Source organism: Lipophrys pholis, assembly GCF_963383615.2.
Source record: "Lipophrys pholis genome assembly, chromosome: 6".
Taxonomy (NCBI): domain Eukaryota; kingdom Metazoa; phylum Chordata; class Actinopteri; order Blenniiformes; family Blenniidae; genus Lipophrys; species Lipophrys pholis.
Window position 1 is genome coordinate 20,858,392 of NC_137629.1, and position 52,717 is coordinate 20,911,108.

Sequence of the window (52,717 nt, forward strand, 5' to 3'; positions counted from 1 at the left end):
AGTGCGTGCAGATGTAGAATCGCAGGCAGTACCTACATGATATGATGATCTGCCAGATTAGCATACAAATTAGGAGCGTTGCACCTCGACTGCTAATCGACTAACTTTTGTTTTCTCTTCAACCTTGACCTATTTGAAACATCCACCCAGTGTTTCGCAATGGCGAGGGAGTGTAAACACTGTTCACTGGCTTTTAATTGATAAGGCTCATTTGATATTGTCCTTCATTCCAAACGCTCGTTGCGCCTGTGTCAGGCTCTTTCAATTACGCCTGTCCTCCTATCTCGCTCTCTGCTTATTCATACCACTCCACTGGATTGATGTTGTGCCGGAGAGTTGCCACAACTCTGGGCACCGTGCTTCTGCGTTGACTTAGCGCTGGAGGAGCTGACAGATTACTGAGAGAGGCAGTATTTCTGTGCGAACCAGGTACAATTTTCTCCTCCCCAAAGGTTGACAAGTTCTTTCGGATGACGTAGTGGACCTGGATAAGCTGATGTACAGAGCGCCAACATTTCAGCTCTGTCTTACTTCACTGATTGCCTTGTGAATCCCTGATGGGTTCCGCTTCGTACATAATCATTTCCCTAACATGGGATAATTTGATTCTATTACTCTAACAACGGCGCAAACAAATTGCCTACGTAATTTATTGTGCCAATAATAGCAAAAACAGATGTTGGTAATGGTACTGCCGCTTTCCAACCTCACATTTATATGGACTTACAGAAAACTAGATATAATCATTAAAATAAATTTACAAACACCCACCCAGTGTTATTTTGTGACCAAACATACCTAATTATGGTTTGGCAATGGTGGTGATCTTCAACCTCTGTCTCTTAATTCTTTTACACTCAGGGCTCTAGATTTGTCTCCAATGTTGTTGTTTTTTTTGGGGCGGGGGGGGTTTCAAAGCTTCTCTTCAGCTTTTCCACAGTTTTTTCCTTGCTTATCTGGATGATTTCCTCCGAGGAGTTCCAAAGCACAAACAGCATGCATCTCCTTGGTTTTATTATCTTTACCAATGCTTCATTTCACTCTTCTCAAGCGGGCTATCTCTCCACAGTCCACCCCCTGTGAAAGCTCTACCTATCCATTCACTGTTGTTCCATATGCCCTCTAAAGCCCTCTGCTCTGTCCCATTTCTCCCATTGCCTCAGGTCCTTTTTGACACCCCTGGCATGTTAATGGGCCAATCAGAAACACTGTCCTTGAGAATCTCACTTTGGCTCATTTTCATACCCCCCCTCAGATTTATAACCTCTGCTGCTTACAGCTCCAGATGTTTTGTTCTGGTTTTTACTCTCTGTAATTGCTAATTCAATCTGGCTGTAAAGGAGCAGATGCTCTCAGGACTTGAGCATACCTGTGTGGGCTTTTTTTCTGTGCCTATGTGAATGCTTCCTTGCTTCATGTATAAAGCAACAGGATTTACTGTATCACCCTGACTCATAACCATAACCCTTCGCAATTACTCCGAACTCACTTGCTTGCCCGTGTCGGGGAAAAAGACAACAGCGGCTTTAACTTTAACACAGGAATCCGTTTCCCTCAGAAACCACATTAGTGTCACCCCTGAATCACCGCTGCTGAGGTTTGCTGGTTTTAGCGGGATTGACAGTTGGCTTTGGAGGTCTAAACTGCGGCGAGAGCCTTCTCATCAGCCTCCGCACTTTTTTTTTTTTCATCATCTTCCATCCTTTTTCTCACCAGAGAAAGTGGCAATCCACTCCGGTTTAGAGAGAAAAATAAACAGACTGGTTATCCACAGGAATGTGAATGCTCCTTTAGTCCCATTAGGAACATCTGTGTGTGTGGCTTGAGATCACAGCGGGTTGTCTGTTCGACTTTGAACATGTGACAAGTGGCCTCATTGTTTTAGCATATTCAATACCTACATACTGTGCCAGATATGCTCGCAACACATATCCATGCGGTGCACAGATATTTACAACACATTTACATGAAGGCCAACACACATATATCAGTGCACACCCATCATGCCCACACACACACACACACACACACACACCACAGTAGACCTGTCATGTGTCATGGAGACAGGGGTCAGATACTGTGTGATGTGTGTGGGGGGCTGTATCGCTTGGGAAAAGGACTAAAGATCTTACCGGGGCTGCAAGAGGGCCAACAATAACAGCCTGAAATATAACAGCAGTGAAAGAACCCTTGCTCTGACAGCAGGAAAGCTGGGCCCCAGTGAGTGACTCCACAGATCACAAACTCTTTTACGGGTACAAAGATGGGCGGAATGGCTAATTCATAGCTAATGTGCAAAACAAAGAACATTGTTTTGTAATGACATTCTGGAGCGGCAAAGAAAAAGAGCGCTGACTGGTTGGAGAGATTGGAAGCACATGTTTGTACAAAGAAAGAATAATAGCAGAGCTGCAGAAGTGCCGTCTCTTTTGTGCACATTCCCAAATCGAGATGCTGTTCTGACCACATTTGCCATGGGAACTTCAGCCATGTAAACACACACAGCCTTGACTCTCAGCAGTTGTATTGACTGACACATACACACTCTCACATGTGGGCAGGCGCTCAGCACACTCATCCAAGTAGCGGAGAAGTCAGAGTGCCCCCTAGTGCCTCTTGTGTTACTATTACATTATGTTTATCCTCTGCATTTCATCTCCTGCAACTCAAAAGTTGCAAGTGACAACTTGGTCTCAGTAGACCAAATTGATGATCAACCGAAGAGCAAGATGATGAATGGGACGTGGTTATAAAATATGAAGTATCAAGCAAAGTCTGACATTTTTTCTTTTTCTATATCTGAAGTCAGAATGTAGGTCTACACGAGTTCTTTCGTGCTTCGCTCTGTTTGAAAGAGAAGTCTTTCCCAAGCTCGCTCTAACAGCACTATTTAACAGCATAAATATTGTTTCTGATCAAATTGTCACTATTCAAATCTGCTGCCAATTCAGTTTGTTTTCCGGGACGGTGGAAAATTGTGGCGTTATGTATGGGAACAGGCCCACATCCAGAGTCACTCACACATGAATCCTATACATCAGTGTACAGAATTCTGATCTTTGAGGACACAGAGGTTTTTCAATCAAAGCTTTGATTGAATACTTTGCCATCCTCAGCACTCACACACTCACAAATACACACACGTTGTTGACAGAGAGTGTCTTGAGCAACATCATTTACCACTTAGGCCCCTCCCCGAGGACCGTGCCATTCCTAATGCGTGGCAGATAGGTTGATAGCCCTGGTTTCTGTCGAGAAGTGCATGTCAATCAACAGCTCGTGTCAACGTCACTGAGGCAAAGTGTTTCTGAAAGATCTTTTTACTGAGTGCCTTTCTATCCATCCTCTTGCAACCCACACACACCCACGAAAAAACACACTCACACATGCACAAACACACAAACACACACACACACACACACACACACAGCCATTTCCATCTGAGCAATCACTTCTCCTAGAGTTCTCCTTTTCGGACGTGTAACAGTAATTGAGGTTGCTCCCTTGGGTGCAGTGCATTCTGGGCCGTTAAGTGCTGTTTCTTGTTGTTTTTTTCTCAAATGGGTTGTATTTTGGCTATTGTGTTGTTGCTTCCTGGTCTCCTATAGAAGTGTAAGCATTGGGGCATATTTACATGTATCATTAGAGAATAGAAACCCTGTCCAATGTAGGGCATTCGAGGGCTCATCTAGTCCTCCTGGAATATCAATCAATACGACAAACAGTCTTAATACTTTTTGCACACATCCAGTCACAGGAGAATCGAAAATACATCTGAAAATGGATGAAAAGACAAAAGCCGAACATTTCATTCTGCTGCCGCAAAACCACTGAATACCAGTATGCCTTCAACAATAAGCCGACTGTGTCAATATTTAATAGGACGCTCAGTCAGTCAAGGGTGTTCACTTGCTACACTGACCTCCCTGCTCGCCACATCAGGCCTGGCTTGAGTAGACGCGGTGACCTTTCCTGGCGTTGATGACGTTGTCCGTCCAGAAGAGGGAGTGATTGATCTGGATTGACACAAACAGCCAGTGCCCTGCCTGGCCTGTCACACAGCATCACTGGGTCATTGTAGCATGCCTGAATGCCAGATGAGGAAGGATGGAGAACACACGAGGTGGTGACCCGCTGACTACCATGGAGGCCAAGAGTTTTGGGTAAGCTGCAACACATTCGGACAAAATGGACAGGATTTACAATGGTGCAAAAAGCAGCATGAAAGCAGCGGGGAGTGAAAGCCTTCAGATGTCCCTTCAAATTGGAATGAAAAAATATACTGAGACATGAGCAGAAACCACATGGGGGCAGAGGGAGGATCTGAACAGCGACGCATCACCATCACCCTCAATATACCATTTCAGAAAACTTTATGATTGCAAACTATATAATAATCAAAACAGAAAACTGAGCACTTGTGGCAAGTATAGACCAAACATGACATGTTTAAAAAGCTATGATACAATAAAGTCAGAATTCATAGTGGTCCAGTAATACACCTAGAGCAATATAATCTAAAATAGTGCAGAAAAGAAATAAACAAAATTAGTTCAAATTAAATAATTTGTTATCTGATGATTTGAAGCAAATACAAAGTAAAAAAAGAATAATTGTGTTGTTTGCTCATATTTTGTTGGATTATAAAATTGGGGTAACAAAGGGGATGTTGATAAAAAAGTATTCATTATACCAGGAGTCTGTAACTTTTATGACCAAAACATTCATTTCTATGTTTTTTCTTAGATTTTTCTTCTTATTTGTCTGGAGTCAAAAAAACACGTTAATTGTTTGAAATGAAGAAAAAACCTTTAAAAAAAAAAAAATAGCTTTACTTACAAAAACAAAAGTTGAATTCATGATTTCTCATAGTGACAATTTAGATATATTTTATTCCATTTTTTAGCTTTTGTAGATTATTTTCGTCAGGAGATCAGACCATTTTTTGATAGTTTGGCATGCAAATGCATAAACGAAAAACAAAATGTTTATTTTTTGGAACGTTTCAGAGAGCCACTCCAGAGGGGTTGAAGAGCCATGTGTGACGTCTAATTGACCATCAGAGGACACTTCATAAACTCTAAAATAGGGCTAAATTAATCATCATTGCTACGTATATCAACACGTGCAACATGTATATTGCAAAACTGCCATATAGTATGTCTCGTGCACTGTTCATAATTGACAGAATTTTAAATATGAAGGAGAGTAGGAACTTCATTGATATAAAGGTAATAAGATGAGTAAAATCAATTGTTCAAAGGAAAGCCTGAAATAAATGATGGTGTTTCAGGCCTGCTTTAAAAGAAGTGTGTCAGCGGTCCTCAGGTGTTCAGGAAGCTGGTTCCACAGGTGAGGAGACTTAAAGCTGCTTCACCTTGTTTCTTCTGACTCTGAAACACTTGGTTAATCTCTTCATGGTGACCTGGGGTCAGGGGTCTGGATGTTTCATATTCTACAAGTAAATCTGAGACGTGTTTAGGCCCAAGAACTTTACAGACAAGAAGTAATATTTTGGAGTAAATCCTTTTGATACACCGCCGTTTGGCTTTCTCAGAAATACTTCATTTAATTTATATTTATCAGTAACTTATCTATGACTTGGTTCCAAGTCAAAGATAAGTTACTGATAAATAGAAATCCCATATTTACCGTGTTGTATGAACACTGCTTCTCACATTACAATACACTTTATAGCAACTTTCTTGTTAATCATTAACTGACATTTATGACAATGCCAGTAGACAGCGATTATCTTTTTTTTACTGTAAAAGTGAACCGTATTATTTGTAGTTTGTCTAGTCGACGCAAGAACTCCACAAACCCCAAATTTTCACAGAAAAATGGTAAAAAAGTACTTTTTTCGTATTTTAAAATGCAATAAATCTGCTTTTTTTCTGTATTTATTTTGTCTCCTCTCAGTACTTACATCCACCATACGTCGGGTCGTTTTCAAAAACGCCAAGTCCCACGGTGCTTTGCGCGGTGGAGTGACGTCACACGGCACTTCCCGTAGCAACCTCTGCGTGCTCGTGCCTTGAGAGGTGAAGAGTAGTTTACTTTCCAGAGTACACGGTTTGGTTTCGGTGTTCGCTCGGAGTTAAAGGCTTCTGCCGAGGCATTAAGCCCCTTTTCACAGAGCCAAGATGCTGAACATGTGGAAGGTCAGGGAGTTAGTTGACAAGGCGTAAGTATCCCCTAACTTCGCGGGAGTGGGTTTCGCGTTATTGGTGTGTGCAGTTTACCTGTTTGAAAGAGACACGTACCCAAAACTTTGTCGTCACGTCACTCTCGACAAGTTAGCTGGCCCGGATGCTCGAGCTAAGTTAGTTAGCTCACTTTTACAAACACAGTTTGCCTCGAGTTTGAAGTGTCCCGTCCTCGGCACAACTGTTTTTGACAAGGTCCTTGTTTAGTCTGCTGTGTGATCCGTGGTGTTATAACACGACTAACCTTGTTGTTTGTGCGTTTTCTCCGACAGAGCAGGCTAACCCGCTTAGCCCTCGAGCTAATTATCGAGCAGTTAGCTAGCCAGCTAAGCTAGTTTGACAGCTCCTCGCCCGGATAAACAAGAGACAATACTTCACGCTCAACGGACGTTATTGTCTTCAATATACACATATATGCTATTTTTTTTTTCTTCTTCTGTAGAATACATGGAGCATGTAAGTGCTTCAGTCTCGGTTGAAAACATTATGACACTTGTAGCTAAGTTAGAGTTAACACCCCAGCAGCTGGGCTGCAAGTTGTTTAACCTGAAGTTTCAGCACATGGCCGGATTACATCAAAATTCCAGGTCAAATTTGTTTGTTTTTCTTCATCCCTTGCCTTCTTTTTGAAGTGCAAACAACAAAACACGTCAAACTTTTCAAGCGGGATATGTTGAGTCTTATCATTGATGTTCAAGAATATATTTTAATGACTGTTATTGCAATGTTTTCCATGGTGGACATTGATTTTGAATACATCAGTATTCTTAAATACATTTGTTCTGGTGGCGTACAATAATATACAATGTGGAAGCCACAGCTCAGCACTTAATCAATGATCTGTTTATATGGTATTTTGCAGCTTTTTGGAGGAAATCCAGTTGAATGAAGTTAAGTTAGTTATCGTGAGTCACTCCTTACCTTCCAGCTAGGTTTGTGTACTCACTCAATTTGGAAATGATTAAATAATGTGGAGTCAAAGTACAAGTTGCTGGGGTTTGTGTGCTTGGTGAGTTTCTGTATATATGTTGATGCTGATTGCAAACCTGCACGGCTTCTAAATTATCACCTGAAGCCAAATACCAGCTCACATCAAACTGGGGCAACACTTTGGGGTTTTGTGGCTGTTGCCCTGCTTTGGGTCGTGATATACTTCAGCTGCTGACTAAACACACCCGTATTGTTCTGTACTGCAGGGCTGTGGTTAGCCATTGTGAAATTTCTTTCTCCCTTCAAAGGTTTAATGGCTAATTTTGAAACGGCAGACAATGGTGTGTTCTTAAATCCACCCAAGAATACAATCCTGTGGATGCACTGGAGTGTGACCGCTCATGGTGTGGGTTGTTTTTGTTATCTGAAGTCTTGACTGGAACTCTGAGCTGAGGGAGAGATGGAAAGGAAGGATACCCGGGTTGAGTCTCAGATCTATAAGCGAATAAAGGTTGTTTACATATTGACTGTACTTTGGATTCAGTAGCGGCTGTGGGAGACAAACACTCTTGAGACATTTTAAAATGATTACCTTTGGTTTAAATTATCTTGACCAAACTCTTGGATCATACATTGAAACACTGAGCCTGCTATGAATCCCCATTCTGAATAAATGACATATTTTGTAAATGCAAATATTTAAAAAAAAAAAACAAAATGGCATTGTGCGAAAAATAAAATGCAGTTCAGTTCATGAGAATCTGTCATAGAAATGTTTTGACATCGTACTATTGCAGCGGAAATATGTGTGGTAGATTGTCGCTGTGAGAGTATCACAACTTCTGTTTGATCTGACTGATATCTAGAACTCGGCCACCTGTTTGAGGCGATAAGAAGTTGCATCACTGCATCACATCGCCTTCAGTTCCTGCGTGAATGACACAAAAGTTTGAATGTTAGCAGAATCACACAGTGTAATCTGTCTCGTAACATCTTCATGAATCCTTGAGTTAAACATGATCCTGTCTTATTTTGATCTATGTATGAACCTTTTGGTCTCTGACTAATCCAAACAATACTGGACAATATTCCCATCTAAACAAAAATGTTAGTTTAAACCTGAGCTCTGTCACCATTTAATTTCCATGTAATCAAGGGACAATTTTAATCAGTTGAGTAAATAAACCTGGTATGCTTATTTTAAAAATACTTGTTTTGGCTTAGGCCATGTTTTACAAAGGAGAGTAGTTTGTCAGAATGGTAATCAGACCCTGCAGAGGCCGGCCTGTAGAACCACAGACAGGGTGGATCGCTGTTAGTCCTACCATGAAATCAGTGCTGCTCTTTCAGGCCCTTTACAGCCTCTTGATGATGTGGCAATAAAAAGAATTGTGGAGGTGCAAGATTCAAATTTCTTTTTTGCCTTACCATGTTATAGCCGAAGATAGACAGAGCTCACATTATTATATGAAAAAGTGTTATTTTGGTTATAGCTGGCATGTCTAAGCATTTAAAAAAAAACGTAAGTTTATGGAAAACAATTGAATGTATACTGAGGTAATGTAAAGAGGCTTGGCTTTTACATTATACATACTTTTGGGACAATGCACTGAAAGTGGATACATCCCTCCCCCTAAGGCAAACACTGCAGAAATTGGCTTGGCAACCTGTTTATCCTGTTATTACACCAGAGTACTTTATTGAATATGTAGTCACAAATGAGGAATAGTCAAACTAGCTCGATGAGTCTTTTGAACAAATATGTTCCTGGCCAAAAGATGCTTTTAATAGACATTAATTAAACTGACATAATCACATGTGCTGTATATTTTAGATCACCCATTTCATAAAAATATTTCTTTAGGGCCTGTTGCAAAACAGCAAACTGAAATTTTATTTTGTAGTATGATTTGTGCTTGAGTTTTCTTAGTTTGTCCACAATTTTATATCTAAGTATATTCAGTGGATCTTTTGAGATCATGCAGCACACATAGCTGTGTAGATTGCTATGTTTTGTTTATTTTGTCATGAATAGTAACCCTGTATGGTATTCCCTAGATTTAGAGAAAAATTCTGTTGGGCAAAAATTGAACAACAATTTGAGCTGATTTCTTTTTTTTTTTTTTTCTTAAAAAGAAAAAAAAAATGGCTTATTTCTTGTCATTTCAGTTTCTTTCTTTGTAGTAATTGGTTTATTTGAACGTTAGCATGCAAGTGCTTCCTCTCTGCAGATCTCGGTTTTACTCGGCTAATGTAACTTCATTCATGTTTATATTGGAGCCAGATTTGCATTTGCTTGTTTAGTCTCTGGTGTTTTGTTTTGACAAGGACTTTACACACACACACACACACACACACACACACACACACACACACACACACACACACACACACACACACACACACACACACACACACACACACTTACTTCCTGTTGTCCTTGAGGCCTCTCAAAGGACAAGTGCAGGGGTGGCAGTGACATGAAAGCGCCTCTCATCTGTTATTATTGTCAGTCACATTTACAACTAAAAATGAATACCTGGTGATGACTGAATTTTGGGTGGGTGTTTCTTTTCTCTCTTTTTTTTTTGACTGTAAAGGACCAATGTGGTGATGAACTACTCTGAGGTGGAGTCTAAAGTAAGAGAGGCCACCAATGACGACCCTTGGGGACCATCAGGACAGCAGATGAGTGATATCTCTAGGTAAGGACCATGTTGTATGATATGTGCTGCTGAATAGCGAACCAGAGCAAACCTAATGAATGTATTCCAGTGGACTTGGTTGTAGTTCAGGGAATGTACCTCCAAACTCATGAGTTTCCTGAGAATGAGTGAAGTTTTAGTTATATGAATGAACTTGACTCACTGGTATTGTCATTGATTGTTAAATAACTGGTTGACACAATTGGAAGAGGAGAAAATAGCCTACATTTTGTATATCTAGTATCTAGTTTATTCAGTACATTAGAGACTAAAAGCATCTACAACACATGTATGTTGCGGCAAGTTCCCCTGAAAACCCAAAGATGCCTTTCCAGCATTGTTTACAGGTAATAGTGTGCTACATTTCATGTGATATCACAGACCATGTTTTCCATGATTGTTAGTACTGCAAACATGGTTTAGTTACACAAAACGTTCAGTTAGATTTGGATTTTTTTTGGTGCTATTTTCATTGTTTTCATAATACTGAATTACTTGCATATAACCATAGAGAATAACAGTTAGAAATCTTTCTGATTCCGAAATTTTTCTCAAACCAGAATCTCTGAAGGCCCAAAGTGGCATGCGTATGTCACTTTCAGGAGTCTCAGTCATATTGCTGCTAATTTAAATCTGAATGTTTTTAAGAACATTTTGCCACTAAAAAGATGATGCATTGCTTTATTTTTTCCTTGTGGATGTTTTTATAAACAGAGCCACTTTCATGTACGAGCAGTTTCCAGAGGTGATGAACATGCTGTGGGCTCGCATGTTGAGGGACAACAAGAAGAACTGGAGGAGAGTCTACAAGGTCTGCCACAGAACTCCAACGAACAAATAAGCTCAACTGTGACAGTAGCCCTGTTTGCCCACTGAACTCAGACATAACACAACTCTTATTCTCGTAGGTTTAGTTTAAATTAGGTTTTGAAATGATGCCATTCACCAAAACCCAAAGTTTCTCTCTTGAAAAGAAACATCTGGACAGCTTACATTGTTCAATATGGTCTGAATCAGACAAACAAACTTTGTGGAACAGAAATCACATTTATTTTGCTCCAACTGCTGTCATTTTTTTCACAGTCCTTGCTGCTGCTGGCTCATCTAATCAGGAATGGATCCGAGAGGGTTGTGACAAGCAGCAGAGAGCATCTGTATGATCTGCGATCCTTAGAAAGCTACCACTGTGTAGGTGAGGTGTCATTCTAGTTTCTTTTATTAGCACCATCTCTTCACCTTGTACCTGAACAGATTTAGTAAACAAAAACATGTTGCTTCGATTAGCTAAGAGGCTCTCTTCACATCAGGATTGTGGTATTTAGTTTTTATTAACAATAGTTTTAGTGTGAGCTGTAATGAATAGAAGGAGGCCTTAGCTCTGCTTAATCCACAGAGGGGCTTTACACACACACACACACACACACACACACACACACACACACACACACACACACACACACACACACACACACACACACACACTCTAAAGCAACTTTCACACTTCCAGACCATGTTTATATTGAATGGTGCTGTTTACAAACGTGGTTTTCACAGATTATTAATTAATACATTTTTCTACCTTTGTGTGTCTATGTAACTTGAATATGTATTTATTTGTTTACGTATTTTCAACTCCGTATTCCCAGATGAAAATGGGAAAGACCAAGGTGTGAATGTGCGTCAGAAGGTAAAGGAGATCGTGGACTTTGTTCAGGATGACGACAGACTCAGGGAAGAGCGAAAAAAGGCAAAAAAGAACAAAGACAAATACATCGGTGTATCCTCGGACAGTATGGGATACAGGAGTTACCGTAAGTACTGTGCTGATCAAGTAATATTAGTACACTTATGGCTCATGAAAGTTCATATCTCACACAATACTTCATGCACTGTTAAGTTTGTTTTTTTTAATCTATTGACATTTAATATTTATTAAATTAATTTAGTGATTAACATTAATGTCCAATGCTTTTTGCTTCTTTCTTTCTGTAGCGGGGGACCGGTATGACTCCAGCGAAAACCGGGGAAAGTGGGACGATGACTGGGAGAGTAATAAGGGGCAGTTCCCCTTTAGTGAAAAATTGGGTGAGATCAGTGACAAAATCGGCAGCACCATCAATGATACCATTAGCCAATTTAGGAAGAAGGAAAGGGACGACTCACCAGATAGATTCAGGTATGACAAAGCCGGCATATTACAGAAAGATATTTACAAAATATAATTGTTTTAAGTGGGTATAAGCTTCTTAAAATCATTTCCTTTTATTAAAAAAACCCAAAACAAACGGGGCATTTAAAAGGTCTTATTGTCTCTCGGCAGTGACAACGAGGAAGATCGGGGTCGCTCATCTCACAATGGCCAGAGTGGAAAAGAGTTCAAAGACGAAGAAGAAACTGTTACCACTAAGAGTGTACACATCGTCCAAGCAACAGAGACAACAGCAACGCGGAAAAGAGGAGGGGTACCCTCCAAGAAAGTGGACCTGGGGGCTGCAGCTCACTACACAGGAGACGGAAGCCCAACTACTGCCAATAAACAGGTAATGTGGGTGTGGGTTTGGGTATGGGTGTGGGTGTGTGTGGGTCAGTCCTGATATCATTATCTAAATGAACCCTAATGGTTTCAGCCCCAGCCAGCAGCGGCCCCTCAACCCACCAGTTCAGGCTTTGCTGACCTCCTCATGGTGGATCCAACACCGAGTCAGCCTGCTGCTACAGGTACAGTGAAACCAGTTTCATCTCATAGCCTGTCATTTTATAAAACCTGCTCTCTGGCTAAGAAGAAGTAGGACTCAATTTTACTTAATTTGTCTGCCCACTATAAGACTGTAACCTTAGGAAAAATACTCATCTCTGTGAAAAGCTCTGGTACCTGCAAAATCACCACTAAACCTAGAAATAACTTTTTTTGTTTAACTTCATAGCAGCTACGAGCACATTCTCAGCTTTGGAAGTGACGGTGCCCAGCTGCTGATACCAGTGTCAGATTTTGGGGACAGCAGGGGGAGGGAGTTGATGTATAGAAACTAAGTGCACCAGATGTTTTTAGAGGAGTCCCCAGTGGCAGAGGGGGCGGGAGTGCAGAGCAGATGTTTGGTCTCCTCCACCTATCCACTGTTTCCACCCCCTCCCCTTCCTCGCTACACTTGTGACACTGAAGGAATGCTAACTATGGTGGGATGACACCTGGAGCACTGTTGTTGAAAATGTATGTTTGTTTTTGTGTCTCCATGCAGACCTGATCAGTGGATTTGCTGATTTCTCCTCCTCGGCTGCTTCTACTGGACTGTCCTCCGGATCCGGTGGGTTTCAAAAGTTTTGTCTTTTATTTTTTGTTGTTGGTGGTGGTGGTGGTGGTGTGTGCATGTGTATGCTGTCCTGTTGCAGCCGTACTGCTAGAATATTCAGAGGCAAGGAACCCTGGCCATATGGAGCCTGCTACCTGCTCTGCATAATAAGAACAGACACACATCAGCTCCTGTTATGGATGACAAGGAGACAGGGACAGGGGGAGACACTGGTGGGGGTGGAGGAAGCTGAAAGAGACGGCAAGAGGGAAAGAGACAACAAGCCAGGCCAGTGAAATTTTGAAAAACTTAGCAGTGGTCATCCAGACTGTCCTGGATGAAGCTCACAAGATTCAGCTCTGTTCCCTTTTTGCTGATGCTTTCAAATTTGTATCTGTGGTTTCTCTTAGTTGAATCTATAAACTATTAAATCGTTAAGAGTGTGCATCTTTGACTGGTGAGTTTCCACTTATGCTGCCTCTTCCTCTCTCTATGTCCCAGCAGCCCCGGCCTCGAGCACCAACGGAGACTTTGGAGAGTGGAACGCCTTTCCTGGAGGTCAAATGCCAGCGTCTGCTAAGACTGTCGACATCAGTGGAACCGACCTCTTTGGAGCCATGACAGCGACTCCTCAGCCTGCCCCAGCCCCCGCCCCAGTCTCAGCTCCAGGCTCCGGTCCCACCTCAGCAGACCTGTTTGACTTGATGGGACCATCTCAGTCTCTCACCTCCTCCCAGAGCCTCAGTTTCAGCATGAGCAGCACACAGAGCATGAACGCCACAGTCCTTCCCCAGTCTAGGTCACAGGTATGCATGATTGCACTCAAGCACACGTGCATCTGAGTTTAATAATTCATTGAAATACATGTTATTACAAGCCTTATGTATTGGACATAAATGGAATACTATTGGAAGCTAAATATTTGCAGATAAATAGCTATACACACCCATGAACACAGATGTGATTATGCTTATTTTTAATGAACATTATATGATATAAAAATTATCAATGGCACTTATGTTGATTCAAGACTTCATTATTGTTATGATCTTTTTAAACACATACATTTAGAAGGCCAGCTTGTGTATTTTCAGGAAAATGGTGTTGCTCCGCCTTTGCTTGTCGCACTGTTTTTAAATTGAGACAGTTTAAAAGTGCTTACTCGAACGCACTCACCACACTGCTCTAACCGTTCTTAATTGATGTTGTCAATCAGGGCAGTGGGGACTTTAAGGCATGACATGCCAATCAAGATAAAAAAAAATTTAATAACTACACATGCTTCAATTTGCCTCAGTCACCATATTTAATTTTTCTTTTCTTTTTTTTTTTTTTTTTTTAAATTAAAGCATTTACATAGGACAGGTTTTTTGCTGCGTCTGCACATTGAACACTATTCAGGTAGTTATATACATTGTTAGTCATACTTGTGTAGAAATGATCGCTGTATGATAATGTAATACACAATCTTTTAAAGTCATTGGATGAAGCATTTCAACCGTTTGGCTCAGTGTTCTACCTTATAAACTATAAAACCTGAAGCCTATTGCCTTGATATGGTGCAGTCGTTCCATTCACACTAAGGTGCTTTGCATAAAGGAAAAATAGTCGGTGACTGGTTAATTATTAAGCATTTATTCATGACAATGTAAAGCCACACATGCCAGAGTCGACTTTGATTTGAACTCAAACGATTAAGCGTGCAGCCTCCTCAAACAATAAAGCACCCAGATGCTTTATTCATTATTTACTGAGTGAAAACATTGGAGGTTAAAAGATATGATAGATTTTTGTTACACTTTTCTCAGTTACATTTGTACATCTTAATGACCTGTGATTTTGAGTGCGGCTGTTGAAGTGAAACCCAGTTTTTGCCAACATAATCTATAACCACAGGGTTGTTTGTTCTTACCTCAATATTTAAAAATGCCGTACAGATTTTAAACAATTCTGATCGTTATTTTATTTTGTCTAAACTAAGACACATCAATGTCCACAAGTTCCACAACATTTAGCCTCGCAGTTTGCCCTGCTCGTCGGCCACATCAGTCGGCAAAGCGCGTGTGATAGAGACGTACCTTGTGTGATTGAAAGAGGACAGGCACCACAGTGGAGAGTTAACACGCAGCCTCACCAGATGCTGCTGCCCCCCAGAGACCGCCCACTAACCACCCACTCCTCCTGTTACTGACACAGAATGAGAAGAATGAGATTTGAGTTACAAAAACATTAAAAACCCAACAAAGGCTTGCATATGTCGACTGTATTTCCAAGTTAAAAGGTTGTTGACCTACTTAAAAAAAAGAGAGAAAGAAGTTGCTCTTTGTTAGAGTGATAAAACACCCACTTCTCCCTTTTACTGTAGTTACTTTACATGTTCAGCTTCTGATGAGTTCAGGATGTTCTCAATGAGACACTTGCCGTCTTCACTGACTGCTGCAAGGTTAAGTAGGTCAGGTTAAAGGTTTAATGTTGGAGCTTATGTTTGTCACTGTATATGTATATATGTGGAAATCTCCCTTATTCCCCCCTTACCCACTTGTCTCTGTCTGCCTGTGCTCACATGGATCCTTGTTCATCAGCCCTTCCAGAACATTGGTGGTCCCCTCCAGCCTCAAGCTGTGCAGCCCCTCCAGCCTGTACAGCAGGGAGCAGCCGCTGAAGGAGCAGGAGCCAAAGCGTCCCTCCCTTCCACCTGGTCTGACCACTCGGTCAACATCAGCCTGGACTTCCTGGGCCCTGGCGCGCATCCCCCCAAACAAAGCCAGCCCAGTCTCAACACCCTCCAGCAAGGTGAGATAAATGAGAGCTCGGGCAGGAATGCCCACCCGTCAATCAAATATCACTTAAAATGGACCTTTTTTGTTGTTTTTGTTTCAGTCAACCAGCCACCTGCCAGCATGCTCTCCCAGGGATTTTCCAGTATGAATCTTGGACCGACAACAGTCAGACCACCTGTTAGTCCTATGATGCACCCTGGAGCTGGCATGGGAATGGCAATGGGAATGGGCATGGGTATGGCACCGAACCAAGGCATGATGGGAATGGCATGAACATGGGGATGCCACAAGGAGGTATGACCATGGGGATGCCTGGGGGGATGGGGATGAACACTGCCATGGTTCAACAGCCCTAAACACGATGCCTTCGCTGACTTCGGCAACTTTGGAAAATGATGGGACACGGACAGCAAAGATTCTGAGAAGGAGCCGTGGCAGTCTCCCCCTCTCTTTCACTCTCTCTTCACTCACTCTCTCTCTCTCTCTCTCTCTCTCTCTCTCTCTCTCTCTCTCTCTCTCTCTCTCTCTCTCTCTCTCTCTCTCTCTCTCTCTCTCTCTCTCTCTCTCTCTCTCTCTCTCTCTCTCTCTCTCTCTCTCTCTCTCTCTCTCTCTCTCTCTCTCTCTCTCTCCTCTCTCTCTCTCTCTCTCTCTCTCTCTCTCTCTCTCTCTCTCTCTCTCTCTCTCTCTCTCTCTCTCTCTCTCTCTCTCTCTCTCCCTCCGTCCATCAGTGAAGGATTGTTATGAGCTGCAAACAAAGAGTACTTGAATCATGTCAACTATCATAATACCAACACCCTGCAATCCCCCTTTTTTTTTTTTTTTTTTTTTTTCAAAGTTATGTGGTATGAATCGAAATGAATGTGTGCGAATGAGTGTTTTTGAACCAATGACGTGTCTGATCTGAGATGTTGTTCAGACAGACACTCTATTAGTCTGCTGATGGTTAGTGGTGAGACAGTGAAAAGGAGGAAGTGTGCCATGGAGGGAATGTCAGGGCGGGATTTGCTTTATAACCTCAACTGAATAAAATCACCAGAATAGCAAAAAAAAAAAAACAATATATGTATCTGTAGCTGCATAATGATTCTTTTTTTGGGAGTTCTCAATTATTGTACCGAATGAGGACCTTGGATAACACGATCAGCCATTTTAACCTCCTAACATACATTGAAGAATGTCAAGTTACCTCTTTTTGTCCTCGCTCTTCCTTCGACCTGTAAATAGAAATCTGAAGCCCTTCCGATAAGTTATGAAGTCCACGAATGAGCGGCAGTGGCGGTGTGAAGAGTTGTCATATAGACCAAACCTCAAGCGATTTACGACCTTTAACAAAGCACATTGACACCTTCTCTCTGTACATACGTGTCCACACTCCAAATGTTACCGCTACAGTTGGGGGGGGGGGGGGTAATTAATTGTTTGCAGTGAACGCTATTGATTTAGTTGAGGGATTTGTCCATCCCTTGACCATCCTTTGTGGCCTTTCTTATTGATATATATAGCTATATATTTTACTTAAGATTATTCTAATCAGTTCGCATCCAAATGAGATAATCAGTGGGTTTTTGGTTACAGCACATAGTGCCTGAAAGACCTTTGCCTTTTCTCTTCAGTTAACCTCTTGGAAAAATACAGAAAAAAGACAATGTGACTGCAGTGTTTGAAATAAAGCTGCTGTGGTGCATCTTCTGTACTTGTGCCTCAAGCCAAGTGTACTGTTCGTACCGAAAACCAGATGCAATCCTCTTAATTGTTCGACTCTTGTTCTCATCTCCTGCACCTTTTTTTTCTTTCTTTTTTTTTTTCACCCCCCTTATTGATTTTAATCTCTTCAGGCCAGTGATCAACGCGCGGGCCACAGAAAAGGCCTTTCTCGACTCGACGCCGCCGTTTCAGACTGTTAATAAGGTTGTGCAATGCATCTGTCTGTGAAATGTTCATCAGTACATCTTGGTAAACGCTGCCTTTCACTTTCCATCTTCGTTCACGTCGCACATTTAAGAAAAACGGCAATCTTGAAAGCGTCGTCGCCGTCAGTGCTCACCCCGCGCGCTTTATCAGGTACAGAAGCACTTTTACCAGGCGGAACGCAGGTTGTACGCACCCAGTCTGATCTGCTGTTTGGACGAAGATGCTTTTTGTTGTTTTTTGTGTGTGTGTTTGTGTCTGGTAACGCATCCAGAAATGTCCCTTTCAGCTCCACACAAGCTTATGTGTCGTACACAACATTGCTCTTCAGTGGTTCAAGTGCCTGCCGGCGGCGGCCTCCTGGCCCTCGTAATGAGTGATTGATAATCAGAATCGAGTCTCGGCTGCCTGACCTTTTTTGGGACGGCAACACCAAGATAAATAATTCACTGACCAGAGGAGAAGGCAGACCCGGGAGGATTCAACTTGTGCTTTCCTTCTCTCCCAAGGGCTGGAGAGGCTGAGCACGCTAACACACAGGAAGCCTTGCATCAGTGTCTGAAACATTAAAATGACCAAAATCTGTTTGCTGTTTTATTTTTTTTCTAATATATATGGGTAGAAGTTGCTGTATGCCCTTTGTTTGTTTGTTTTCTACTCTAAATCATTATGGTCCTTTCTGAAACGGGATTGTTACTGAAACACTAGTATATGCAAATGTTAAAATTTTTTTACATTATTTCCATTTTGATTTGATTTACACATCAAGATTCTTTATCTACAACATTAAACAGTTGATTGAAATCTGTTAATGGTGTGTGTTATTTGGTGTCATTAGCCTCGTTCAAAAGTGCTTCAAGCAGCAGAAGAGAAGCCACGGAGCCTGAATTTGAAATTACGTCGAGCTGGCGTGTCTTTTAACTTTGCTGGTTAAGATGATGAAGAGTCGTGAGTACGTGAATCATCATATGGGTAAGTGCAATGAGCAAGAATTAAACAAAAAACCCTCTCTTAGCCATTCCTTACCAGCGTAGAATGGTCTGACTCCGTACATGTACTCCAGCTAAGATGATTGTAATGTGGAATATCCAGAAAGTCTAACACGTCATTGGTTTCGCACAAAAGCTTATTTTCTCATTTCAATTAGTTTCCATTCCATTTTCAATGAATTCAGATTGTGCATCATAACACAACCAAACAAGCACAGTTGATTCCACCTGTTAGTATTCCTTTTTTTTTTTTTTTTTTTTAGTATTGGTTCTCTTTGTCCTGATTTTTTTTTTTTTCAATTATTCTCCAACTGTTGAAGTTTCTTGGCCCGATTACTCTGTTGTAATACACACAAGAGACAGATTGTATAATCTAATTGTGGCTCGCCTCACTCCAATCACTGCTGTGCCCTTCTCCTGTTTTGTCAAGGTTTGCTGGAACACACTCCTGCGACAAACACAACTAAAACACAGCTTACATTAAACAATTGACCCCATTTTCCCTCTCTGGAGAGGACTGTTAAATGGGCTATACTAATAATATTCTGAAACATTATATGAATTGAAACAATACATATATACAGTAGCTGCTGATGGAATATATGCCCCATTTATGATGTGAAACATACAGAAAGAGGGTCAATTAATCTCTCTGCCGTCAAATTAGAGGAAACTAAAATAAGAAAATAAAACTCCGGAGCCGGAGAAGCTCTGTGCCACTCATCATCCAAACTAACCCCTGTCATTTAAAAAGAAAAAAAAAAGAAAAAAGAAAAACATCTTTACAACTTCTATGAGATGCAGTAAATTGTGCTTTTATGGGTAATGTGCCCATTAAAGAGTAAAAGCAATCTGAGACGTCAAGACAAATGACAGCTTTTGAGTGCCATCTGCAATCTCCAGCTTCACAAACTCAATTATTCATAATGCATTTATGAAGTCCGCTGAGACTGCGCTGTCATTCCTGTTCAAACTAACGGGGAAATGCAACATAAAGGGACAAGCTCTTTGGGATGACAATAGCGTCGCAGGCAGCTCCGGCGTGTTTATGCTGCCACCTGGTGGCCTGTGATCAAAAAGACACTGGGAGTACGAGACAAAAGGAAACACTTTATTCCTGAATAATAATAATAATAAAAAAAAACATTTCTCTGGTGGACAGAGAGGAGCCTCCATATCAATGTGATATAACAGCAGTCCGTGTTTGATTCATGGTAAAGTGAATCTAATGTGTCAGAAACTGAAGGTCAGAGGGGCTGTGGGGTCACCAGGATCACACTCTCTCCGCGGATAAAAAGCTGGTTGACATGGCGCGTGTGGACCCTCCCGTACGGCTTCAGATGAGCCTGTTGATGACGGCTCTTCTGCGTGGCTTTCTTTGGCTGAGCGGCTTCGCTCTGCTCGGACGCCCTGCTGTCGTCTCGCACATCAGCGGCCGAGCTGCTGGGAGAAGTCTCAGGATGTGCACGCTGGCTGGCTTTTCCCTGGGAATCCACCGTCTTGCTTGATTCTTCACTTTCCTGGAGCTTCAGCTTCTCAAAGAGCTGTGCAAAAAAGCCTTATATTATTATCTGGAGTGCCTCTCCAAGAATCCTCCTTACTCATCTTATACCGTGTCTTTATGCGGCTCCTCAGTTCACTTTGGGCCTGAACGACTGAAAGTACTTCCAAACTACAGCTTTGACTATGTGACCGATTGTCTTCCATATAGTGTTTATAAGTAACAACTAGACAATTAATCTGTGAAGTTTTTATTTTTGTTTTATTTTAGGGCTGCTACTGAGTCTTTTCTACTTTCTTGCTCCATTAACCCCCTTGAAGGGTTTGTCCTAAAGGGATCAATGAACTTCTGTAATTTTATACTGTAGTTATTCCCTTCTATGAAGTAATCGCTGTTCTACAGCTGAATGATATAACGAGTCATCTTCCGAGGTTGAATCCACCTCGTCCATATGTCGGGAGTGTTCCTGGGCAAGACACTAAACCTTGAATTGTTCCCAATGGAGGTCGAGCGCCCTGCATGGCAGCTGTCTTTATCAGTGAGAATGTAACTCAGTGTCAAAATGTGCAGTATGAGTGAAGTCTTTATACATCAAAAGCATTTAACTGGGACAACACAAGCGAATTATTGTGAAGCAGCTGTAGGAAACAGCGTTTTTGAAAACATGCCAAACAAGCAGATTTTGAAGGAATAATTAAAATAAACAAATAAATAGAAAAAAATGTGTTCAGTCTTCAGCCGTGCTTGTTATATACTGGAGACTGTTATAGTCTAATAGCACTTCTAAAACTGGGTTTCTTCTCTCCGGTAACACAAACACACTCACATACCCGAGAAACTGTGAGGGCCTTCTCGTGGTAGAATTCCTCTCCAAACACAGGCTCTTTGTAAGTTTCATCAACGTCCACCATCGCCTGCCACGGGGAGATATCAGCATTGTTCCCGGCGCGTGTTGGATCAGCTCAGATTGAACATTTAGTGGCACAGAAACAGCTGGAGCGCGACCACTCACCATGTTCCAGAACTTGTCGAAGGCCACCACGAAGCCGGAGCACACTCCCCTCAGACCTTTGAAGGTCCGGATGTAAACCCTGACCCTGATCCTCTCCTCGACGCAGCGGTGCAGCTCCCCCAAAGGACTGCCTTTACACACTGGAGACGGTAGACAAGCGGGTTAGAAAGCTGTCGCAACGACTTGTGGGTCGAACAAATGACACCTGCAAACAACGAGATCAAGATGAGACGCAATAATCCAGCCGATATTTGCCATGACAAAGGCTTACGTTCAACATCTGTAAGAGAGATTCCTCATTCCATAAAGCTTCACTGCTTTTTCTCATTTGGGCTGCACAATATCCACATTCAATATATGCATATTGCAAAAGACTGAGCGGGGAGAACTAGCAAACTCCTCGCAGAGAGGATCGGCTGGTATTTGAACCCACGACTCATACAGTTAAATCATTACTGGTGTCGAGTATCACCATACTTCACAACATTAGAGTAGGCTTAATGGATATCGTGCAGCTTTTCACCCAATACATAAATATGACAGTTTCTCCATCATGGTTGCATGTCACCAACAGGCTCATTCTTCTCATCTCTGCCTCTTGCCCTCATAAAGTCTGCAGTGTGTGTGTGAATCTGCAGGATGTCCGATATTAACTTAGTTGTTTGTTGCTCTGTCTTGTGCTTTCCTCTTGAACTATCCCTCTACATTGTTGGCATATATCTGCGTCAACATAAGATATATTTAGGTGATTTAAACTGAGCTCGTTTTCCTCCACACCATCCCCAGATCGTGCGGATCAGTGTTTGTAACAGGACCTACGGGTCATCCGGGTCAGGACATTCTTCTGGGCTCTCTGCCTCCTCCTCCTCGGCGCCGTACCGCTGCCCTCTCCTCCTTCCCCCTCCTGCCCCACCGGGTTGTTCACCATCAGCTTCTTCAGCCTCTCGATGCGCTCCGGATCCGCCACCCCTTTCATGGCCTTCCTCTGCCTCTTCTCCACATTCTCGGCTTTTGCTCGGCCCCGGCCGCCCTTCAGGAAGCTCTCGTACTCCGCCACGTTGTTGAAGCACTTGATGCCGGGGAAAGGCAGCGGCACGGCCGGGGAGTACAGGGCCAGGAGCGGGTCGAACGTCTCCGAGCACACGTCGGTTTTTCCTGCTTCGCCATCCTCATCTTCGCTCGCAGCCCTTGCTTCGTGCCCCCGGGCAATTGTCGTACTCGAACTTTGAGCAGACACCCCCTGCTTGCTGTCTGGTTTAGCACTCTCTCTTTCCCTCTCCTCCATGTTCAAAACAAGCGCACAAGGAATCATGGGAAAGTGGAGGTGTTTCGGATGTACTGGTTTCCCAGTTAACTAGTGACCAACTTTCTAACACGTCTGTCTTGTCAAGCGAGGATAGAGGCTCACAAAACTTCAACACTTCAACACTTTTATTTTGAACGCGGTTAAATGGTGTTTGCCAGGGCAGCTATAGATTTCTGCCATGTCTTTAAACATTCGTTCTTCCTCGCCGCACCAAGTGACGCTAAAGGAAGTCGGTCACCAGTTAAGAGGAACGCCAACTAATCCGAAACACTGGCCCTGGTTCATCAGCTATAACATCAAAAAAAAAAGAAAATGCCCCCCCCAAATGAAAAAAAATGTATATACCTAACACTTTGAGATGTTGTTCCATTATTTCAAGAATGAATTTCAATCAAACTAAACAAGTCGCTCAAAAACTCAAAGAACAAACTTGGACTACCAGTCCCATAACCTCTTGCTCGTTCCTTCACTTTATCGGCTCACCACACGGTGGCGTCAGAGCTCTCATTACTGCATACGGTTACTTCAATGGATTGTCTCTAAGTGATCAAACAACTCAGTACATGTTAAATAAAGGTTTTTAATGTATTTAAAATGCAATGTCGGCTTTTGTGCTATATTTTCCCAACTCATTTGTAACACGTTTGTGTAGCGGAACCTTTCTACGTGGTGTTTGAGTCCGACTACGACAGAATTCACTGACGGACTGTATACAAACTCATGTGAGTCATTTCACAGAGATTAAACGTTGATATCAGTTTGTAGGGTATTTTGTGTATCTTACAACACCAAATGTTGGCTTTAGTGTAGCGAGACGGAACTCTGTAGCGGAGGTGAACGTGTTTACAACAGGCGTACTAACAGTTTGTTGTCGAGGACAGACAACCTGCAGGACATCATGTGTTAGTTAACTAATGGTAACAATGGGCTAACGCCAATTACTAACGATCTTCATCACGGTTTGAATTGATCTATTCCCGTTTAAAGCAATTGTGGCTGAAATTGTAACTCCGGTGATTGATTTGTTTACATGTGATATTTGTCCCTCTGTTTCCAGGAGCATCTTCATGCTGGTTTCACAGTCCTGTAGATTTGAAGGACGTGTTAGGTCTTGTGTCGTCCCCCTCTTGACACGTCTTTTCACCTGTAGTTCCAGCAACATGGCCAAGAGTAAGTTCGAGTACGTCCGCAACTTTGAGACGGATGACACTTGTCTACGTAACTGCTACATAGCGGTGAGACTGGATGGTCGCAACTTCCACAAGTGAGTTCTTCCCTTGACTCTGCTGCCCCGCCCCCAAATATTCCCCCAAGCTGTGTGACATATCTGATGGGTGCAATCCTGGTTTTGGAGGGATCTTGTGCTGGATGTTTTGGATATAATCATTAGATTTAGGTGTCTCAAAGCAAGAAGACGCTTGAGACATATAGGACAGTAACTCCAGGTCAAAGGTTATACACCACCGCTTTAGATTATCAAACAGTGCTATCAAGATCATTTATGAACATATGCATTTCTGTGACAATGTGTTAATCTTGTTAATCAGTAGATTGATACATTTTGCAAAGCTGTTGATGGTGTTGTAACAGAATTCTGAACCTTGTGTTTCAAGGTTTGCAGAGCAACACAAGTTCACTAAGCCCAACGACAACAGGGCTTTAGGACTGATGAGCAGGAGTGCACGCTCCGTCATGGAAGAGCTGGAAGATATTGTCATTGCGTATGGTCAGAGTGATGAGTTCAGCTTTGTTTTCAAAAGGAGCTCCACTTGGTTTAAAAGAAGAGCCAGGTACTTTTTCTCAAACTTTAAGCCAGTGTCATTTTTTTGTCTTTGTCTGACTTTGTACACGTGTCTGCTTCCTCCTCCACAGCAAGCTTATGACCCACGTTGCCTCCCAGTTCTCCTCCTCCTACGTGTTTTACTGGAAGGAGTTTTTTGGAGAGCAGCCCCTCCTGTACCCTCCCGGCTTTGATGGACGTGTGGTCTTATATCCAAGTAATCATAACCTTAAAGACTACCTCTGCTGGAGACAGGCTGACTGTAAGTACAGTCTATTAATTAGTTCATCAATCAACAATTCTTTTGTGGTATGAAATACTATGGCCAACTCTCTATGTGTTCTTGTCTCCTTCAGGTCACGTTAATAACCTGTATAACACAGTGTTCTGGACATTAGTACAAAGAGGCGGACTCACCACAGCACAGGCAGATGATCGCTTAAAGGTGAGAGTAAAACACAACATAAAGTTCATGTATTTACATTTTTAAATCAATTATCGGTATTGCTCCTTATTTAGATCAGTGTGTGAATTCGTATTGATAAAATAATAAGGACAAGACAATAGATACCATAAATTATTAGTAAGTAAACATCTGCATATCTACAGGTAATATAGGTAAATATATAACAGCCATTAAAGAGTAGATAAACTGTACTTAGGTACATTCGTATGGTGTTCCGCATTTACTTTGTCATTATTAACTTGAATTTAAAATGACAGCAGATGATGAGTTGGATGATCTAGCAACCAAACCGTAAATCCATTGAATCACATACTGCAGACCCACATTATATGATTGCACCCATATATATTTCTTTAAATAATTAATATATCCTTATAATTAGTTTTATCACTTGTACACAATATTAAAGACGCACTGGAAATGACTTTTTTGTGTATTTATTTGCGGCGTGTTTTCATACCTTACTGTATATTCCAAAGTGTGGGAGAATGAACCCCCACCCTCCACTTTCATTAAATAACAATGCATCTTTCACAGCCTCCCTCAAGTCTCAGCAATACTTTGCGTTATGATAAGTAGCGTTTTTTGGTTGAATGCCGACCTTCCAAATGTTTTTTTCCACATAACTTATTATAAATACCCATTGAGATCCATTGACAGTAAAAAAGCCGAACTCTCCTGCTAATTAGATGCTTTGAATTTGATATGGATAGTGAGTGTTTATATAATATGTGTAACTGTCCCAATGGCCCTAAAGCTTTTTATCAATTTACTTTGTTGATACAATACAGATAAAAAAATCCATATTTTAATTCAGTATGGTATTGTTCTATCCTCCACGGTTTATTGTCATGAATAAAAAAGACTTATTGGGATATTGTATCCCCCTAACATCAGTTTTTTACCGCTGCCATGCCTGTCTGAAGATTTCTAGAGCCCCCAATGAAAGTTGAGTTTCTTTGAAATCATTTTCATTAGCAGTCTTAATCCAGATTTTTTTTTAAGGTCTTTGTCACCCTAAAGGAAAAATATGGAGTGTATTAATTAGCCTATTGGCTCAATAATAATGCTAAAAAGATGCTTGGTGTGATCGAGGTGGTGTCATGGCACAGTTTGCCCAGCAGAGCTTGTTGCTACTCCTTTTTCACAATAAAGCACTCAGCTTTGAGTTCCCAGCAGAGGACAGCAGAGCAAACAGTGGTCTGGCCCTGGAGTCAAGCACTGTGTGAGTTACAGTGCCATAAAGTCAACAATGACCGCATCCCATAGTCTTTTCAGTTTAACCCAGATGGATCTTTTCACTGACATCCGATAAGCAGCTCAGAGGACAAATGTGTGGAGAAGGTTTGAGTACGTTAGGTGTTGAGTTTGATAAATCTTTTACCTTTTTACATGAGATATTTACATTTTACATGTACTCAAAAAAGCTTGTCTGTATATTGTGTCTAAGTCTTTCTATTTGCTGATGTTTCAATTCACCTTTCCCACAAAGTCCTGCAAATTGTGGGACTGTGATTGTTTCAAAACCATTTGAATAAATTACGAGAGCTTCTGAGGACCTAATGGACATTTTTTTCATAATTTCTTAGTGATACAACAGAAAAAAATGCTGCCCTGTTTGTTCCCTCCTGATTCCGGTGGCCGCTCTGTGAATTATTTATTGTTGTGTATTAAAAATAGTCAGCAGCACATCAGGCCTGCCACTATTTGTGGCTGCTGAGACAGAATGACGCAGCTGTTCTCTGGAAGTCCCTCCAGTCTCTGGTGGGCTGAGAAGGAAACAACCCACTGCTGGTGGATGTGTTAATTCCAGATTGACGTACAGACGACATGAATCACTCAGACGGTGTAAAGCCGTCGTGGTTCTTCACTCCTTTATTAATAAACAACTAAATCTAATTCTGTTGTATTATGGAGTCTTCATGTGTTGAATGAATTATTTAATTGTGTTTTTTTTTTAATCTGTATTTCTGTCCATCCATCCACCTTCCATGTCATCGATTAACCTGGACTGCTAAGGAGATTCCCACACACACCAAGAGAGAACATGCAAACTCCACACGGAAAGGGGCCCAAGCCGAGACTCACACCGGGATATTCTGACACCGAGACGAATGTGCTCACCACTACATCTGTGAAAACGTCTTTCCTTTGCTTCCTCTTTTCCAGGGAACATTGGCTGCAGATAAAAACGAGATCCTGTTCTCAGAGTTTGACATCAACTACAACAACGAATCCGCCCTCCACAGGAAGGGCACCACACTCATTTGGGAAAAGGTACGCTGCTGAGTAGGAGATAAATCATCACAATCATTACAGAGTGACTCATTCTGAACAGCCCTGCCCTGGCATGGTTCACTATTCAAGAGTTGGAATGTGCAAAACGCTGTTTTGGCTGATATTTTTTACACGTCGTTTCCCCCCTTTGCATCAAAATGTTTACATGTTGGATCCTAGTACCACACAACCTGAATGTAGATGAAATTCACACTTTTTGTGTGTAAATTATGCGGCATGTATAATTTAAATAATGAATAAAAAATAATATAAAGAAGCTATGACCTGCAAATATTAGCGGCACTCAAATATCCCAGAGAGTCATTGCTGATTCATTTTTCATGCTTGGTGCAATTCACTGGCAGTTGCGTAGTTTCCTAAAATATCGAGAAATTCTTTGATGACATGTTGGTATCTATACTGTCATTCTAAATCACATCAAGTCTTACAAATATTGGTATTTATAACACACCTGTTGATCTCCTTTCTTGAGCGCAGATGCTGCTAATACATGTATTTTAGGTTAAATTAAAAATTAATCAGATAACGTGATTGCATTGGGACACCAGACTGTTTTCATCAAGGTGTCGGACCTCATGTTATCAGTAGAAATCCTGCAAAACCCTCTTCTGTGAAAAATGCGAGAGAAATAGTTTCCATAGCATGCTAGATTGAAATATATAAATAGATGTTTTGTGTTTTAAAAATGAATGGGCCCAATATTTTCCTTCCACAGTAGCAAAGCTTGATAAGATTTCTTTATCGTGCGGCGTTTTTTTGGAAATAGCGTCTCTTGAATTTACCTTAAACTTCACTCATATTTCCATCCTCCATATCACTTTATCCAACTTGTGTCGCTGGGTGCAGCAGCCCAACCAAGCTGACTTTAGGAGAAGATTAATCTCTGCAGTCCATCACAGCCCCGAACACAGAGCCACAACTGCTAAAAGCACGTCGGGGGGGAACCAGGGTGTCTGGAGAAAATGTGGGGGCAACATGCAAACTCCACACAGGAACGTAACGCTCCCCTGATCGCATATGCATCGTTTCCCATTTCTTCCCTCCAGCGCGACGAGACCGTCATCAAGCGCATGAAGCTACCAAACGAGGAGGAGAAGGACGTTCCCGTCACTCGCAGCAGGAGGCGAGTGGAGGCGTACCACTGCGACATCATCGGAGAGCAGTTCTGGGAGGAGCACCCAGACATCCTGGAGGAGGACAACTGCTAGCGGCTCTGAACGTCGTTGCTTCTCTTTGGCTTTGTGTCAAACATATTACCCATGAAGCTTCGTGACCTTGAAAGCTTTTCTGACACCGAAGCCTTCTGATGATTGACTTTGTACAAATACTCTCCCACAGCTGGAACCTTTTTCCTCCTCTTGTGTGTTAAACTCCTCCTGACGTAATGTTCCCATCATGTCGGAACTTTTCTGCTGTCGCGTTGAAAGAGAAGATTTTAGAATCTCCTAATGAAGACATATTACATTTCCAAAACTCTTTTACAATTTGATACCATGAATGGCATGTCGAACATTACCAATACTTGCTCTTTCATCATGTTTTGTTTTTTTTCCTTGGCCTGGACCACCTTCCTTCCAGAGTTCACGGGGTTTGAATTTTAACATTTCAGGAAGTGTCTTTGCCAAGTATTCGATATCACTTACAGTGTGTAGGAAGAAATGGTTGATCTCATGCAGCTAGTAAAGCAGAAACCAATATCTTCAGCAGGAGCGAGTGGCCTTGTCCTGTAGCCAGGGCGCCATTTCCAGATATGAATGGATGTGTGGGCCTGCACTGTCATCAGTGCTAAGAATACCTCACACACCCTGTATACACTCTATCCTCTTGACATGTGCTCTGTGGCATATTTATCATCACACTTATAAATGACCGGCTCAGTATGAATGGCTTCTGGGAGCTTGAAGTGGGAGAAGCCCGCCGTATTTTGTTACTTTCATGGGCTCGGTTACTTTGGGCTGTTTGTGTGAAGGTATTTTTGGTTTCGTGACCTTGTTTAAAACATGCAAGCAATCTACTGTACTTTATGTAACCAGAAGGAACCTTTCTATGTAGTGTTCAAGCTGGACTACAAACACTTTCTATGAACTACTTGATATAAAGTTGTCCTACAGTAATGGCATTAGGAGCTGGGTTTTTTTTGGTACAGATGGTTTGTTTAGATCTTTGATGACTTGGCTCATTGCCAGACTCAGTGCATACTGTGACTCAACATATGGCCTTATGACAACCAACAAACCAGGACGTGTTGAGGCAAGTGGTGCAGTTATTTAAAGCAGGTCTATGTTTACATAGCACTGTTAATTAGGAGAAAAAAAGAAAGTCAAAGGTGTGCTTCAATTGGTCTGTTTAAACATTTGCTTTTGCATTGAAATGTAAACTTTGTTTACACGCTCAGATTTCACTTCCATCTTGATCACGGCTAGAATTGTGAGAGCAACTTCTTCTTTCATCAATAAAATGAACCCCCAAGAGACAAAGCCTCTATTGTTTTACTGTCCTGTGATGGACTGGTGTACCCTGCCCTTACCCTCGCCCATAGTTAGGATTGGCTCCAGCGTCCTGCAACCCTACAATGGATTAAGCAGGATGGATCTCTTTTTCTCCCACTGCACCTCCGTGACCTCGGTCTGGATGAAGCACATATAGAAGAGGACTTTACTGTGCTGCAGTCCGCTGTTCAAACCTTCACACAAATCTATTTATACTGTATCTGTTTTCCTTTGTGAATGAATTACTCCAGCTATCAGACACACAAGGTGTTTAAAAGTTGCTACGACCGAGCTGACCGTCTGGATCACTATGGTGGAGAAAAAAGTGAAAATTGGGTAGAAAAACTGCAACATTCTCTGTTTCTCCACACAATCACAATCCCTGTGTTATTTTGACAGACAATAATATAAGTTTGACAATGAGTCTGGCACTTTTCTCATTGGGAGGAGCAGTCATGAATACATGGAGTTTAAATTGCAAGACAAAGAGTGAGTTTTATGAGCATGGAAAATTTGGGGTGCATTTTTGGGGGGAGCCTATTTCAGGCACTTAAAAAAGAAAACCTGCACTTGAGTTAAAAAACAAATAACATGGTAAGTCATAACTATGAGATACTTAGTCATACAGTTTTATAATTCCGATTTGGTATCTCATAATTTTGACTTACCATGAGGTTTGTTAAAATCAATTAAAAGTTTTCTTTTTTCATGGTGGAAATGGGATTCCATGGGCTTTTAAAGGTTTTAATTAAAGCTTTAAAGTATGCAATAAAGGTAAAGAAACTTTAAATACAAATTCTTAGAGGGATCCTTTCCTTTATAAATAAACATAAAGAGGTAATTGTGTTTTCTTTAGCTGAAGCTATTGATCAGGATCGCCAAATGACTACACATGTTTACAGCTCGATTTGCAGTGTGTCTTTCTAATATTAGACCGCTGTTAGTGGGCTTTGGGTGTCTCGTTGCTCACTCGTACAGATCTCCATCACATCCTGCTGGCTGCTGGCCTTCAGACGGCCCAGTGTCCGTCTCCGTGCGCGCAATGGAGGGGAGGGGTTGATCGTGAAAGCGAGATGTGCACCCCGCGGTCCCTGCAAGCATCTCATTCAGACTCAACCGGCGGCGGCGGCGGCGGTGTTTCCCCCTCCACCACCCATCCTTCGTGGAAACACCTCGGGCTCCCTCCCCATACCATTTATGCCTGAGCGGAGCCGCTTGGCGTGCAGCCGTGTGCCGGGAGAATGCGTCCGGGAGCGCGTCCTCTTCCGCTGGATGCTGTGCGCCCCTCTCTGTGGCTCAGCCTCGTAGTCTTCCTCCGCTGTGTGGAGGCGGCTGCTGCTGTGTCTGAAGCCGATGCTTACAATGGTGAGTGTCACACAGAATATAACATCATATAATCATCTACATTTCCTCCCTTGAACGTATCGATTTGACGCTGCAGTTAAGTGCATCTTTATGTGTAATAGCTGCTTTGCTCCGTGGCATTGTTCCGTTCGCGTCAATTATCAGCGCTTATTTATTTATGTGGAACCATTCAACTAAAAATAAGTCTTCAGCGTGCATTGCAATGTGTTTTTGACGCGGTTTTTTATTTTATTTTTTATTTTTTTGGTTTATGTAGGAGAGAACAGTCAAGGTCCAGTGAGGAGCATCCTTGAGGACATCCAGAGTTATGAGGTTACTTCTCCCACATGGCTGCATCCTGTCAGACACAAGAGGTCTGCCAACAAAGAGGTGAGTCTCCATCTACCTCTCTCTCTCTGTCCTTTGTCACTAACCAGATCAGCTTCACATCTTTTCTTCAACGACTTGCGACCAGTCTCCAAAGTGTTGTCTGTTCTCCACTCAGCATCCAGCAGAAGCACAAGTCCTGATATCAGCAGAGGGCCAGGAGCTCAGACTACACTTGGAGAAGAATGAGTAAGTCGCTGAAGTTTATTTGCTTCTATTAATCTCAAACCTGTAAAGCTTTTGAATTTTCATTGGGATTTTCACAAAAACACACAGCAAAATGAGACATATCATTAAAAAGCATTATGGTTGTGTATTCAAAGCCCTTCACAAGACGCTTTGTCCAGCCATGTTTATTTGACCAGATGTTAGCTGTCACATAGACGCGTTTATAGGGTCAGTGCCCCCACGGGTGCTGAGAAAGGGATGAGGGGAGGGAAGGATGGCGATGGCTTTGGACAACAGAGGGCTGACACCCGAGCTGCACGCCTTGGGCAAACAGGAAGCCAGATTGTGCCTCTGCACCTAACGTCCTGTAATCTGATGGAGCGGTTCCTGTCCAGCAACAATGGGACGGTGATAGGAAGAGAGTTGAGTACATCTCTTGTGCGACAGAGAGTGCAATAGTTTGGTGGGATGTCAGGGAGGAGAACGCAGTTCCAGAGTACTCGTTGGTTGCTACAGAGTTGTGTTCATCACTTTCTGGACCCGAGCCAGCGCACAAGTAGGCCCGGGAAGCTTTTATGAACAGTGGAAATGAAGCCCATTTTTACCCTCCAGTCGAGGCTGCGTCTGTCATTCATTGACTCACAAGTACTCACACACTAACAATCCATGACTCCACTGTGTCTGACTGACTGTCCCCTGAGGGATTTGCCCCCTCCCTGCTCTCTCAGCCCAGCAGGTGGTCACACTGTTAGATTTCCTCCTGGGCAAGGAATTTTCATTAATCACAAACTGTCTGCACATGTGTGGCGAGAGAGAAAATAGAGAAGGTGGGACCGAGAGCGGATTTGTGGAGTTGGAGCGAGGATAAAAGTTCTGCAGGCTTCTATTGTTATCAGCTCTGAGACAGTTAATGTGTTGACTGATACACACAAAATGTTTTTGCACGTTGTTCATAAAAAAAGAGGAAATACAAGTGGGAATACATTAAATTGTCATTGTTCATAGTCGTGAAAAAAAAAAACTGGTTTTGAAACAGATTTCTTTGTAACTTCTCATTTTTCCAGGAACAGAATTGGTGAGAACATTTATTTCTTCATTGGTGTCGATCATATCCGCAAACAACTGTTGAACAAGAGTGTAGTGAGAAATAGGACAGTCAAAAAAGGAATCATGCACACTGGCAGTTTTGCTTAAGTGATAATGGAGCCATTTTAGGGTAAACAAAAGAATGTTTCACTTCAAAGAAACACCCCAAGTGTCCGTATTGATTTTTTAATGTGCTTCGTCTGAGAGCTTTATCCATCTGGAAAAAAAGAAAAAAAACATGTAAATGTTGTTTTGTTCTTCTTTTTTCATTCACTCAAACCTAATAGTTTCAATATATGTTTGACCTGGTTCACATGCAATTTTACAGTTGTGGTTACTTAGATTGCATCAGGGGAGGGAACTGTCAGGAAACAAAGCCCCATAAATCCAAGATGCTCTGCAGGACCAGCACCGAGCTGTAAGCACACACAGCTGTTGAACAGATTTTTACCTGATGGTAGAAAGGAAGCAGCTAAATGAGACTGAATATTAGAAATAAATGCACCTGGTGACCAACAATTCAGTCACATATCCAAATGAACTGTTGAAATGTTGCACCGTGTTATCAGGTTTTTGTCGTCTGCTGTGTTTGATAAATCAACCTGAACGTGTTTCTAAAGTTGTCGAATCTTGACATTTCTAATGAGTCATTAAACAGTACCAACAGCATTGCATTGATAACAAACCATAAGCTTCATTCCTTCTCTACATCACAGTAATTTATGTACAGTCCATATAAACTAAGCTGTTGACCCATTATTTAGCTTTCCATTTCACTCCCTCTGTGTTTTCCCCTCCACTCCGACCTCAGACAGAGAATCCCTGGTTTGCAGAGCTTTGATTTGTGCTCTGTTGGCCCGGTGTAAAAGCACAACCGGCCACAGGCCTGGCTGAGGAGGACAGCAGTTTGAGTCAGGGAAGATTAATGTTTGAGTTTGGAGAGACGCCAGAGAAAAGGCTGCCAATGTCCGTCCAAGCCTGCTGTCCTGCCGACTCCTTTGTGTCCGCTGTTGCACCTAGTAACTGTGTTACTGGGACAGAGCGATAAGGGAGAACTCGGCAGCGGGACACTCGGAGCTTGTCTTTATGTTTATTTTTGGCAAGACCTTGCATCCATTTTTCCCCAGTTGTCCTCCCTTTACTCCCCACACACCTCATCTCGTCCTCACTTAATGCATCACTTAATCAAAGAATGAAGAAAGACGTAACTGTGGATTCTTGCGCGAGCAATAGTAGTCCGGGTGGCTGCAGTCCAAACGCTATCCATTTATGTCCTCCTTGGTCCTGCGTGTGTGTGTGTGTGTGTGTGTGTGTGTGTGTGTGTGTGTGTGTGTGTGTGTGTGTGTGTGTGTGTGTGTGTGTGTGTGTGTGTGTGTGTGTGTGTGTGTGTGTGTGTGTGTGTGTGTGTGTGTGTGTGTGTGTGTGTGTGTGTGTGTGTGTGTGTGTGTGTGCCTGAGCTTTTATCTTAATGAAAGGCCTGGGTGCAGGGCTGATTCGGTTAAGAGCCAGGCAACGACTACAGCGTGTGCTGACTCAGAGAGTACGAAAAAGGATGTGAAAACAGAGCGAGACGGGGAGGGAACAATGTAAGAAAGTGAGTGATGGTCCAGAGGAGAAGGGTTGAGGTGAGAGAAGTCGCGGGGAGAGGAGAGCAGAGACAGTTGGGGTCAGCTTATGTGTAGGTTAGAGCTGATGGTTCAGACATGAATCGTGTGGATATTCTGGCTTCCTCCTCTGCATGACTTTCGCTGTTCTTCTGTTTAATGGCTTTTCTGCACACCCTTAAGAGCATGATCCTGAATTAAGCACTCTCCTGGGGAATCCAGCATTGTATTGCATCGCCCCCTCCTATCTCTTCATCTTGTCCTAACCTCATATGTCTTCCTCTGTCCAGCTTTAAAAAATGAGCACCCCATTCTTTCTCCTTTCACTCCAACTCTCACCTCCCCTGATATTCTCCAGGGCTCTAGTACAAATATACATTTCCCACGCGCACTCTCACGTTCAGGCTTTGGGGAGAGCGTGGCCACACGCAGACAGATGACACACATACACACACACACACAACATCCTCGAAAGAACACAAACAAGAGTTAGAGCTCAGTGCTGATGGATTGCAGGTTTGGGGAGCAGAGGATGCGTATGCTTGTCCTTGCTTCCTTTGTGTCTTTGTTTAGTCTCACAGTGGCGTGGTCCTGTCTGCTTATATGTCTTCATGTAGGCCTCTTTGCTCGCACAGGGCTGCACACGGCCGAACATTAGCCTCCCCTCGCCTCGACACCCTCTTCATCATTTGTTGCTGAGCGGTACTTTGACTTTGCATCAGCCTGCTCCCTCCCGCCTGGTGATGTCATTTGATACTATGAGGGAATGCGACCCACTGACCCTGATGCATTACCCCACATCTCCTTCTCTCTTTTCTCCCCCCTTTCCCTATCTCCCAAGTACATTAGCATTACTCCCCCTCCCCGTCTTTCTCCTGCTATTGCTGAACCAAACCTTTGTCTCAGCCTCCATCCCAGACAGCCCTGATCCAGCCAGCTCTGCACTCCTCAATCACGGCATCTGTCTGAACGCTGGACCGCATCCAAACCATGTTTGCTGTCACCATCGCATAAAAGTTTTTACAGTCTTGATTTGAGAGCTGTCACAGTATTTACCAGAAGGCAATTGGCATAAAGTATGGGGTATTCCAAAAGGGCCGGTTCAGAGTTTTACGCAGGCAGAAACAAGGTCTGGCGGTGTCATTGGGTTTACGACACGCATTGTTGGTCAAATTAGAATTAACATAGAGGCCAGAAATTAGTGTAGACATTTGTTCTTAACTACTTTTCTCTACCAATATACAACATACTTTTCCTATTATTCTCAGAATATAAAACAAAACTGCACACGCAGCTAAAGTTGCTGTGTGACTGATCATTTAATCCATCAAAAGAAGCACAAGCTGTGTTTGTTAAAGCCTTTTTCACTAAAAAGAAATGTCATGATCTGTTGATTCATGTATCTCGAGCCAGTTTGTCTGTGTTGTGGGGAGCTGGAGTCCATCTCAGTGAAGGGTTCACTCTGACCAGTCCATCATAGACAGTCACGTATTTGCATGCAGGCATTGGAAACACCAGAGAAGGGTAGAACAGTGAGGCGAGAGTATACGCTGCATCACTGTCTGTCAAAATGGGACAAATTCCTGTTTTGTTTTGTTTTTTGATATTAGGCGGCACAGTTTTTTACAGAATGGCATTTATATGTCTTTGCCTCTATCAATATAAATATTAAGTGGTATATTTGGTGCAGTGGATTCCTTAATGGGGTCATTTCGCTTTACCTTGCAAAAAAATCATACAGACAGCTTGGAGATAAAGTGTACCCTAATGTTTTTATCATAGATCATGATGCATTTAATAGAAATATGTACTTGTACATTCATCATTGTGCGCATACCTATGAATGTTTTCGATACCGATGAGTCAACAAGAAACTCATCAGTTGGATCACACCTGTAAACAGTTTTTGCGGCTGTTTCCTCCTTGAGCCGTGTGCCACTATATGACTTTTTTGATGTTTGTTTGAAGCTGCAACAGCAGTTTGTAATAAATAGTTTGTATCAGGTAACTGCAGTTAATGGTGAGTGGATCCGGAGAGGACGTAGTTTGTCACGTTTCGCCTCGTCCCTAAACCTCGTGATATTGTGGTTTTCATCAAAGCAACAATTTCACGGGTTTGGCAAAGAAGCCAGCCAGAAAACGTCTCAGTGAGGACTTTTACTTTATGCAGGTTTAAAAAAGAAAGAAAGAAAAACCGTGCTTGTTGTAATGACCAAAAATAAAACTAATGCGAAGAAAAAAACATTCCAAAAAAAAAAAAAAGACACAGTGCAAACTGCGTTCCCCCATAGTCAGCTGGAATCAGCTCCAGCCGGCGAAGCAGCGAGCTGAACAAAGCAGTATCAAAGCTGGATGGATGAGACACCAGAGCGAGGGCTGACTCAGAGGCAAGACTCAGTCTTCAATGCGTTGAGAACAGAGGTGGAGCACGTTGGAGTGAGACTTAAGACACACAGATGAGACTGAATGTGAACGCATTAAAACAAGCAAGTAAAATAGAAACTAGCTGTGAGGCACACAAAGACACACGAAGGCAAAACAGTGTGAAGGTTTTCCAAAAAAGCTGCAAAAAGCAAGCTAAAACTTGTGGCAGAGATGCATCCAGTGGCTTTGTTGAAAGCATGTTGTGTCTACATGTCACACAGTGGCAGGTTATATAGCTGAAGGCCCACCAGTGCTCACTGTCGTCCCAGAGGACTCATAAATCTGCCCATTTAGCTCAGAAGCAGGAGCCGCTGAGTGGCATGTGAGGATGAGGGAAAATAGAGATGAAGTCATTCCCGCATGGAAGAGGTGATTGGCCTTCTTATCAAACGACTGTGAAACAGCAGCGGGGTAAAGTTCAGCCCGTCATCTGCCGTTCTTCCATCAGTTCTGGAGCGACAGAAAGGGTTACAGATCCGGGGAGGAGAGCACCGTGGAAATAGGAAGTTAGAGGAGCTGCAAAACTACAGGAAGGCCAGATGTAGATGTGGTTAGACGGTCGTATCACAAACGCGACGGGGGTTAACAAGTTTAGTTTGACATCAGCCGGATACATTATACCACTCACTGATCATTTTTAAGGTCTTTGTTTAACTCGTTGGGCGTGCACAGCCCCTCCTCTCCCGAAGCTGTTATCTGCTAAAAGATGAAGTGGCTGCTTTCTGTCTTTGCCTCGCTTTGTTGCAAATCGCATCAACAGGCTGTCATTGTTTCAAGAGAATGATGCCCCTCAGGGCATCTGAGGGGAGAGAAAAAAAACTCCCCATCTTCCTTTCATTTGTCTTACTCATCTTCTCAAGACGCAATCTGACATTTGAGTAAATGGCCTTCTTTTTGGCGCTCGCAGTATGACATGCACATTTTTCTCTGTGCAGCGTTGCAGCTTCAGATGAGGGAAATGAGCAAGTCTAAAATGATCCCAAGAAAATGTCATCTGCCTTCCAGCGACTCTAAAAGACAATAAATAAGTTGTTTTATATGATTTGGTTGATAATTACTCAAATTCGAGGGGTCATTGCAATCCAACAAAAGCAGGATTACTGAAGTTTACATCCACGTTTTGTTGTGCAACTTCATACAGTGTTTTAACTTTAGAGCTTTGAAAGTTGTCAAGTATATTTATTTTATGTACCTTTTGACAGAGTTAAAACAGTTTCTAGGTGATTACAGGTCTCCCCATGTGTCAGGTCTTAGTTGACCTGGAGGAGAGTTATTTGAATCTTTCAATTTACCTTCAGAAACAAAATGAGCATAATTATTGTCCCAAAATGCTGAATTTTAATAAAAGAAATTCATATTTGGATTTAGAGAGAGAGCTCTGAAAATGTGCCTCAATTCAACACGAGTGGAAATATTTTCCCCAAACAAATAATGAACTTTATTGGCTGAAAACAAGAAGACGCCTTGATTATTTAATGAAGTTGTCTGCACTCAGTGACAACTTATGATCTTCAAAAGGGGAATAGTCTAAATTGGACATCAGTATGATTAAAAGGACACACCTGAATAAATAACAAATGTACCTGAATATACTGCTTAGTTACAGAAATGTGAGAATTTGTGAAATGCTACTTCCTTGTTGGATTTCGATTTGCGCAAATCTATTTCCTTAAAGTAAAGCCCCAACACATCTGCTGATTGGCCTCCCATCACATTGTTGGCAGTTCGATTTCTGTTGATGCCAAAGAGTGCTGGACCCTCACACGGAGCACCAAGTTGCTCCCATTGCATGCCGTTTCTCGACATTGGTTGTTTGTCTGTGTGTGCGTGTGAACGAAACCGTTTTGAACTCATTAAATGTGTTAAGTAAGTAAAGTGGATTTCATCAATAAAATATAACAGTAAATCATAGAACAGTGGGGGGAAAAAATAGTGCACTCGGTGTTTGGTTTGTCTCATGTGTCAGTCAGATTCACTTCTTGAAGGTCGCTGGTTCCTCTGCAGCTTCGGCCAGTCTGATGGATCTGAGTTGGACCCCGGGGCAGAGGGTGATGAGAGGAGATTTAGAGAGACAGACCAAAACAAAAGCAGCTGTGAGGCAGACAAAGTTTATGAATGAAAACAGGAAGAGACAAAGTCGGAAGAAGAAAGACGGGAAAACAAGCATCAATACTGGAGCGGATCCAAAGACATACAGATGGAGAGTAAGACAAATGTAAAGCTCTCCTTACAGAAAAATGAATGTTTCTTCATACTTGTCTATGCGTCTCTGATTTATTAGCCTTTTCCGTGCAGTTGAGAGATTTCAGTAGTGGAAAAAAAGTAGTGGACACTGGTGAAAAAAACAGTCCTTTCGCAAATGCAGCCTGGATCTTAAGTGACTTAAACTCTCAGCATAAGCAAATTATCATCCCGTACTTCACCCATATTGTTTAGCAAGGCAGGAGGATCATTTTAGATCGGCACATATGGCTTTTACAGCGGCACTCTTTTACACTCTTCTCTGTTTTCTCATCTTGGTGAAGGATCTTTGCCTAAATCTTTAAAGCAGCTTGGTTTTGTAGACAGCCTCTGTCACGATGAATGTTTCATGAGATGTGGGCGCGCGGAAGATTATCTGTCTTCTCCTGTCTGCTCACTTTCCTGCGGATTTAGCTCATTATATATACATGCCATATTGCTGCTGTTTTCCTGTAGATTGAGTGTCTGACACTACATATATTCTGCTGTGACTGAGTTTGTGTTTGCGCTCACCAGACAGCTGTTGGCCCCCGGGTATCAAGAAATATGGTACACGGCTGACGGAACTCGCAAGTCCTCCTCTCCCACCAACTCTGTAAGTCTGCCAGACAGTTTGATGTACTTAAACTGCAGAGGAGAGTAATGAATGATCATAGGAGGAAGATAAACATCAGTACAGAAGGCCCAGAGACTGCCAGTGGCAGTGGGGACGTCAAATATCCCTGCCTGTTTTAGAAGGCCTATTGGATGACGAGGGGGATTTTCTTAGCCAGTTTTAAGCAACACCAAAAGACCTGGGCGTGTGGTAGATGGCAGAAGAACCGTTTCAAAAAACGAATACAGAAAGTTCACCACAAGGTGTCAACCACCAGTGAGTGTGAAAAACAGGAAGGTGAGTTCAGGGTTTGCCAAGAAAAAATGTAAAGGAGTGTCTGTGCAGTTCTGGAGCAAACATCCTGTGGACAGATGAGACAAAGATCAACTCATATCAGATTGATGGGAGAGCATAGAGAAGCTCATCAGCATGGTGGTATTGGTGTTTGGTGATGTGACTGCTGACAAAAAGCATTAAGACCAATTCTGAAGTATTTCTGTCAATATTATCTCTTGGTATTGGTGTTGTACAGAGCTGACATACTGAAACATGTGTGAAACCTCTCAATGTTCTTATCTTTATGAGCCTGACTAATTTTTATCATATTTAATTATCATGTCACCCTGCAGGGACACTGTTTGTACCACGGCAAAGTTGAAGGCATTGAAGATTCGAGTGTTGCTATCAGCACTTGTTCAGGACTCAGGTGAGGAAAACATTTTGCTTTATTTCTAAAGTTTCCTGGTAATCAGTCTTGTATTTTTGTTTTTTTGTTGGGTTTTTTTTTTTCCCAAATGATGAAAACAAGTTCCTCAGAATCTCCCATGAATCTCAAAGAATTTGGAATTGCTATTTATGTCGATAAGCCCCCGAAAGGATGTCAGCTGAGAGCAATGAGGTGGTGGAGCAACAATGTTTGGGACTGTTCTCAAAACAGATGTGCTGGCACTGCACATTTAGTACTGTTATCCCATGAATGCAAATTTTACAGTCTCAGTTCACTTGTTTTTCAATGACACGCAAACTGTTTCAGGAAAATAGATTCATTGATTAACTGTGGTCACACTTAAACACCTGTCGGGTGGTCTATTGCACTCCTGCCCTGTACTTTATACCATCTAATGTTAAGGGATACAACGTTATGGAGTAAGTGCTGTCTTTTCCTGTTGTTACAGAATGAATCACGGGGATCATTATTAAATATCACACTTTCTATCTGTGTTCATCTTCTGGAAGTGTACTAACAGTTGCTCCTCCAGCCTGGCCCAGATATCAGGGGAGTGAGATTTTGACCAGCAGTTTGCCCACCTGCTCACACTGCATCAGGAAGGACATCTGGAATAATACTTGTGCTAAATCAAAACATTTCGTTCAAATGGTCCACTGTGGTGACTCTGGAAAGAAGCAGCCATAATACATTATTATAAGCCACTATGCCAATGATATTGGTTTTGATTTTCCTCCCGCTGCTGCGATGTCCTCCTACAGTTCAAAAGAATGGGTTTGAGGCCAATTGGTAAATCTAAATTGTCCGTAGGGGTAAATTTGAGTGTTTGATTGTCGGTTTCTCCAGAATCAGCCCCAGTGCCCTGCAATTCTAAGGTGGGTATATCAATGTAGAACACAGATAAATATTTTGGGGGGAAATATTACCCAGTCATGATAGCAGCTCCTATTCTCCTCAAAGTTTTATTAGAATAAATCCAGCACAAATAAGCATTACAGATGTTTGACATCTCATGTGGAAGTGGAGTCACTTTCAGTGCAGTCTTCACTTCACAGGAGAAGGAAATAGAAATGACAATAATCTCTTTGTGAGAACAATTTTATTGAAAAAAAAAAAGAAGATGCCCAGAAAATAACTGTTAAAGCAGTTAAAGCCAAGCTTTGTAGAAACCTTTCGTCTGAATACAAAGTGGTGTACTAGTAGTTCACTCTTTCTATTTTACATGTTCTGCATGTGAAAAAATAAATAAATTACCAGTTGTGTTATTATCTTACAAATCTGGTGGTTGTAATTTCCTGTGTTGTGTTTTACACATACATGTGGTGAGTAAGAACTCACATTATCGCAGAAAGTTGGCAGTAACGAAGTTCTTGATAAGCACATGATTTATGTTGAATACAAACAAGATGCTGAACACATGAATAGTGGAAATAAAAGATTGAGGAAAAGATTTTGGAGTTACAGTTGCGTGGCCCTCGGTCAAACCGTGGCTGCATAAAAAGAAGTGACAGGAAACAGTTGTGCTGAGTCTCATGGAGTCCATTAGGTTAGTAGGTCGCTGGCCCCAGAGTTGGTTCATTGAGTACAGCTCATTATGTAGATCCTGTGTTTTCTCCTGGTGCGGCTCCAGAGCAGCTGATGCTTCCTGCTGGAGACACTCAGAGAGAAGAAGCCAGCAGCAGAGGAGGAACTTGCGAATGTTGGCAGAAATTATGTTTTTCTGCGGGGTTACTGCTCTGCGTGTTGCACGAGGAGGCGTGCGAATACATCTTGATGATAATGTAAATTCACCGGGGAATGCAAACAGAGCATAGAAGGACACTGAATGTGGGTGTCGGACTTCTCCAGATGTTTTCTGCAGCTGCGTGACCGGCTGTTTGTGTGTGAGGCGTCTGTGTTTATGAGCGGTGTTGCGATGGAGCCGGAAGGTTTGTGTATTCGCCTGCCGCTCCCAACTGATGGGCATCTGTAAGCAGCGGTAAATCATTTGATACATTTTCGCCGCTGCTCCGCCCCATCCAGACAATCACAGAAGCCAACAGGAGAAATTCTTTAATAAAATAGATTAAAATGTAAAAAAACAAAAAACAAAGAGCTACTATCAGTTTTTTAAGCACAGTCAGACACAGCCTGCTCACTGAAAAACAGCTGTGTCATCGATGCTCATCGATTCCCTCAAGCTGGAACAATTAGCATCTGCCTTCCTCGTTTCTCCAGGGGACTGATTTCCCTGAACACAAGTGTCAGCTACCTGATTGAACCCCTTCCTGCCCCCGCGGACCCTCAGCAGCATGCTGTGTTCAGAGCCGAGCGTCTCCGTCTACTCGGAGGTAGCTGCCCCCATCACCATGGCAACAAGGAGGAGGCGGACGGGCTGGGTGACTTCATCCGTGGGGTGGCGTCACGGCGGAGCGTGAGGGTGAGTTCAGGCAGGATGAAGAGTGACCGTCTCCCCCAGTATCGTCTCAGGCCATCCATAAAACATGACTGTGTTCATCTGTCAATATTTTCAGAATAAACGGGAATTGAGCCAGAATATGATGTACGTGGAGCTTCTGTTAGTGGCCGACAAAGCCGAGGTGAGGATGTGTCTGTGGTGATTTTTTTACACACGCTGGTTTTTTGTTGCGTGTCACTCCTTTTAATGCAGTGAGTAATGTGGTTGAAGTGTGAAACGTGGTGTGGTGTGACAAGATCAATGGAAGACATTTCTCATAATCTGTGAGGAACTTAAGTAACGTAAGACAGAAGTGGTAACAATATGATCACCTGCTTATTAATAGTAATGCAAGTAAATGTTTTAAATGAAGAAAAACAATAAAGCGCTGATCCAAAGCGGCCGGAGCTCAACCAGCAAACTTGTCAGAATTAGTCACGTTCCTCACTTCAGTAAAAGCAGTGGCTCAAGTAAGAAAAGGTTTTTGATAAAAGCAAAAGTACCACAATAACGTCTTCAATTATAAAAGTACAGATTTGAAATGCATTTTTAGCTTCAACATTTTTTTTAAGACAACTTCATTACACACACAAGCACACACACTTTAAATTGAGCCAAAATATGATGAAGGGGAGCTTCTGTTAGTGGCCGACAAAGCCGAGGTGAGGCTGTGGCTGTGGATGTACCCATACTTGGTGATTTTTTACACACGCTGGTTTTTCGTTGCGTGTCACTCCTTTTAATGCAGTGAGTAATGTGGGTGAAGTGTGAAACGTGGTGTGGTGTGACAAGATCAATGGAAGACATTTCTCATAATCTGTGAGGAACTTAAGTAACATAAGACAGAAGTGGTAAAAATATGATCACCTGCTTATTAATAGTAATGCAAGTAAATGTTTTAAATGAAGAAAAACAATAAAGCGCTGACCCAAAGCGGCCGGAGCTCAACCAGCAAACTTGTCAGAATTAGTCACGTTCCTCACTTCAGTAAAAGCAGTGGCTCACGTAAGAAAAGGTTTTTGATAAAAGCAAAAGTACCACAATAACGTCTTCAATTATAAAAGTACAGATTTGAAATGCATTTTTAACTTCAACATTTGTTTTAAGGCAACTTCATTACACACACAAGCACACACACTTTAGATGTTGTTATTGTAACACTACATTCACCAGCATGGATACACCACCTTAGCAATGCCACAAATCATAATTCAACTTGTGTTTAAGTTTTGATTCACATCCACTGTGTCATTTAAAGTAAATGTCATGGATTATGTCGTTTATTGTATTGCCGCAGTATGAGAAGCATGGGCGTGATCTGGAGAAGACCAAACTGAAGTTACTTGAGGCTGCCAACTTGGTTGACAAGGTAAACGATGATGTGAAACCGGCATGGAAACCACAAACCGGCACACCTATTTTTAACGCTTTAGAGTTTCTGCGACTGTTCCTGTTTCTTGCTTTCGCCCACAGTACTACAAGGCCCTGAAGATCCGCGTGGCACTGATCGGTGTGGAAGTGTGGACCGGCCAGGACCTGATCAATGTGTCCGATAACCCGCACAGCACCCTGGCGGCTTTCCTGTCCTGGAGAAGCAAACAGCTCTACGCTCTCCCGAACGACAACGCTCAGCTTATCACGTCAGTGTCTCTCACTCAAGTCCTTTATTATTTCATTCGTCCCCCTCAAACAGTAGCAGCCCCTCCTGTCTCCTCCAGCCCTGTCCCAAGGGCGAGGTATCACACATGAGTTCAGCATGTGAGATGAAAAACAACGGCAGCCATGTCCTAGTGGTCCAGTTGGAGCTGATCACCGGTGATTCTCTTTTGTCTCCAGGGGGAAGCCGTTCCAGGGCACCACCATCGGGATGGCACCTCTCAAAGCCATGTGCTCCGACTACCAGTCTGGTGGAGTCAACGCGGTGAGAGACTGTAAACAAACAGGAGGCCTTTGCTCGCAGAGTTTTTACTGGAAGGAGTCCCTTAGACAAACAGTTTCTACTTATTTTCAGTTATTGTGAGTCTTTTATGTAATGAAAACCTGCACTGAATATGTTTGTAAACAGCCGACTCTCTGTTTTGCTGTACAGGACCACTCAGAGTTTGCAGTCGGTGTTGCAGCCACCATGGCTCACGAGATGGGCCACAACTTTGGTATGAGTCATGATATAGCAGGCTGCTGCCAGGCGAAAGCAGAAGACGGAGGCTGTATAATGGCTGCTGCGACAGGGTAGGATGCGCACAACATACAAAAGTGGAATTATCAAACAAAGCCAAAGACATAAAAGTGGAGAATGCACTTCATGTAACTTGTGCATTTGTGCCCAGGCATCCGTTTCCACGTGTGTTTAACGGTTGTAACCAGAGGGAGCTGAAGAGCTACCTGAGCTCCGGAGGAGGAAAGTGTCTCTTCAACATGCCAAACACCAGAGCGATGTACGGGGGTCAGCGCTGCGGCAACGGCTACCTGGAGGAAGGAGAGGAGTGTGACTGTGGAGACGAGGAGGTCAGTGGGCATCTACATGGAGTTCATATGTTCTGTGAGCATTAATTTTTCCAGGAACTATGACTTCATTGCTTACCTTTCTGCATAGGAGTGCACCAGTCCCTGCTGCAATGCCAACAACTGCACCTTGAAAGCTGGAGCTGAGTGTGCGCATGGAGTCTGCTGTCATAACTGCAAGGTAGGTGTTCTCGTCCCTGATACCGGCCTGTTGCCACATCGCATTTGTTACTTACGCACTTGCAACACCAATGACTGATTGTTCCTCTTATCCTGTCGTACACATCAAACCTTTTGGATCTGACATGGTATAATTTCACCTTGTGAGCATGCTTGGCTCCCATTCTTCCTGTTTCAAGCTTCTCCCGTTTCTTCATCCCTGACTGTGAAGCTGAAGAGCACGGGTGTGCTGTGCCGTGCTCCCTCGGGATCGTGCGACCTGCCGGAGTACTGTGATGGAAAGGCAGAGTCTTGTCCTGCTAATTTCTACCTGGTGGATGGGACGTCCTGTGAAGGTGGACTCGCCTACTGCTACACCGGCATGTGTTTGACCCTCGAGCAGCAATGTCGCTCACTCTGGGGACGAGGTGGGTACACCAAATGCATGTATTTTCTTTTTGCACTTTTGCACAATGCAATACAATTTTTTGAAGCACTCTCACCTATTATCAGGGTGACTCTGATACCAATAACAGCGTCAGGAATCAAGACCAAGAAAGAGATGATCGTTTATCGCCTTAGCAATGCTAAGTGGTGCTCAGTTAGTACTGACCTCAAGATGCTTAAGTTACACCCAACAACAAGTTATTCAAAGTATGCTTCCTTTGTATAAATGTAAAATTTTGTTATATAACAAAATCTTTTTCGGCCATAGCCCAGACAGAAAAATGTGATAGGCTTTGCAGAGGTCTCTCAGCATGCTTCATTATGCATTATTATTATTGTCATTATTCAGAAAATGACTACAAAAATCTGTTGAAGTCTCACTGCACAAATAAACAAATCATTCTGAATCGTTCTTCTGTTTTGGACTATCTCGCTCAAAAAAATGTCTTTTACTCTTTTTGTCAATGTAATTAAACACCTCACATAGGTACCAGAGTAACGAGTGTCAGCATCATGAAGCCCAGCCGCATCTTGGGGATTACTACTCAGAATACAATTTACAGAAGTATTCCTCTCAAAGTGCAACTTCCTTTGCCCCGAAGCTCACTGCCACACTCACATCTACACACTGCACGTGTTACCACCAGAAACAGCTGTGCAGACAATGCACACCACTGTTTATTTGTTCCGTGCATATAAAGTTGTTCAGGCAAGATTGAACCAGACGGGAAGGGCTCACATGAAAGAAATAGGAACTCTAATAATTAAATAAAAAAATCTCACATGCCAGTTGATCATATTGCACTTCATTAGTTGAGCATTGCGTCATATTTAGTGGCAACATACGAGAAGTCAGATGCACAAAAGCACGGTTTGACATTGTGGTTATTTCCTCAGTGACATGTGCGGTAATGTCATTATTGTGATTCTATTATTCATCATATCACAACTCAGGCTCAGAGCAGAAATGAATCTCCTGATGGATGCTTTGATCTGGAGCTAAACTGTGTGAATCTTTCTCGCTTTCAAGCAGTAAACGGGTAAAAATGCATGAAATGTAAATGTTTGTGAAATATTCAATAAATGCTTTGATTTTCTAAGCAAATAATTGACCGCGTGTGTTGTAGTTAATCAGAAATGAAAGGCAGCCTGTGGCCCGGTTTGGGCATCTCTTCCATTTACAAAACCAAGTCAGTCCTAATAGAGAGCAGATTATCACATGCTCTGTAGCCATTAGTGTTTGAAGAGGTGAACGTGAAGCATGTGAAGTGCTTTGAAAAACCTCAAAAGTACAAAAAAAAAAAAACCTTCAATAGCAAAAAAAGAAATGTTGATCAAAACTTGTAGATATAAATGCTCCTCATGCTCATATCATTGGCCAAGAACCTAGGATATACACCTCAGTGAAGATATTGTATTCCTTAAGGTACAATCGTGTGTCTTCTGAGGCTTTATGTTCTATCATCTTTCTTGGATCTCTGTGTTTTGCACTGTAGAAAATTCCATTGAGCAGGTTTTTTTTGTTTGTTTTAAGGGCAAAATGGAGGTGAGAGGTTGAACATGCAAGTGTCTGAGAGTTAAAGATGAGCCCTTGATGAGCCACAGGATAAAAGATTGTTATTGGACACTGTCCACATTCATGCTGTGATGGCGGCATCCTGGAGAGCCTTTGTAGGAACCACACAGAACATGCCATCTGGTCTCCATCAGGTGGCCTTATAGCACACTGTGTCTGCATTGTTTGTTTTCTCCCGTGTTTTTGGTTTGTGTGCGTTCAAACCTGACTGTATCTTTGCATGTGTGCATTTTATCTCCTTGAAACCACAGATGGCCGTTCCGCCCCTGACCAGTGTTTCAAGAAGGTAAACGAAGCTGGGGACATGTACGGGAACTGTGGCAAAGATCTCCTCGGGAAATACAGGAGCTGTAAAGAAAGGTGAAGCTCCGAAACATTCAGTAAAACTTGTAAACTTTTCTCTTAATTTCAAGTGTATCTGTATTTTTTTATTTTATTTCTTTCCTGACATGCCAGAGATGCCATCTGTGGCAAAATCCAGTGTTTGACATCAGCTGCTAAGCCCATTGAGAGCAACGCAGTGCGCATAGAAACCACGGTCACAGTGGGCAACAGGAAGGTTCAGTGTATGGGAACACACGTGTACAAGCTCAGTCTTGGAGACGAGGAGCCGCAGGGCGACACGCTGGACCCAGGTCTGGTCATGACGGGCACCAAGTGTGAGAAAGACTCGGTGAGAATTGCACAGATTTGCACAGCAGACTACAATAGAGCATTACATCAGGAACACTTTCATAAAACCTCATATGTTACCAGCATGGCTGCAGCTTGCTTGAGTAACTTCTGAGCTGCTCTTCCTCACGCTCCGCTCTTCATTTCAACAGATTTGCTTCAACGGAGAGTGCCGCAATGCATCTTTTCTCAGGGCGGATGAGTGCAATGCCAAGTGCCACGGACATGGGGTAAGTTTCCGTGTGTCACATCCGGGGGGGTACTGCAATGATGGATTTCTCCGGGCTCGGGTGGAACATTTGGCTGCGAGCCGACCATTATGGGAAGCTGGCAGCCTCGGCGGCAAGCCAGCAGCCATTCAGATCATTTGCCTAATTAAAAGTAGCAACACAAGAGCATCAGTACACTTAAACAGAAGAAGCATTCTGATATATTACTCAAGTAAAAGCACAAAGGGGCTATCAGCTAAATTTAGTTGAGAGAACAAAAATATAATCACATTGTTAGAACCTTCTTCAGTCAGTTAACGCAAACAAATAGGTACAAAAGCAGCAAATAGATCAGCTCATAAATACATTAATGAGTGTTAATTTCGTAATTCTTCTGGATATGTGATGAATGCAAACGTCATAACCTTTCTATGTGTTTTTTTTTTTCCTTTAGCTGTGCAACAACAATCATAACTGCCACTGTGACCTCGGGTGGGCTCCTCCTCTGTGTGACCAGCGGGGGTCAGGAGGCAGCATGGATAGTGGACCTGTCATCGAGCACGGTGAGAAAAGCAGAAAAGCCCTGATGTTTCATCAGCAAAATTTGATTTTAATTTTGTTTGTGACATTTTGCCATTTTCCGTCCCAACAGGTCACCTCTTTCCAGTGCTGCTTCGTCTCCCCTTGGCTCTTTTTCTGCTCCTGGCTGCTGTTGGACTTTGGTGCTGCTACAAACGCAAGCTCCGCCCACTGAAAGCCCCTGTTACCCCACCAGTGCCAAAGTATGTAACTATGAAGGGTTGAATTCCAATAATTTACTGCAACAGCAGTTTGGTAGGCACGAGTTATACTTGCCAATAATGTTGTGTAGATATTTAGGATGTGATGAGTCTTCTATTTTAATCTGCAGTTGTTCGATCCCGGTTGAGAGCAAGCCTCAGCAGGCTGACAGTGATGTGGCAGGTCACACCAACCCCACATTCCTACTGAAGAAACAAGAGGCAGACCATCTGGTAAAGACCCACATTTACATGATACCGGTGTTAATAGAAGGGAGGATGGATGAGGTAAATTAGATGAAAGAGAAATGAGTATATAGAGGACATAAAATGAATACACTACACATAAGGATGTAATGCTACATTTGCCGGTTGCAGACATTTCCTGTGTGTCCGCCTGTACTTCCAAGCAAAAGCCTCTCGCGTCAACGGGTTATATCCATTGCTTTTGGGTCAGCCATTGAAATCAATATATTTCATTCGAACATAGAGGGAATCTCTAATTAAACAAAAAAAATAAACTACTTGGTATGCTTGTGTGTGAGTTTGGAGTTGTGATGTGAAACTGTCAGCAAAAGTCATAACTAGTAAAGTAGGTTTACTTCTTATTGAATGACTCACTGGTATTACATTCACGGCAATGTAGCAGATAAAGCCATTCAATTCTGTCATGTCTGGGACCTGTCTCCTCCACAGGGGACGTCCTCTCCTCACCCGAGCCCATCTTGCCCAGCCAGGCCCAGACAATCCATTGCGCGTCCTGCAGCGAAGCCTCCTCCCATACCAGTATACGCTTCAGTGCAGAGGGAGCAGACCCCGTCGCCCCAGGTCCCGCCTGGGACCCCCTGTCAGAAACAGTACTCTCCTCAGGCTTACACCCCACCTTCTAAATCAGCCCAGCATAAAGGACAAAAACCACTCCAGACTTCAGGAACTCCACTTTTGCCTTCTCTGAATCACGAAAACCACTTGGAGCCTTCAGCGATATCGAAACCTCGACCCGGCCCCCCAAACAGACCTCCACCGCCATGTCCCGTAAAACCACCAGTGGTGAATACGCTTTCCGTACGTTATTCATCACGCACATTAAAATGGAATGTCATAGGCTTATTTAACTGAAGATGTAATGTCTAACTTTTTTTTTTTTAAATGCAGGAACAACATCGAGGGAAAGGCCTGCAGGTGACCACTAATGCACTGCAGAGAGGAAAGGCTGCTTTGGTGCCATCTGCTGGACAGAAGAAGCCATACAGGTAAATTTATTTATCTGCTTTCTTCTTTTTTTTCATGACATTCTCAAGAATTTGTCAATAAAATCGGATTCTTTTTTTTTTTTTACATTTCTTTTTAGGTCCTAACCAACCAACTCAGGGAGGCGTTGGGGACGACCACGTACACCCCCTTAATGGAATGCCTCAAATTGTACTTGTAGCCGGTAGCTATACAAAATGTGACACTGTAGGATAAGATGAATACTTGACATTGTATTTATATTGATGTGCACTGAGTTGCAGTTTATATAGCTGCTGTACGGTAAAAAAATAAATAAATCACAGTGCAAATGTTTTAGTCCTACAAGTGTGCATTTTCCACTTGAAACAGCCAGAGCTGTGAATCCGAGTTCCTATTCTATGTTATTTTATTGTCCCGGGGGTGGTTGTAAAATGTGAAATTGTTCTAGAACTATTTATTCACAAAAGAAGGAAAAATGAATGTTTACAGTGCAGCCTATGAACCAAACATGGTGCCTCTTAAAGTGCATTAGCTATAAAGGGATGTCTTATATTAAGAAGAGATGCCAATAATAAAGTTTTTACGCTAACTAAGTGTGAAAAAAATGGATTAATCAAGGGTTTTAAGAGATTACACACCCAACTTGCATGCTGTACGAATATGCCTGTGACGAGAGATACAAGTCTGATATGTAGCAGGGAATCTGGGGGATTTTTTTATTTTTTTTTCCTTTATGTGATTAGTGTTTTTACATTGTGTACCATTGCACAACCACAGTTCAGTTCTTAAACACTCACTCCACAAAGATATAAAAGGTAACTAATATATATAGATCTACAAAATATAGCATTTGAGTCAAACTATCTGTTAAGTTGCTGACAGTCAGGGCTTATCTTTCATAAAGCATGAAATTGTTTACATGTATCAGTTCATCGTCACACAATTGCATCATAAATTCAAAACTATTTCTTTATTTTGTTGAATAAAACAGTTCATTAGCAGTTTATCCACAACCAAAATGCTTCCCCTCTTTTGAGATGGATTCATTTTCCACTTTATGCTATGTAACAGATATTTGTTTGGCACTGTTATGAGGTACAGCTGGATATTGTGGGATTTTTTTATTTTTTATTTTTTATTTATAGATACTTTTGAGGGAATAAGAATCTGTAATATGGAAACACAGTTTGTCCGCTGCCATGTTTTACCTTGTTCTCAGACCTATGCAAACACAGGGAACCTTGTGTCTGAAACTGGAAATTAAATGAACACATAGACAAATTAATAAATATCTATGTTAGACTCTTGACCTGCTTGTGCGTTGTCCGTGTTTACGTTGATGCTGTTCGAATCAGCACTGAATATGTCAGTTGTTTCCCATTTAAAATGAGAAAATGAATGAACATCACATTCACTGGTTTATAAACCTTACTTGAAGATGCAATAACCACGAAATATGTTTTCTGTGTTTATCAACAGGTTTCTCTCTTTCACATAGATTGCCACAGCAAGTCATTACTCTGTGTATCATAGACGTGGCTTATTTTAAAGCTCAATATGCTTCCTGTTGTAAAGGTTTCATTCAGTGCGCCACCAGGCTGACGACGTTTTGCTTTAAAATATACAGCCAAAACATCTGGTAAGAACCCTGATAGTCTAGACTGGCAAGGATAAGGAGGCATTTTTCTTATAAATAATCTCTTCTTTCAAGTAAATGTTCCTGAGGACATTTGTACATTTTATCTCTGCTTGATTGCTAAAATTCGATGTTGAACATCAATTATTGTCTTGCGTTTCGCGTCATGGTCGTATGGGTCAAAGTTCATTATTTGGCCACTTGGTGGCAGCATAACAACCTGAAAACTCAATATTCACAGCCATCCAGCCATCCACCTTCTATCTATACCATCATCCAGCTCAAGGTGGCGGTGGAACTGATCACAGGGGACTTTAGGCGAAGGCGGGGTACAAAAAGGACAGGCCACCAGTTCAAACGAGGAAAGGCAGAGACTCACAAACACTCACATCTATTCAGAGTGACGGACTGTCTTCAATAGGTGTTGCAGGGCGGTGGGAGGAAACCTGTAGAAAATGCACGCATGTACAGGGAAAACATGAATATTTCACACAGAAAGGCACCCGAGCGGTGGGGTTGAGTCTATTCCACTTTGTTTCCAGTTCGGTGAGTAGCATTTTGGGAGAGTGGGGGTTGTTCAGTCCCTTAAGACTGACTTCTGTCATCAAGGTGATTATTGTGCTCCAACAAATTGCCATATCAAACACGCTAAAAATGCACAATATTGTCGACCTAAATTCACTGGCATGTTTTTGTGTCAAATATATTTAACAATCCCTCCAAATGTGTCAAATATATTTAACAATCCTTCCAAATGTGTCAAATATACTTTGAAATACAATCCTTCAAATCAATAATGCTGGAAAGAAATTAGTCGTGGACGAGATGTCC

General features: G+C 42.4%; 4 protein-coding genes across 9 annotated transcripts; 3 read left to right on the forward strand and 1 right to left on the reverse strand.

Annotated features, from left to right (window-relative positions):
* The first annotated feature begins 6,041 nt into the window (after nt 1–6,041).
* clint1a (clathrin interactor 1a) lies at nt 6,042–16,410 on the forward strand. Its single transcript, XM_080465380.1, is given in 14 exon segments — nt 6,042–6,187; nt 9,740–9,844; nt 10,559–10,655; nt 10,928–11,036; nt 11,491–11,655; nt 11,837–12,020; nt 12,165–12,384; nt 12,472–12,562; nt 13,081–13,146; nt 13,633–13,937; nt 15,714–15,924; nt 16,012–16,173; nt 16,176–16,261; nt 16,263–16,410. Coding segments are annotated over 14 exon segments (1,887 nt in total). The 5' UTR covers nt 6,042–6,146; the 3' UTR covers nt 16,308–16,410.
* Nucleotides 16,411–19,900: 3,490 nt separating this feature from the next.
* On the reverse strand, nt 19,901–22,625 carry lsm11 (LSM11, U7 small nuclear RNA associated). The gene is made up of 4 exons (XM_080465381.1): nt 22,141–22,625; nt 21,322–21,461; nt 21,140–21,223; nt 19,901–20,352 (listed from the first exon to the last, which is right to left on the reverse strand). The coding sequence occupies exons 1-4, from the start codon at nt 22,604–22,606 to the stop codon at nt 20,056–20,058; spliced, it is 987 nt and encodes a 328-aa protein (XP_080321507.1). The 5' UTR covers nt 22,607–22,625; the 3' UTR covers nt 19,901–20,055.
* A 692-nt stretch (nt 22,626–23,317) lies between these two features.
* Nucleotides 23,318–29,645, forward strand: thg1l (tRNA-histidine guanylyltransferase 1-like). 6 transcript variants are annotated; one of them, XM_080466003.1, is made up of 7 exons: nt 23,318–23,349; nt 23,778–23,891; nt 24,241–24,417; nt 24,500–24,669; nt 24,764–24,852; nt 27,043–27,150; nt 28,218–29,643. In XM_080466003.1, exons 2-7 carry the CDS (start codon nt 23,788–23,790, stop codon nt 28,377–28,379), a joined length of 810 nt encoding a protein of 269 aa, XP_080322129.1. In that variant the 5' UTR covers nt 23,318–23,349; nt 23,778–23,787; the 3' UTR covers nt 28,380–29,643. The 6 variants fall into 6 exon arrangements, with proteins under 6 accessions (XP_080322129.1, XP_080322126.1, XP_080322128.1 ...); XM_080466000.1 differs by having other exon boundaries at nt 23,325–23,544; nt 28,218–29,645; XM_080466002.1 differs by having other exon boundaries at nt 23,325–23,529; nt 23,685–23,891.
* A 1,117-nt stretch (nt 29,646–30,762) lies between these two features.
* Nucleotides 30,763–51,558, forward strand: adam19b (ADAM metallopeptidase domain 19b). The gene is made up of 23 exons (XM_080465463.1): nt 30,763–31,025; nt 31,282–31,394; nt 31,510–31,580; nt 39,431–39,509; nt 40,139–40,215; nt 42,454–42,655; nt 42,750–42,815; nt 43,971–44,042; nt 44,147–44,313; nt 44,510–44,594; nt 44,763–44,902; nt 45,001–45,178; nt 45,267–45,356; nt 45,567–45,762; nt 47,609–47,717; nt 47,814–48,030; nt 48,182–48,259; nt 48,693–48,801; nt 48,891–49,020; nt 49,149–49,251; nt 49,714–50,082; nt 50,173–50,270; nt 50,369–51,558. The coding sequence occupies exons 1-23, from the start codon at nt 30,902–30,904 to the stop codon at nt 50,373–50,375; spliced, it is 2,880 nt and encodes a 959-aa protein (XP_080321589.1). The 5' UTR covers nt 30,763–30,901; the 3' UTR covers nt 50,376–51,558.
* Nucleotides 51,559–52,717: the final 1,159 nt, after the last annotated feature.

Bases quoted from the DNA above. Each gene is read 5' to 3' on its own strand.
- lsm11 (XM_080465381.1), bottom strand. From the start codon at position 22,606: ATGGAGGAGAGGGAAAGAGAGAGTGCTAAACCAGACAGCAAGCAGGGG. The intron at 21,224-21,321 runs GTGAGTGGTCGC...TCCCCGTGGCAG, and splicing joins TCGACAAGTTCTGGAACATG to GCGATGGTGGACGTTGATGA. The intron at 20,353-21,139 runs GTATGTGAGTGT...TTTTTTGCACAG, and splicing joins AGGCCCTCACAGTTTCTCGG to CTCTTTGAGAAGCTGAAGCT.
- thg1l (XM_080465998.1), top strand. The intron at 23,892-24,240 runs GTGAGTTCTTCC...TTGTGTTTCAAG, and splicing joins GATGGTCGCAACTTCCACAA to GTTTGCAGAGCAACACAAGT. The intron at 24,418-24,499 runs GTACTTTTTCTC...CCTCCTCCACAG, and splicing joins TGGTTTAAAAGAAGAGCCAG to CAAGCTTATGACCCACGTTG.
- adam19b (XM_080465463.1), top strand. From the start codon at position 30,902: ATGCGTCCGGGAGCGCGTCCTCTTCCGCTGGATGCTGTGCGCCCCTCT. The intron at 45,179-45,266 runs GTCAGTGGGCAT...CTTTCTGCATAG, and splicing joins GTGACTGTGGAGACGAGGAG to GAGTGCACCAGTCCCTGCTG. The intron at 48,260-48,692 runs GTAAGTTTCCGT...TTTTTCCTTTAG, and splicing joins CCAAGTGCCACGGACATGGG to CTGTGCAACAACAATCATAA.